At 46.9% G+C, this 72,089-nt stretch overlaps 1 long non-coding RNA gene across 1 annotated transcript; it reads right to left on the reverse strand.

Annotated features, from left to right (window-relative positions):
* Window positions 1-20,548: 20,548 nt before the first annotated feature.
* LOC147104256 (uncharacterized) lies at window positions 20,549-47,758 on the reverse strand. Its single transcript, XR_015072293.1, has 5 exons — window positions 47,617-47,758; window positions 45,071-45,142; window positions 34,481-34,574; window positions 24,119-24,260; window positions 20,549-20,679 (listed from the first exon to the last, which is right to left on the reverse strand). It is a non-coding gene; the product is annotated as an uncharacterized LOC147104256 (long non-coding RNA).
* Window positions 47,759-72,089: the final 24,331 nt, after the last annotated feature.

Here is a 72,089-nt window from a genome sequence, read left to right on the forward strand (position 1 = left end):
TTGTCTGAGACTAAAGTCTCTACCATGCCATGCCTGGCAAAGGCTGCCTTTAGCTTGTGGATCACAGCTGCAGATGTGGTGCTGTGAAGCTTGTCCAATTCAAAAAATCTGCTGTAGTAATCAACAGTCACTATGTAGTCCTCGTTGTTCCATGTGAACAGATCCGTTGCCGTGACCTGCCAGGGCCTGTCTGGGATACGGTGAGGTATCATGGGCTCTTTGACGTTTGATGGGCGGCGTTCTAGACAAATGGAATATTTTCCGACAATGTCCTCAATGTGTTTGCACATTCCGGGCCAAAACATAATGGCCCAGAAATTCGGGTCTCCACGGGTGAGTACGCACGGGGTACTCACACGTGGGCCCGATGGAAGTGCCAGTTTCTTGCATGCACTGCGCATGCGCGGGAAACCGGCACTTCCATTCCTCTGAACGAAGGGGTTCAGAGGTCAAACGCGTGCACGCAGGAGTCTGCGCATACGCTTTGAACTTACGTTTTTTTTTTACAGGTTTTTCCGTGAGGGTAAGTCTTTAGATTTTAGAAATGTAAAAACCAGGCGTAAGGCCTGCATTTTAAAAGGTAAGTGGTCAATTAATTAAAATTAAAACATTTTTTCCACAGGTTTATTATTTTTAAATACTTTAAAGCAAGGTAAGTTTATTTTTAGCCCCATTTGAATATAAAATTAATTTTTTCAAAAATTTAAATTATTGTTTAAAATAGTTATTTAATGTAATTTATACTTTATTTAAAAAGTGTGATGATTTATTAAAATTTATTTGAAGGTTTACTACTATTTTGGGGCCGTAGTATTTATAAGTTTTGACAGGTCTTCCTGTCACTACTTATGAATGGGCTTTTCCCTGCGCCGATTGGCTGCCCATGGCCCACGTGATCCCAGGGGACGCATCGCACTAACTACGCCCCTGGGACACGCAAGCACTGCGCGCCGGCAGCTGGACCAGGCCCCGGATCGGAATTCCACGGGGCCCTACAGCTCAACTGCCGGTGTGCAAGGTAAGTGCAGGCCGGGGGCTTGCACCCGCGGGAAGCCCCCGACCCGAATTTCTGGGCCAATGTCACGTGCTCTTTGTTTGCATTTTTCCATGCCCATATGTCCAGCATGAATTTTTGTCAACATCTCTTCTCCGAGACTGGTAGGAATGATGATTTTCTCCCCTTTGAAGACGATTCTGTTGATTTGTGACAGTTCGTCTCTGCGGTTCCAGAATTCAGATATGCTCTGAGGGCATTTCCTCCTTTCCTCAGGCCATCCTTCATGTATGACTTTGCACAGCAGTATGAGTTGTGTACCTTTCTCTGTTCCTGCTCGGATCTCCTTCAGTTTTGAGTCACTCACAGGTAAGCTGTTGTACACCATGTGCACCTGCACATCCATGCCTGGTAGCTAAGAGACTTTCTGGAGAGCGTGTCTGCCACAGGAATGTCTTTGCCTGGACGGTGAATGATTGTGAAGTCGTACTTCTGTAGCTGAAGGATCATTCTCTGTAGCCTCGGTGGGGCTACGGCTAGTGGTTTCCTCATGATTGACTCAAGGGGCTTGTGGTCGGATTCCACAATGACTTGTCGGCCATAGACGTACTGGTGGAAACGCTTACATCCAAACAGAATTGCATATAGCTCTTTCTCGATTTGAGCATAGTTGATTTCACTGTCTGTGAGAGATCTGGAAGCGTAGCCGATGGGCTTTCCTTCTTGCAGTAATACTGCGCCTAGTCCGTACTTTGACGCGTCCACTTGTAGTCTAAGCTCTTTGTTGGGGTCAAAGTAGGCAAGAACTGGTCCTGGTTCTCTGGTGATTAGGTCTTTCATTTTCTGAAATGCTGTGTCATGTTGTTTGTCCCACAGGAACTAATTGGATTGTTTGAGCAACTGACGCATGGGTGCGTTGATTTCGGAGAGGCTCGGGGCAAATTTGGCTAAGTAGTTAACCGTGCCTAGTACTGTCTCTAGCTCTGCGCGGTTCTTCAGCGGCTCCATCTTCTTGATGGCGGAGATTTTCTCTGGATCCAGCTTAATGCCATCAGTTGAGAGGCGATGCCCGAAATAACTGATCTCGGTGGATCCGATTATGCTTTTCTCGGGGTTGAACCGGATACCTTTCTCCTGTGATCTTTGTAGCATCGCACGGAGGTTCCTGTCATGTTCCTCTCTATTCCTGCCATAAATGAGGATGTCATCTACGATTGCGATTACTCCGTCGAGACCTTCATAGGTTTCGTCGATCTTCTGCTGGAATTCATCCTGAGCTGAGATAAGACCAAATGGTAAACGCAGAAATCGGTAGCGTCCAAATGGTGTGTTGAACGTTGTTAGCTTAGATGACTCTTCCATGAGCTTGATAGTCCAGTATCCTGATCGTGCGTCCATTACACTGAAGTAACGTGCTCCCACTAGCTTGGGTGTGATGTCATCTAGCATTGGTAGAGGGTAGTGAGGGCGTTTGATAGTCTTGTTCAAATCTCTGGGGTCGAGACAGACTCTGAACTTGCCTGTACATGGTTTCTCAACCACTACTAACGCGTTGACCCACTCTGTCGGTTCTGTTTCCCGGACGATGATTTCTGTATTCTCCATGCTCTGCAGCTCCTCCTTCAGGTGACTACATAGAGCAAGGGGTATCCTTCTCAGTGGGCAAACCACAGGGGTTGCTGCTGGGTCAAGGTGAATAGTGCATTCACCTGGGAATAGTCCAATTCCTTTGAAAACATCAGCAAACTCCTCCATGACTGTCTGCTTCTCAACTGGTGCTGTCAATGATAGCACTAGCTTGATGAGGTCCATGTCTAAACATGCCTTTAGACCTAGCACTGGAGGTGCTCGAGTGTCAACAATGTAAAAGTCCAACATCATGTCGCTTTCTTTGTACTTACATTTCATCATGCATGTGCCTTTTACAATGAGCTGCTCACCCCCATAGCTGCTCAGTCTGCGTGAGGTGGGCTGTAGCTCACACTCATCCTTCAAGCTGTGATACTCACTCAGAGGAATTACATTAACCTGAGCTCCAGTGTCTAGGTTAAACTTAAGCTCTTTGCCCTGTTTTCCTATCTCAATATTTGCAAAAGCTTGCTCAGTCTCTGAAATCTGTTTTTTCTGTGACACAGAATCAATAAACAGTTCCTCTGCATTTGGCTCTCTATCTGGCATTTGGCTGTCACTCACTGTGTGTACTGCTTTTCCGAAAACAGTCTTGCACACTTTAGCAAAGTGGTTCCGTTTACCACATTTAGTACATTGCCTTCCTTTGGCGGGGCAGTACTCCTTTTCTCCATGCCAGTTGTTTCCACAATATCCACAGTTTTTGAAGCTTTTTATGTCTGTGTTGCCCATTTTTAGAACTCTCGCTGTTCTTTCTGTTCTGAAACACGCTCTCTGGGCAGTGTTCTTTGGTGTGTATCTATTAACTGCGTGCACTGTCTGTTCACTCGAGCTGCTCGTGGCGCCGGTTATGGTTTTCAACTGTGCTTGGGCTATCTCGTGCGATCTAGCTACGTCTATAGCTTTGTCCAGCGTTAGCCCGGACTCAACATTCAAAAGTTTCTCTCTCACTTTAGCTGAATGTTTTCCAAACACGATGCGGTCTCTGACCATCTCATCTTTATCTGCATATGCACAGTCTTTTACCAGCAGTTTTAACTCAGTCACGAACTGTTCAAATGACTCACTAGCTCCTTGTACTTTCTCCTGAAACTTGTACCTAGCGAATATCGTATTTATCTTGGGCATCACATATGCTTCAAAACGGTCAAAATAACTTTTCAGTACCTTTGCTTCATCCGCGGTGAGAGACCATGTGTTAAAAATGTCTCTCCCTTTTTCGCCGATCCACAGGAGTAGGTAGCTGCATTTTTCTTCCTCTCCTTTTCTTTTCAACGGACCCGAGAACATTAACTCCACGTGTTGCTTGAACTTGCTCCATTCTCTAGGTAAGTTCAAAGATTCCCAATTCATTCGGGGTAAGGGAGCTCCAACGATGTCCATTTCAAATCCCTGTTCTGACACCATGTCTTGTTTTGCACACTTTGTACAAAACTAATAAATTGCAGGACAACGGAGTATTACAATTTAAACTCTTTTAATGAAGCATCAGGCCTGTAAGCGTTCTCAATCAACACAGCACTGTGTGGACAAAATGGAGTCAGGACCCCTACTGGGTCTTCTAAACAATAGCAGTCCTTACAGATGCCTGCAGGCCAATCACAACTCAGTGTGATGAAATATATTCCATTCATCACTGCCTGTTTTCTGTGTCTTGTAACTGCCTGCTTTCTGTGTCTTTCCCTTCCCCCAGTCCTCATGTATTATGTATTGGAATGTGCTGGAATTGGTTGTGTGCAGGGCTCCGCCCATACCTGGCTCCTTTGTAATCTAAGTTCAGTCGGGCATCAGCCTCCTGAAGGAAGACATCTCTCTAGTTTACGTGTTATGTTCTAAGTTAATAAAAGCCTTACTTTTGTTCTGCTAACTTCGAGTCTCGGAATAATTGAGGCACATCACTCAGCATGTGATCACATGTGAATATAATAGGTATTCCTTACAGATGCCTGCGGGCCAATGATAAATCAATATGCAAATGTTACAGGATGCAGTCCTGGAGATCGTGGGAGTGGAGGACGATGCGCAAGTGGGGGATGGACAGATGGATGCATCACAGCAAGCTGGTGACAGAATAGTTTTCCATCTCTCTTAATGACATTGCATGAGTCGCTGATAATGATTCTTAAGCTCTAACAGATGGACTTATGATCACCTGCAATATGCAATGTGCATGTAGCCTTGGCATCACATCTCTGACTCTTTCCTTTACTCCCACACAGGACCATCGCAAGCACCCGTCCCCACTAGCCAGGAGGAAGAGCCTGAGCATCCAGACTCCTCAGAGGAAGCTGCAACCTCTGAGGGCGCAGCGTCAGCAGAATTCAGCACACCCAGCACCAGCGCAGACACTGACACCTCAGTGGGACCATCGCGAGATGGAGTAGTGTTGTCACTTGGTGTATCACAGCGCACAAGTGAGCATCAGCAGATTGTGGAGACAGGGACAGCAGTGGAGAGCCCTAGTCGGAGGGCGCAGGACTCTGCCAGCTTGGCTCAGCTGCATGTCGACCCTCTGCCTCTGGGTCCATCCATAAGATCAGCGGTGCTGGAACTCCAGGAACAGATGCAGGAGTCTTTGGCAGGTTTTGTCTCCAGGGTCGATGCAAGTATGGAGTGAATGGAGGAGTCCATAGCGAACATGAGCAGAGCCTTTGTGGAGTCATTGGCGCATGAACGCATCACCATGGAAAGGATTGCAACCTCCATGGAGGTGATAAGTCGCCAGAGTGCAGAAAACATGGTGAGTGTTCTGAATAGAATGACATCTCTGGAGGAGCGATGGTCATCTATTGAACAGAGAAACCAGACCTTCATGGAAGTCCTTCTGAGTAGGACTGCCAGTGCAGATACGGGTCCCCATGGACCCCCCTGATGTGCAGCAAGGTGCTTTCAAGCCACTTGCATGCGCTGAGGAGGACCTGACCCATGAGAGGGAAGTTGGTGGCAGACATCAAGGAAGCGGGGGCTCCTCTCCAAGCGCTCACACTTCCATGCTGTAAGGCTCGCAAAATTCTATAGATTCCCCCCCAAACCAAGAAGAGAAGAGATTTTGGACTGTTTAAAACAATATCGGGCCAAAGGGGACTTAAAGTCAAAACCCCAGGAAAATTTGGCTATTTTAAAAGGCATGTCCAGGCCTGTGGAAAGCTGCAACAAAGAAACTGGGTTGGGCACTGTGGGACAGACAGTTTGAGTGTTGGAAAAGGCCAGATTGTCTGGGAATGTTCTGGACCGTCAAAGTCATTCTACATAAAGACAATGGGGGAGAAATTTGGTATCGCCCCATTTGGGGCGCAATTATCGGCCAGGCGCAATGTTTAGCGCCCGGCGCAAATTATCACCGCCTACTGCTAAATTGGTCTGTTTCTCCCCTGGAGCTGATTGCAGCACTAAATCAGGCACTGCACGACTCTCTTAAGGCGCTAAGCCGGAGGAGCGAGGCGCTAACTCAGAGGGCGGGCGCAGCGCAGGTGCTGTCAGTTAGCGATTGCTCACAGACACACTGGCGCCGGTCAGCTCTTAAAGGGGAGGGTCGATCTTGATTTGCAGCCGCACCCTGCGCATCGGAGCCCTGAATCTCGGCCTGGACAGACCTGTTGCCAAATGCTGCAGCCAAGGAACATGGAGAGGGCCAGGGAGCGAGCGCAGCGTTTCAGCGAGGGGGCCTTGGAGGCTCTGGTTGGCACGGTGGAGCGCAGGCGATCTCTCCTGTACCCGGAGAGTGGCAGGAGGCCTCTGCCCAGCGAGTACCGAAAAGCTTGGAGGGAGGTGGCTCACAGAGTGACCTCCAGCAGCATGGTGCATAGGATCCCTGTGCAATGCAGGAAGAAGTTCAACGATCTCACTCGGGTCGTCAGGGTGAGTGCCTTTTTCAGAAACCTCTTCATCCCTCCATCTCAACCTCGCTTTATGGCCAAAGGGTCTTGAAAGCCCCAATGCCCAGCACTCCTCCAACACCTATGGCCCTTGCAGGAAACTCACACGCACATTCAGCACTTTGCATACAGTAAGGGTTATTCGACCATGGGAGGCATTTCAGCCAATATCATGGCTGCACTCAGTAAGGACTATTCGACCGTGGGAGGCATTTCAGCCAAGAGCATGGCTGCACACAGTAAGGGCTATTCGACCACGGGAGGCATTTCAGCCAAGAGCATGGCTGCACACAGTAAGGGCTATTCTACCATGGGAGGCATTTCAGCCAAGATCATGGCTGCATCTTTACTCAGACACCGTCCTTTTTCTTGCAGGGCAGGCTGGCGCATAATAGGAGACTGCAGCAACGGACCAGAGGTGGCCGGCCTCACCTTCAAGCCCTGACTGATCTGGAGCAGCGAGTCCACCGGATTGTGGCAAGCCGGATGCTTGGCCCCGTCGCCACTGGAGACGCCGACCCCGTTCTGGCCAGCAATGGTAAGATCATCACCTTTTTGACCTCTCTCCTTCCACTTGTGCCTCACACCAGCATCCTTTGCCACTATCGAACTAATACAGTGCATTGCAGCACTCATGCCTCCCTCGCTGCCGCCCTGTCCTCACGCTAAAGCAACTCTTGTACCTCCCTGCTTTCAGATACTGATTCGCCAGGTGAAGAGGCGAGCCCTCAAGCTGCCACTGTGAGTGATTCTGAAGGTGAGGAGGAAGAGGAAGCCAGACCATCAGTGCCACCCTCAGCTGAGGCAGCCCATGGCCATATTGGGGACAGGTCTTCCCTGGAGTGGAGCAGGGGGGAAGGGTCTGAGGAGGGTGAAGCTCCGGGGCCCAGCGGGCTGCAGCAACGCGGGGGGGCGGGGGTAGGGAAGCTCAGCGGCCTTCTCCCCGAAGGGAGAGTCTGGCCTCCAGTCCTGCTACAGTGGGCGCAGAAGAGGTGCGACTCCTCGCTGAAATGGGTGCCCAGGCAGAGCAGAGGCACACTGAGCTCATGGCTGCAGTGGCAAGGATGCCCGACTCCATAGAGTCACTGGCAAGGAGTGTCCAGGACTTCGGGGCAGCACAGGCAAGGAGTCTGCAGGACTTCGGTGCAGCACTGGCAAGGAGTCTGCAGGACTTCGGTGCAGCACAGGCAAGGAGTCTGCAGGACTTCGGTGCAGCACAGGCAGCTTCCACGCAAGTGCTTAGTGGTGCCATGCAGTCAGTGGCTGGTCTGATGCAGACACAGATTAAGGCCACACGAGCACTGACTGCTACCACCCTCGCTGGATTGGGCAGGATTCACCAGGGCCCTCGCTGCGCCGCAGCAGGCCAGCAGTCTGTGCTTCAGCAGATTGCACCGCATGCTGCAGTGCTGCCCCGTGCGAGTGCCAGTGTGTCGTCCGACCAGGGAGTGCCTGTGCTCTGTCAGGATGGCAGCATTCCTGCTGCCAACACTGTCACTCCTCCACTGCAGCTGCCACCACTTGTAGGACAGACTGCTGCCGCCCATGCAGAGTTGGAGCAGTCAGCAGCCGGGCCCTCCAGGCCCAGAGCTGGTCCAGGCCGTCCCCCAAGGGCATCTGCCAACTCCGTTTCTGACACTCAGCAGCCTTCCCCAGCCTTGCTGCAGCCACTGGGGTCCCATTGCGGAGGAGCTGCAGGGTGGGAAGGGGCCAATCTCGCAAGCGAAGCAGATCACCCTCGCAGGCCAAAAAGTAGGAGGTGTGGCAAAATGCTGTTAATTTTTTTAGTGAAGGCCGAGGATCATGGTCATTTTTGGTTAACTCTTTTGTTCATTGTCTCCAGGTTGTGAGAGCCAGTTATGTGTCTGACTGTTTTTTTGGGGGTTTCTCTGTATTTCTTTGTCATGCGGGAAGGGCACACAATTTGTTAATTAAATAATTGTCTTTATTCAGATTGTGCATGTTTGTTCTTTGAACAATTTGTTGCCTTGACTGGCTCAGGGTTTGCGGAACCGTTCCATTCATGTTCTTTCAATGGCACAAGCCATTCCCTCAGACGGGGCCTAGACCGACTTGCAATAAGCCGCTGGCGGATGGCCCTTGCACTTTGTGCCTCCCTCCCATCTTGGTGCTCCTCCTCCTCCTCCTCCTCTGCTGGTGCTCCAATGTCTGCTGGTAGTGGCTGAGTCCTGAGGATAGCCAGGTTATGCAGCATGCAGCACACTACAACGAAATGGGAGACTCGCTCAGGCGAGTACTGAAGGGCTCCCCCGGAATGGTCCAGACAGCAGAACCGTTGCTTTAGCACGCCGATTGTGTGCTCAATGATGTTCCTGGTCGCTTGATGGCTGTCATTGTATCGTTCTTCAGCAGGGGTGCTGGGCGCACGGAGCAGGGTCATCAGCCAGGTGCACAAAGGATAGCCCTTGTCCCCGAGAAGCCAGCCTCCTGGGTGAGCCGGGGCTTTGAAAAGGTCTGCCACAGAAGTCTGGTGCAGGATGAAGGCATCGTGGCTGCTGCCTGGAAAGCGGGCATTGACAGCTAGTATCAGCTGTCTGTGGTCACACACCAACTGTACGTTCAACAAATGGAACCCCTTCCGGTTGCGGTAATCCTCGGCATTCTCTTCAGGCACCCGCAAAGCCACATGCGTGCAGTCAATGGCGCCCTGGACCATGGGGAAGCCCGCTATTCTTGCAAATCCCATTGCGTGCTCTTGCTGCTTGTCCAGGGTCATGGGGAAGGAAATGTACTGACGTCTCCTTTTGAAGAGGGCATTCGTGACTTGGCGGATGCAGCAATGCACCGCAAACTGGGAGACATTGGCAATGTCCCCAGTAGCGGATTGGAAGGAGCCGGTGGCATTGAAGTTGAGAGCCACTGTCACCTTCACTGCCACCGACAGAGACGTCCTGCTCCTCAGCTGAGGCTGCAGATCTGTCTGAAGCAGGTGGCAGAGCTCAGTGACCACCTCCCTGCTGAATCGAAGCCTCCGAATACACTGCTCCTCAGACATGTTGAGGTAGAAGAACTGCTGGCGGTATACCCTGGGAGGGTAAGGTCTCCTGTGCCGACGCCTGTTGGCCCTCCTCTGTCTGGCCATGATTGGCACTCTCTCTCGGCGTCTCTGAGCCCTCTCAATGCAATGGAGAAACCCAACATTTCCACCCATTGCAGCCCCCATAATATGTGGCCACTCAAGGCTATGGCACTGAAAAATCAATCCAACTGCAAAGTTCTGGGCTGAAGCCAGAAGTACCTGTGCGAGTGCTGACTCAATGCAGAAAGCTCTCTCCCTTTGTCTCTCTGCAAATCTCTCTCTCTCTCACACAGAAGGAATGGTCCAAAATGGCTACAACTAAGAAGCCAGGAAGAGCCCCCGTTAAATAGCACCCCCCCAACCCCACAGCGACTGGGAACCGTTCCAGTCAACCAGTCGCTGGGAGCACCAGGCGGAAAGGGGCGCGCCACTGAAGTTCCGGTTCGGGGCGCACCAAGGGCGTTGCATCATGAAATGACATAAGGATCTGCGCGTACAGCTGAGCGGGCATTGCGGTTTTGCACCGTCGCTAAATGTCTGCTCAATTTCGCGAGAGGCGCAGGTCTCGCCGTGCCCGGGCGCGCCCCACTTATCACCCTCTTAAGGCACTATTAACAACTGAATTTCTCCCCCGTACGTTTTCTACACTTTGTTACGTCCATGTAATAATAAGAAAAGGACTGCAGAGAACGGTACAACAGGTGTTTACTCAACGTGGTTCAAACTGCAACTGAAACAACAGATTACTACTCAGCGTTATATACAGGTGTGGTCACTGCCAGTACTACAGTATACATGAGCTGTAGAAAATAGTTCCCCCCTTAAAGGTACATACATTACACACTTGGCTCCTCCTCTCCAGATGGTGCAGACTAACCGTGGGACCAGCTGCCTGCAGTGCCTCGCCCAAATTAACGGGGCTGGGTGGGATCGCCAAAATTTCCTGTGAATTCTGTGCCATAAACGGTTCCTAAAAATCTCGGCCAATTGGGGATGCTTTACCTGAAAGGAGAGAATGTTTTTGATCTGCTTGTTTTAAAGTTTCAGTGGTTTTAGATGTACCTCTGTTAAAGAGAAAGTTCACTTTAAATCTGCTCCTCTTAAAGATCGGCATTTAGAAGCAATTCTCTCGAAGTGCAGTGTGCTTTAAATCTGCTCCTCTCATAATCAGCATGCTTTTGTTTCTTTAAAGGGCCAGCATGCTTTGAAAGTATTTTGTTAATCTAAAGCAATATTGTACTTTGTGTTATTTAAAATACAAATTTCAGGTTATTTATCAATAAAATATACTTAACTATTTGGGAAAGGATGTGAGTATTGCTCCCTCAATATACTCCCCTCTCACCTCACCATCCCTCCCAATGCTGCCTCCATTCATCCTATCTCCAGTCAGCTGCAATGAAGAAACAACATAGTGAGTCTGTCACATAAACTCTTGTAGAAGGGATGGAGGAGAGAGCAGACCACAGCTCGGTGATAGTTAGTGGCTTCTCACTGATTGGAGTCTGTTCCCTTTGAATAAGGTCACCATGACAGGTATCAAGAGCCCTAGTTTGCATCGTGTGATTTTATTCTCATGCTTAAACGGTATATTTTTTGGCAGATTCTGACTTGGCACTGGCTCTGTCAGTGGCTAATATGGGAAATGCAAGGAATTAAGCCAACCCTCCAAAAAATCCCCAAATATGGCAACATCACTCATTTGAAAACAGATGTAGGTGTTAAAAGTGACCAAAACACTCCAGACAAGAATGCAACTATCAGCCCATGGATCCCACTCCTGCTCACTTTCCAGTCACCCCTGCTGGAAAGCCTGCACGTGTATTCCTCCAGTGAGGACAAGATTGGGCTGTGATGCTCCACACAGTTGAATAGCCTACTGACACATGCGGTCTGAGATCACACATGAAGAATGGCCACTTAGGGGAATTGAGGAAGTGCTCGTGGAACTGTGTCCCATCAAGAGTCAGCATCTTCAGGCAAAGAGGAAAGAAAATGGCAACAAAAAATTGTATCAATGCTAATTCAGAGCCCAAAGCAACGATACCGATATTGTCTCTGTGACTGTTTAAGACTGAAGAGAATCAATGTGGTCATTTTTTTGTGCAAGATTTCTGGAATGGGTAAGTTCACCAGTAGCTGAAATAGTCAGAAATAATTGTCTGTTCTTCCTCTCCTCAGGGCGGGTCATCAGGGAAAGGAACAGCTTTAAGAAATGGCTCAGATGCGGATCTGGTCGTCTTCCTCAGCTGTTTCAAGAGTTTCCAGGAGCAGAGAGACACCAGGCATGAAATTCTTGAGGGAATTCGAGAAGTACTGGAAACGTGCTCATCAAGCATTGCGTATGAGATCCGTGATATCAGTATCAGTGTAACACTGAACAGCATCCCACCAAAATCGATGAGCTTCGTGCTGAAATCGAAGAAGAAGACTTCAGACATTGTGGAGTTCGATGTTTTGCCAGCCTTTGATGCATTAAGTAAGAATTGATATCTATGTTATAAGACACCTGCACCTATCATTGAAGCTCAAATTTAATTTAAATTCTTCCATGAGCCTCTGCTACTCATCACGAAAGACGGGACGAGAGTGGACCTTATCCGCTTTGCTCCATCACATGTCCCGTTCCTAGTTAAGATGATGCAATGGTTGAGTTCCATATTTAGTTAATGCTAAGGAAGAATGTTACAATGCACTGTGAGTGAATCAGGTGCAATAGCCTGTCAGACACATGGCGACCCTTCGCACGAGAAGTAATGAGGGATATTAGCTTAAGTTTTTTGATTGACATTATTTTAACACTGGCATGAACCCAGTTTGGTATTAAAATGATGCTGATGGGAAGTCTAGGCTGCTAATTCTGAAAGTAAATCTAACCAGTAATCAGACGATGCGAATATTCAAGACTGAGATCGATAGATTTTTGGGCACTAAGCGAATCGAGGGATATGGGGATAGGGCGGGAAAGCGGGGTTGATGTAGAAGTTTAGCCGTGATCTTATTGAACAGCTCGATGGGTCATATGACCTACTCCTGCTCCTATTTCTTATTAGTAATGTTTTTTAAGGTAATGTCTGAATTTTGTTACCTTTTCCCTCCGTTTCTAGAGAAAGTGATTCAGTTCCTTGGCCACTAAAAGTGCTGTGGTACTTTTCCCAGCTGATCATTCTTCATACCAAGACAAGAATGTCAACAGCCTATTTGGCCATGGAGAGCGGGGGAACAAAACCCGGTTTACATCTGATGACCACACACGGTCCACTTTCCAGAAGGGGTCTCTGGGAAGTGATCAGGAGTCAAGAACCTGCAACATTTTGTTTCTCTTCCCAACCCAGAGACTCTGAGCTCTTCTGTAGTAACCCACTGCGGCCCATGCTGAGATCAGCACTGAAATCTGGGACCTTCTTGCTCCGATTGGCTCAAGTACTACAGCACTCTTACTTAGTGGCTTTAACATTAGCTGTCATATTAGATTACCTTAATGCTCACCATACGTCATTGATATCGAACATAATCAAGGGCTATCGGCAAGCAAATATCTTCCAACAGGGAAGGAGGAGAGGTTAGAGAATGAGTTGCTCTACTTGCAGACACACTTGTTTGCTGCCAGATCTAAATATATTAGCAGATACTTTGGATCTGGTCAAACGTGGAAATGGAACGAGATCTATAGACACCTAATTGGGACTTGGAGGAGAGAGAGAGACACTTCCCAAGACACCGAGAGGAATGTGAGAAACTTTCATGAGATTAAATAAAGGGGGGTCATCCACTAAAATGCGGGTATACTTGGTCTATTTGATTGATGGGCTAAATTAACTGTTCGCACTAAGTACTTGTCTTCAAAACTACTTGGAGCCACAGTAAGCTGTTGCTCATTAATCATTTTATTTCTTGCAGTGGGAGGGGACAGTGCAAGTGAAGCCCATCTCAAACTAATCAATTTTGTGAGCGTAAATGATGTTCCAAATGGGGAATTTTCTCCCTGCTTTACTGAACTTCAGAGAAAATTTGTGAAGCAGCATCCTTCAAAAGTCAAAGACTTGATTCGCCTGCTGAAATATTGGTACAAACAGGTGAGTGACTGGGGAACGGGGCAATTGTTAATCCTTGGTGGACTATGGGAGGATTCGGGTCAGTCTTTGGAATAATTAAAGGTTCTTCTTTCTCCTCTGCTGGAATCTGGCTTTGCGCAAAACTGTTGGAAGGAATGTGGAGGAAGGGGAGAGCTCCTGTACATCTTCTGGCTTAGGCTGAACACAGGTTATACCAGATCCTGATTCTCAAAGAAATTAAAGACTAATTTCCTGATCCCATGCTCTGTGGAGGAGCTATGTTCAAAGGGAGTAGAGGTCAGAAATCGAGCCGCAATCCTTTGATCTGCACCTCCTGCGAACATATCCAAATTTGCTGATGACGCAAAGATAGGCGGCATTGTAGGCAGTGTAGATGAAAGCATAAAATTACAGAGAGATATTGATAGATGAAGTGAATGGGCAAAACTATGGCAAATGGATTTCAATGTAGGCAAATGTCAGGTCCTCCACTTTCGACTTAAAAAGGGTACTTTCTAAATGGTGAAAAGCTAAAAACAGTGGAGGTATTAAGAGGTTTGGGGGGTCCAGGTGCTTAGATAGATAATTGAAATGTCATGAACAGGCACACAAAACAATCAAAAAGGCAAATGGAATGCTAGCCTTTATATCTAGAGGACTAGAATACAAGGAGGTAGAAGTTATGCTACAGCTATATAAAGCCCTGGTCAGACCACACCTGGAGCACTGTGAGCAGTTCTGGGCACCACACCAAAGGAAAGATATATTGGCCTTGGAGGGAGTGCAGCGTAGGTTTACCAGAATGATACCAGGACTCCAGGGGTTAAATTACGAGGAGAGATTACATAAACTAGGGTTGTATTCCCTGGTATTTAGAAGGTTAAGGGGTGATTTGATCGAAGTTTTCAAGATATTAAGGGGAACTGATAGGGCAGATAGAGAGAAACTATTTCCGCTGGTTGGGGAGTCTAGGACTAGGGGGGCAACGTCTAAAAATTCAGGAGTGAAATTAGGAAACACTGCTAATTAGGAAACACTGCTACACACACAGGGTGGTAGAAGTTTGAAAAACTCTTTCTCAAATGGCAATTGATGCTCGTTCAAGTGTTAATTTTAAACCTGAGATTGATAGATTTTTTTTTACCAAAGGTATTAAGGAATCAGGGCCAAAGGTGGGTATGTGGAGTTAGGTCGGAATGGCGGAACAGGCTCAAGGGGCTGAATGGCCTACTCCTGTTCCTATATTCCCATTGAGAGTGAGGACCAGGGATTTTATCCTTAAATCTTTTACAGTTCACCCAGTCTCTCAACATTGTGTCGTGGAATGAGTGACCTTCTTGGTTTCTTTGAACCTGCACATGGCAAGTTTGATCAGTCTCCTCCTATTCAGAGCCAAAAGCTGCATCCAATCTTCCAGTGCCCGGGGACTCCAGCATTCACCGCAAAAGAAAATCAAACAAAAGATAATTAATTGTTGAAAGATCAATTGAAAAATGATGGGGTATAAATTGGTCCTCCTTGTGCTTGTTTTCCGGGTGGGAAATAGGGGCAAAGTGACCAATTTCACCAGGCTATGCCCTGCATCCCAAGGACGCCTGAAGTAGCTCCGACGCCATAATGTCCTCCGGCAATTTTCAGCTGTCCTGGACAGCAGCCTTAAACAGATGTTCGGCACCTTGAATAAACTCCTGTTTAAGGACCTTTAGTGCAATTGGTTGGCGCTGAGCGGAGCAGCCATCGGGCCTGTTCCCCTCGGTTGTTTGGTGCTACTTGCAGCCTCAATGTAAATACATTTTTTTGACACATCTTTACATAGAGCCAGGGAGCAGGAGGGCTCCTCCCAGCTCCACAGCATTGCTGGGGACTCTGGCCAGACCATCGCCCCCACCCTTCTCCGTTCTCCTGTCCTTCCCCCAGGATCTACCTGATGGCCGTTGCTGGAGAGGCAGAAGCCCAACTGTGTCCTCGTGGAACCCGCGAGCTGCTGTTCGATGCCAGATTGGCATCCGCCGCTTGCTGGCGATATGTTGATAAGGCCCGAGGCCAAATTTCAATTGTATCTCCGGTCCGGTTTCTGGCACACACTCCCAGCATGCTGCCTATTTCAGGACTGAAGATGGGCCGATGTGAATTTCTACCCCAGTTTGTTAGAAACATAGAAACATAGAAACATAGAAGATAGGAGCAGGAGTAGGACATTCGGCCCCTCGAGCCTGCTCCGCCATGCAATGAGATCATGGCTGATCGTCCAATTTCAGTACCCTGTCCCTGCCTTCTCTCCATATCCCTTGATCCCTTTAGCCTGAAGAAATATATCCAACTCCTTCTTGGATATATTTAATGAATTGGCCTCCACTGCCTTCTTTGGTAGAGAATTCCACAGGTTCACCACTCTCTGGGTGAAGAAATTCCTCCTCATCCCTGTCCTAAATGTTTCAGGTGAGATGTTAAACTAAAGCCCTGTCTGCCCTCTCAGGTGAACGTCATAGATCCCAAGGGACTATTTGAGGAAGTGCAAGGAGTTCTGGCCAACATTTACCCTCAACCAACACCACCAATAACAAGTCATTTAGTCATTTATCACATTGCTGTTTTTGGATCTTGCTGTGCGGAAATTGGCTGCTGAATTTCCCTACATTACAACAGCAACTACACTTCAAAATACTTAATGACTGGGAAGCTCTTTAGAGTATCTTTAGGTTGTGAAAGGTGTGATATAAATCCAAGTTCTTTCTTTCTTTCTTTGGAAACCTGGCACTCCAACAAACTATTCTATAGGTTCATGTCCGCAATTTCCACACGGAGAGTTTCTGTTCTCAGCCTTACAGTTGTGGGGGGATGATGAGCAGAGATTATGGATTTCATCCGATGGAAGGAGAAGAAGTTGGAATGAGGGCCACTCTGGGCTGATCTTGTGGTCTTGGGGGATGCTTAAATGGCAGCATCGGTCTGGGTATAGCCCCAGCCTGTACTCTCAGGGAAGTTGTGTGGTCTCGGAAGAATAATAAAGGTTAAATATAGAGAAACAAAAATACAGGACGGGGAGGACTGGAGAATACTTTTAATATTACATTTGTTAACAATTTTCTCTAGTGTGTCAAGCCACGGAGATCTGAGCTGGGAGCCGGAGCGCGCCTGCCTGCTCAGTATGCAGTGGAGCTGCTGACTATTTACACCTGGGAGAAAGGCAGTGGGCAGGAGAGATTTGACATGGCTGAAGGGTTCCGGACAGTCCTTGAACTGATTTGCAGATATCGAAAGGTGGCACCGCCGACAGTGCAGCACTCCCTCGGTACTGTACTGGACTGTCAGCCTAGATTTTTGCACTCAAGTCCTGGAGTGGGACTTGAACTCACCACCTTATGACTCAGAGGCAAGGGTGCTACCAATTGAGCTACTGGCCATATACTTCCATAGATTCTAGCTGCTTCATGAGGGCCATTTGAGTCACTTGGCCAAGAGCCTTCATCAAGGCTTGGCCAAAGGTGGAATCTTGAAGCACTCGAGGTGACTGTGCAGACACTGGAGGAGAAGCCACTGCAGGACATGCACTGGCTGGCTGTCAGGAGTGGAACCATGTGAGGTCAATACCACAGAGATGAACAGAGGGAAGGCAATGGAGTTGTTGATCATGTCCAAGGGTGCAGTTTCTCCATCTCCATTACGTCTTCTCTGACAATGCCACCTTCCACACCATAGCTTACAAAATGTCCTCCATTTTCATCAATCGAGACTTCCCCTGCATGATAGACAAGGCCCTCGACTATATCCGTCCCTTCACTTCCAATCTCACCCCTTCTCTTGCCTTCCAGAACTATGATAGGGTCCCCTTTTCCCCACCTTCCAGTCTACCAGCGTCCACATTCGACAGATCATCCTGCGCTATTTCCACCACCTCCAACGCGTCCCCACCACCAAATACATCTACCCTCCCCTCCCAGCATTCCAAAGGGACTGTTCCCTCCGTGACACCCTGGTCCACTCCTGCATTACCCCTGATACTTGCTGTCCTTCCTTGGCATCTTCCCATGCAAGCAGGAGACACAACACCTGCCCTTTCACCTCCTCTTGTACCACTGTACACAGCCCCAAACACTCCTTCTGTGTGAGACAGCGATTTACTTGTACTGCTTCTATCCTAGTATACTGTATTCTCTGATCACAATGTGGTCTCCTCTACATTAGGGAGACCAAATGCAGATTGGGTAATCACTTTGCTGAACACATCCGTCTGTCCACTAGTGTCGCCCTGAGTTTCCGGCCGCTTGCCACTTTAACTGTCCATTCCACTCTGACCTCTCTGTCTTTAGACTCCATTGTTCCAATAAAACTCAACGCAAGCTCGAGGAAACGCACCTCAACTTTCTACTAGGCACTTTGCAGCCTTCTGGCCTTAACACAGAATTTAACAATTTCAGATCTTAACAGCTGCTATTTTCTGTCAGACGGCAGGTACTGATAATGTAGGATGAGTGCACCATCACTACCGAGAATGGGCGAGATTGTGGGCTAGTGCTTCGATGGGGATGCCCACATGGCTGATGGGATGATCTGAATCCCTGGTGTCATACCTGCCTTTTTCTAATGCCACACTTCTGTGCCACTGGAGCCTTCTCCACTTTGCCAGATTTTTCATGCTTGCCTCTGCTATTCTGCTGTAAACATTCACATATCCTCGGTGTCTCGGATATGTGTTTTGTCTCTCTAACTTTTCTCATTATTGCCTTCTTTTTGTCTTGTGCCATTGTCACTTCTGTCAGTTAATCATCTCCTATCCTCCGTCTAATCTGAAGTCTCTTTTTTTTCTCTTTCCACCCACTTTTCCCTGGCCCTGTTTCTCCTTTTAAACTGTTTCTGTAACATCTTCCAGTTCTGACGAAAGTTCATCGACCTGAAACGTTAACCCTACCTTCCTCTCTCCATAGATGCTGCCTGACCTGCTGCGTGTTTGCAGCATGTTCCGTTTTTATAATAGGGTATTATTCCTGTCAACCTGCACAAATTGAAACTCTTCCCCACTCTAACCATCAATGCTTGTGGCCTTGGAGCCCTGTGTTTGGTTGCATTCTTCAGGATATTGAGTGCTGTAGGTGGAATACATGAAAGTGCAATTGTGTATTGTCTATAGTGGGAATGGGCTTTAAGGTCTTGCTCCTTTGAGCTTTTTCTCTCCTTCTTCCTAAGTTTCAAATATACTATCTTACATGCTGTTCCTACAATCAAGAGCTTTTTAAACCTCAAGCTTGATACTGAAGTAAGATATTAAAAATTGGATTTAATAAGGTAAGACAAACCAGGATTCATTTGTAACACCAATATACAAAATGGAGGGAATAGGTTAATTCGTGCTTTGAGTTGAACAATAGAAGTCTGTAAAAATTGTATAAACCCAGATAAGTTTTAAACAGGACTAAGGGTCAAATGCTGAGAGATTAAAACTGACAAAACGACCCCTGAAAAGAGGGAGAGATATATGGGTTCGGCCACGCGAGTCGACACCTATGCACTTAAGGGTCTGTTAGTGTGAAACACAACAGGGTTCTATTCTTTAAAATAACTGAAGTGTTTTTGCCTTGTAGAAATAACTCAAGAGAGAGAGGCCTAGAAATTGAGTTTTGGCTTAGCCAGGGCTTTAGCGCCGGAAGTTAGTGCCGGCGCTAATTCCCCCTGCGCGCGCCAAAAATTCAGCAGGGCCGCGCCCAAACGGCTGCCGGCACTACTGAAGGGTCTTTGCGGCGGTAAATCGGCGCTAACTGCCGTTTCGCGCCGCAATTCCGGCGCTGCGGCACCCGATGCGGTGCGGCAGGCTCGGGAAGTGCAGGCCTCCTCCTTCCCTTAAGGAGGAGCTGCCTGCACCCGATCGCGGCCCGCGAAAATCTTTAAAAAAATGAGCCCGGCACCTCGGACAAGTGCCGGGCTTGCTTCTGTTCCGGGGGGGGGGGGGGGAAGTCCGGGGAGGGAGCTGCGGCCAGGCGGCCGGAGGGAAAGCGGCCGGCCGCCGCGGGGCCTTTAATGCGCCGGCGCAAAGACTCGTAAGACTCTGTTGCCAGAGTCTTAGTTGCGGCTGTCACGGGCGAGGCGGCCGCAACTGAATTTCGGCGCTGGGGCCCGTCGGCATGGCAACCGGGACGCTGCGCACACCGATGACGTCATCGGTGCCGGCGCAGCGCTACCGGTCTACCGCGGCGTAAGGGCCCCAGGCAATTTCGGCGCCGGCGCCAAATGCAGCGCTAGGCCCTCTAGCGCCGCAAAATCGGCGCTAAGGGCACTCAATTTCTAGGCCAGAGAGTCAGAAAGTCTGCAGATTGCCCGCTTTGGAAAGATCTACTATCTTAGCGAAACACTTACAAAGACTGAGCCATCTGACAACAGCAAATGGATGATTGTAAAGTAATAAAAATGAGACCCAGGGTCATGAGAAAGTAATGGGACCAACTGATAACGAAATGTGAGATTTGTAAGCGACTGGAAGAATGGAATGTCATGGTTTTATAATTACAATTTAGCTATAACTCTGTATATGCTAATAAGCTTATCCTCGCCTCTAGGGCAGGCCTTAATTTTTGTATAACTGTGTGGACTTTGAGAAGCTTGTTGGAGTTCGATTCAGACGTGATCTGGAGGCTCTCTTCAGGCCTGAGTAAACCGTTTTGACTTCAATTAGTGGTCTGTCTTTCTTTCGACAAGCCAGTGACGTCGACCTTGTATATCACTTGGTCCGCACTTTGGGGGCTTACATCAATACCAACTAACCACTGATTCTTGATTTACTTTGCTTTCTCCTTCAGTTTTTTTCAACCTTAGTGGTGTCCTCCATTATGCATCTACCTAGGCTTCTTTCAATCTTAAAATCTTAAAAAAAAATCCTTCATTTGATCTATAATTCTTATGTAGTAACACGTGTGAGTACACATAAGAGCAAGCACCTAAAAACAGAGGATGTACTGACCTGAAGTTATATCCGAAGGAGCTGCTGTTACTTTTAGAACTGGAATCGAGCCTCCTAAAGGAATAATGAGGGTTACATTCTGAAGCTGACTTATCCAGGTCACAGATCCAGCTTATAATTACTCCCAGAATTCCTCCCTGTATTATACAGAAACAAACAGATAAAGGATAAGAGTGGAATCAATGCATCACTAGAGACTGAGTGCAATCCCCCACCACCCCACCCCGCCCCGCCACGTAATTTTTTTTCATGATCAGATACTCCGTGTCACACAACTGTTTTATGCTGTGGGGCCCAGAGGGCTAGAGTGGGATTTTTCTGGAGGACAGGAGGCAGAAGTGGAATATTGGAAGTGGAAGGATGGATGAATATTCTGGACTTTTGCTTGATTATTTTTGGTGATCAGAGAGTATCTATGCAGAACTTTCCTTCAGATTAGGTGAGTGCACTAAAATGAGGAAGAGAGTGTTTGAAGACCAGGACCTCAAACCCGGCACTAAGCTCATGGTCTACAGAGCAGCAGTGATACCCGCCCTGCTGTATGCCTCAGAGACATGGACCATGTACAGCAGGCACCTCAAAGCACTAGAGAGGTACCATCAACGCTGTCTCTGCAAGATCCTGTAAACCCATTGGCAGGATAGGCGCACCAACGTCAGTGTTCTTGCACAGGCCAACATCCCCAGCAACGAAGCTTTGACCACGCTCAATCAGCTCCGATGGACGGGTCACATTGTCCGCATGCCTGATACGAGACTCCCAAAGCAAGCGCTCTACTCGGAGCGCCGGCACAGCAATAGAGCCCCAGGTGGGCAGAGGAGACACCCTCAAAGACTCCTTGAAAAAGTGTAACATCCCCACCGACACCTGGGAATCCCTGGCCCAAGACCGCACAAAGTGGAGGAGAAGCATCCGGGAAGGCGCCGATCACCTCGAGTCTCTTCGCTGGGAGCAAGCGGAAGCCAAGCGCAGGCAATGCAAGGAGCGCACGTCAACCCAAGCACCCCACCCAGCCGCCCCTTCAACCACCGTCTGCCCCACCTGTGACAGAGACTGTAGGTCCCACATTGGACTCATCAGTCACCTGCGAACTCATTTTTAATGTGGAAGCAAGTCATCCTCGGTTCCGAGGGACTGCCTAAGAGAAGACTAAAATCCATAATAGAGTAAATTGTACTTAGTCTACAGAATGAGTGGCATTGATAGTCCAAATGGCCTTTTGTTGTTCCATTCTTTCTTATGTTTGTAATAAATCTTTATGGTGGAAGCATTGATGGGTGTGCAACTGCACAAATGCCTGCAGAATTCTGAGCAAATGCAAGTCTGTCCATTCAATAAATCAACAATTGTAACAAAACTCAACAATAATGGCAGAACAAGAGCCACGGGTTAATATGTTAAGCGGGTGTTTGGTGGTGATTAAAGGCAGATCAGGAGCACTCCTTTTTAATAAGCACTGTTTCTACAACACTGAAAGGTAATACTCACTTGGAGACCCCAAGATCTAATGCTGGTAAGGTTTCCCAATTCATTGCTTGGTAAAGTCAATTCCATTAAGATGAAACTGTTGCTAAAATTGAACTGTTTCATCTTCATGGTTTCTCTTAAGTTTTCTTAAAATTCTTCCAAGAAATAATAGTAAGCCTAACTGGAAGTGAGGCATTGTGAAAAGAGCATGCACCCAACATGTAATGTGTTGACCCTGAACATATTTCTGGGGTCAGGTTCATTTGCATATTGGAGGCAAGTTTCCAGCACGATAAGCACTTGGCACTGGGTCTTCGTCAATTGGAGGAGGGAACGCAGGCGCACAAAGAGAAGGAGGAACCCCGAACATTCATTCTTTTAACATATATGAGGAGAAAGCCTTACAGATGTGGGGAGAGAAGCCAAAGAGGGGGCTGGAGATGGTGAAATAGGAGGACTGGCTCCAGTTGACGATTCACTGTAACTTTCTCCAAGTACATGAACAGTTCTGGTCTCCATATTATAAAAAGGATATAGAGGCACTGGAGAAGGTGCAAAAAGATTTACTAGATTGATACCACAATCGAGAGGTTATACCCATCAAGTAAGTTTGAACAGGCTGGGGCTCTTCTCTCTAGAAAAGAGACGACAGAGGAGTGTCCTGATAGAGGTCTTTAAGATTAGGAAAGGATTTGATAGGGTAGACGTAGAGAAGATGCTTCCACTTGCAGGAGATACAAGAACTAGGGGCCATAAATATAAGATAGTTACTTACAAATTCAATAGGGATTTCAGGAGAAACCTCTTTACCCAGAGAGCGGTTGGAATGTGGAACTCGCCGCCACAAGGAGTAGTTGAGGCGACTAGCATAGAGGCATTTAAGGGAAACCTAAATAACTACACGAGAGAAAGGAATAGAAGGATATGTTGATGGGGTTTGTTGAAGAAGGGTGGGAGGAAGCTCGTGTGGAGCATAAACACCGGCATGGAGCTGTTGGGCCGAGTGACCTGTTTGTGTGCTGTACCAATTAATTGGTCATTCATATTATTAGCTTTTGTAGCATGCAAAGTGGCTACTGTGTTTGTCAACATATGAACAGTCACTGCATTTCAAATTAAGCTGTTATTACATGGGGCTGGATTTTGCCAATGGGGAGCTTTTGGAGGCGGGACTCCAACTTGTAGGGTTTTAGTCCTGCCTCCATCGACTTGTGGCCAACCCACGCTATTTTCCCTTGATTGACCTAGTTAAGCCCGCCCAGCAGGCCAATTAAGGGGAAGCCGGTTACAGAGAACGTCAGCGTATGATATTTCAATTTTTGACAGATGAATCGTCATCGTTTGATAGCTCTGTGACGCTGTCAAACACTGACGTTCTCTGTAGTTTGATGAGTTATTGTATTTAAGACTCATCAAACCTCTTTCTTTAGCAGAAATTAGATGGTTGAAATTAGGTGCGAGACTCTCCGCATCCCCAATGATTGAAGCCTGCAGGAAGGAACAAAGGTAAGTAAACTTTTTCTAACACTTTCCACTTACCTCACATACTCACCTCTCCACGCTTGCACCCATCACTTACCTTCACAGCGCACTTTTCCACCCCTCCGACCCCCGCAGACCCACTGCTCGCCTCGCTGACCCTGGCGGGGTTCGCAGCCTTCGGGAAGCCCGCACTTGTGTGGGTAAAATGGGGATAATCCTCTTATCTGCCTGTTAACTGCCTGTTAATAGGCTGTTAAGTGGCTGTAATCCCCTTGCCGCCTCCAAGGAGACGGGACCCGGCGCGGGTCGGCTACCCGCCTCCTGGCAAGATGGCACGGAGGCGGGTTGGAGATTCTGCCATTTTCCTGGCAATCCCGCCTCTGTACCCGCCTCCCCAGGGCTGGCAAGATCACGCCCATGGTGTTAGCATTTTGTATTGTTTCTAAGAAACTCAATAAGGCCGACATAAATGCAAGTCTTTTTTTCAAATTCACAAAGGCCTCATATAAAGAACAGGCTCAGTTCTAACCTGTTGTTATGTTTTAGAGTTAATGAGTGTGAGGTCACAGAGAGAAATTACACTCTTGGTACCTAAGTTTATAGAACAATTAACGTAAATAGCTGTACCGTTTTGCTGAGGTTATCGAAAGTCTCTCCTGTTTTCTCAATAATGAAGCTCAATGGGAAAATAGGACAATAGGGGTTGGTGTCCTCATCAAATATACAACTTCTCAAATAACTTAGTTCTCTATTTTCCTGAACGTTTCCTCTGGGAATAAAAATGTCAGAAATTATAAAGAATAAATAACACGACAGAATCAGAATTGCTTACAGTCAACAATCCTGATAGTATTTTAAAAAGTTACATTCTGTTCAATAAATCAATAAACTGAGCATTTTTTCCCAAAGTTAGGACTGTCTAAAATTGTTATTCATGCAAAATATAACCCAATAACTTTCTATCTTTATTTTAATAAAATATCAATCATTCCTGGTTTTAAAAGTGAAGCTTTATAAATTATTGAAAAATAAATAAATTGTTAAATTAAACATAATCTTATTTATTAACTCCAGTTTATACAACGATATTCCCACTATCTATAGCAAAGAAAATTTGGTATGTTGGACATGCAAACTATGTCAACCTGCTCTTACAGGAGATCGCATTATAAAAGTGTCAACCTTATCCTCCAATACCTGAAGGATCAGAGGCAGAGGGAGAGACTCACTGAAGGATCAGAGACAGAGGGAGAGACTCACTGAAGGACCAGAGACAGAGGGAGAGACTCACTGAAGGATCAGAGACAGAGGGAGAGACTCCCTGAAGGATCAGAGACAGAGGGAGAGACTCCCTGAGGGATCAGAGACAGAGGGAGAGACTCACTGAAGGATCAGAGACAGAGGGAGAGACTCCCTGAAGGATCAGTCACAGAGGGAGAGACTCTCTGAAGGATCAGAGACAGAGGGAGAGTCTCACTGAAGGATCAGAGACCGAGGGAGAGACTCCCTGAAGGATCAGAGACAGAGGGAGAGACTCACTGAAGGATCAGTGACAGAGGGAGAGACTCCCTGAAGGATCAGTCACAGAGGGAGAGACTCACTGAAGGATCAGTCACAGAGGGAGAGACTCCCTGAAGGATCAGTCACAGAGGGAGAGACTCACTGAAGGATCAGAGACAGAGGGAGAGACTCACTGAGGATCAGAGACAGAGGGAGAGACTCCCTGAAGGATCAGAGACAGAGGGAGAGACTCACTGAAGGATAAGAGACAGAGGGAGAGACTCACTGAAGGATCAGTCACAGAGGGAGAGACTCCCTGAAGGATCAGAGACAGAGGGAGAGACTCACTGAAGGATCAGAGACAGAGGGAGAGACTCACTGAAGGATCAGAGACAGAGGGAGAGACTCCCTGAAGGATCAGAGACAGAGGGAGAGACTCCCTCATCGGGAAAATGCTGGAATCCATTGTTTAGGAAGTGGTATCAAGTCACTTAGAAAATCATAACATGATTAGGCAGAATCAACATGGTTTTATGAAAGGGAAATCGTGTTTGACAAATTTATTAGAGTTTTTTGAGGATGTAACAGGCAGGGTAGATAAAGGGGAACCAGTGGATGTAGTATATTTGGATTTCCAAAAGGCATTCAATAAGCTGCCACGCAAGATTAGGGCTCATGGGTTTGGGGGTAATATAGTAGCATGGATAGAGGATTGGTTAACGGACAGAAAACAGAGAGTAGGGATAAACGGATCTTTTTCAGATTGGCAGGCTGTAACTAGTGGGGTGCCGCAAGGACCAGTTTTGGGGCCTCAGCTATTTACAATCTATATTAATGACCTAGATGAAGGGACCGAGCGTAATGTATCCAAGTTTGCTGATGATACAAAGCTAGGTGGGACAGTAAGCTGTGAGGAGAACACAAAGGGTCTGCAAAGGGATATAGATAGACTAAGTGAGTGGGCAGTAAGGTGGCAGGTGGAGTATAATGTAGGGAAATGTGAGGTTATTCACTTTGGTAGGAAGAATAGAAAAACAGAATATTTTTAAAATGGTGAGAAACTTTCAAATGTTGGTGTTCAGAGAAATTTGGGTGTCCTCGTGCAAGAAACACAGAAAGCTAGCATGCAGGTTCAGCAAGCAATAAGGAAGGCAAATGGCATGTTGGCCTTTATTGCAAGGGGGTTGGAGTATAAGAGTAAGGAAGTCTTGCTACAATTGTACAGGGCCTTGGTGAGACCACACCTGACGTACTGTGCACAGTTTTAGTCTCCTTATCTAAGGAAGGATATACTTGCCTTGGAGGCGGTGCAATGAAGGTTCACTAGATTGATTCCTGGGATGAGAGGGCTGTCCTATGATGAGAGATTGTGTAGAATGGGCCTATACTCTCTGGAGTTTAGAATGACAGGTGATCTCATTGAAACATACAAGATTCTGAAGGGGATTGACAGGGCAGATGCTGAGAGGTTGTTTCCCTTGGCTGGAGTGTCTAGAACTAGGGGGCATAGTCTCAGGATAAGGGGTAGGCCATTTGAGATTGAGATGAGGAAGAATTTCTTCACTCAGACGTTTGTGAATCTTTGGAATTCTATGCCCCAGAGGGCTATGAATGCTGATTCTTCGAATATATTCAAGGTTGATACAGGTATAGTTAGATATTTGGACTCTAGGGGAATCAAGGGATATGGAGATCAGGCAGGAATGTGGAGTTGAGATGGATGATTAGCCGTGATCTTATTGAATGGCGGAGCAGGCTCGAGTGGCCATATGGCCTACTCCTGCTCTTACTTCTTACATTCTTGTGATCAGAGACAGAAGGAGAGACTCACTGAAGGATCAGTGACAGAGGGAGAGACTCCCTGGAGGATCAGAGGGAGAGGAAGAGACTCACTGAAGGATCAGAGACAGAGGGAGAGACTCACTGAGGGATCAGAGACAGAAGGAGAGTCTCACTGAGGGATCAGAGACAGAGGGAGGGACTCGCTGAAGGATCAGAGACAGAGGGAGAGTCTCCCTGAAGGATCAGAGACAGAGGGAGAGACTCCCTGAAGGATCAGAGACAGAGGGAGAGACTCCCTGAAGGATCAGAGACAGAGGGAGAGACTCACTGAAGGATCAGTGACAGAGGGAGAGACTCCCTGGAGGATCAGAGGGAGAGGAAGAGACTCACTGAAGGATCAGAGACAGAGGGAGAGACTCACTGAGGGATCAGAGACAGAAGGAGAGTCTCACTGAGGGATCAGAGACAGAGGGAGGGACTCCCTGAAGGATCAGAGACAGAGGAAGAGACTTACTGAAGGATCAGAGACAGAGGGAGAGGTTCACTGAAGGATCAGTGACAGAGGGAGAGACTCACTGAAGGATCAGTCAGAGGGAGAGACTCACTGAAGGATCAGAGACAGAGGAAGAGATTCACTGAAGGATCAGAGACAGAGGGAGAGACTCACTGAAGGATCAGAGACAGAGGGAGAGACTCACTGAAGGATCAGTGACAGAGGAAGAGATTCACTGAAGGAGCAGAAACAGAGGAAGAGATTCACTGAAGGAGCAGAGACAGAGGGAGAGACTCACTGAAGCTTCAGTTGTACAGAGCCTTGGTCAAACACATCTGGAGTATTATAATCAGTTTTGAGGACCAAACCTCAGGAAAGATACATTGGCCGTGGAAGGGGTGCAGCACAGATTTATCAGAAAAGGGCTTAAATGGCTAAATTTTGAGGACACATTACATAAACTTGGCTTGTATTTCTTTGTGTTTAGATGGTTTTAGGGTGCTATAATCGAGCTCTAGAAAATGATAACTGGATTTGATATTTCAGCTTGTGGGGATTCCAGAACAAGAGGGCATAATCTTACAAGTGAAGCTAGGCCATGTAGGAGTGAATTCAGGAAACAGTTTTTCCCACATAGGGTTATGGAAATTGGAGTTCTTGCCCCTAAAAGGATGTGAATGCTGGTTTGATTGGATTTTTCCAGACTAGGATCGCTAGATTTTTGTTAGGTAAGGGCATAAAGGGATGCGGAGCAAAGCGGGTAAATAGAGTTGAGGTACAGATCAGCCATAATCAAATTGAATGCCGGAACAGGTTCAGGGGCTGAATGGCCCACTCCTGTACTTATGTTCCTCTATGTATCCCGCACCAAGTCCTATGCAGACATCCATCTCCCTGTCCTTACTGAGCTAAAGTGGCTTCCAGTCCCTCAATAACTGAAGTTTAAAATTCTTCTTCTGATGCTGAACTCATTTCATGACCTTTCCCTCCCCTATCTACAAGCCCCCCACCCCACCCCACTTCACACCATTGGTGGCCATGCTTTCGGTGGCATAGACCCCCTGCTCTGGAATTCCCTCCCAAACCCCTCCAGTCCTTCTCCTTTAAAACCCTTCCTAAAACCCATTTCTCTGACCAAGCTTTTGGTCAGCCCTCCTCATCGCTTCATCTTTGGCTTTGTATCCTTTTTCTATGAAACAACTTGGGATGTTTTTCTACATTTAATGCATTATATAAGTGCAAGTTGTTGCACCTGTAGGTGGTGCTGTGACAGGATTTTCAGTGTGGAAGGTGCCACAATTCTCTCACCCAACACCCACTGTTTCAGTGACACCTTGCAAGGTACTCATATCTATCCTTTCCCCATAAAATACTGAAAATGCTTTCTGAAAGAAATGTCATCCGCCATTTTTTCCTCTAACTGAAATTTCTAATGTCCAAAATGAAGCTTTAAACAAAAGGAAAGAAAATCAAATAAATTACATATTTCCCCATAACATGGTTAATTTAATCCATTGAATAGTCTTCTTGTCTTTTAATGGGTCGTATGTTCCGATCCCTACGGGTGTGTATGAGCTGTGTACACACCCGTAGGTACATCGGAAATGCCAGTTTCATGCATGCCAAGCGCATGCGCTGAAAACCGGCATTTCCGAACTGTCAGGAATGCTCTTGGCAGATCGGAGGCCTGCCCTGGAGAAGGGCCTCTGCGGGCGGAGGGTTCCGCTTTCTGGAGAACCTCCACCCGCTGAAAACTCTTAGAAATCTTACGCCTGGTAAAAGCAGGCGTACGGCCTTGCTTTTACCAGCCTAAGATTTTAAAAAAGTTTTAAAAAATCATTTTTTTCCCACTCATTTATCATTTTTAAATAATCTCAAAAAAGGTAAGTTTATTTTTAGCCCCATAAAAAACTTCAATTATTTCTTTCAAAAAATTAAATTTTTGTTTACAATATTTAATTTATTGTAATTTCAACTAATTTTAAAAATGTGATGTAGTTTTTTAAATTTTATTTAATGTTTTAGTGTTTTGGGGTGATCTCCATTCATATATTTGACGGGTCTGTCTGTCAAGTGTATGAAGGGAGATTCCCTTCTTTAATTGGCTCCCCATGGCCCACGTGATCCCAGGGACCCTTGTGAACCGCATGTGCCTCTGGGATACGTGGGCCCTGCGCATTTCCCATTGGAAAGGCCCAGGATCGGAAGTGTCCGGACCTCGGGAGCCCTCGGGTAAATCTGTAGATTTTTCCAGGTCGGAGGCCTTCGCACGCAGGAAGCCTCCGATCAGAAAATACGGCCCAATATCTTCACTAAAGTTTCTACTTCAGTCTCTCCCAAAAACCTGGGCTTCGGCTTGATGGGCCCAAAGATCTGTAGATATTCTACCAGTCTCCCACTGCAACTCTGGTGGGAAACAGGCAGAACCACCAGAAAATGGTGAAGAACCAATTGTGCTAGATCTCCACTGTTTCTAGGAGGTTTTGATATGCCTTGTAATGGCAGAATCTCCACCTGACCTGTACAAAGCAAATATCGTCATTGGAACGGTGGGAGCTTCCGTTAGCAGAAAGACACCAACACTAAGACGACACAGAGTTAAGAGGGAGACCATTTTATCAGAATAATCCTGTGCAACACCACAGCATTGACTAGTATATGTAGATATAATACAGCTCCTGATTGCTTAGACGATTACAGCAGTGAATAGCTGAGCCATACAGACCAGAAAGAACTCAGAGTTGATCCAATAACCTTTACTGAGTTAGCTGGCCACAGCTGAGGCAGCTGTAGTTTTACAGCTGCCTCAGTAAAGCCATATGTAACCTTCAGTCATGTCCTTTATTCAAGTACATACCCTCAAAAGTGTCTGCAATACACATACATAAACCTCAGTAATACCCCTACATATGTATATAACGCTCAGTGATGTCCCTAAATAAGTACATACACTGGGAATTTCCTGAGGGATTCTCCCACTCATCCACTGTAACTTCAGTGGAAGATCAGCGGAAGCTCCAGACAGACCCATAAACAGGGTTTCCACTGATCTACCAGCAAAGTTACGGTAGCTAATCAGGAGAACCCTGGAGCAAATTCCCAGTGATAATCCCCAGTGATGACCCATACATGTATAAAGCTTTCAGTGATGTCTCTGCAGGTGTATGCAATCCTCAGTGAAGTCCCCATGAAATGTGTATATCCATCTGCCAAAGTTTTGCCTACTCACTTAGTCTGTCTACGTAGCTTTGTAACTTCCTGTTCCCAACTACACAACTTACAGTGCTTCTTAACTTAGGGGGAGAAATTCGGTTGTTAGCGCCACTGATTAACGCCTAAAGAGGCTGAGAAGTGGGGCGCTAGCCAATTTCCAGGCGGGCGCAAGGCGCCTAGCCCCATATTGAGCATGCATTTAGCGCCGGCACTAAATCTTAGCGCCCGCTCATGGGCGCAGGCTGATTAGGACGTCATTTGAGTGTGCAACGCCTTTTGGGTGCCCCGGACCGGAAATTCAGTGGCGCCCCCCTCCGTAGCGCCTGGCGCTAATAGTGACAGCTTTCCTGGACCTTACCAAGTCGCTCTCGGGCTGGAGGAGCGTTATTTAAAGGGGACTGGTGTGGTTTAAAAGCGGCAGCCATTTTTGGAGCACAACTTTATCGAGAGCTACAAAGAGTTGCTGAGCTGCACACTGAGAGCCATCTGACCACTGAGACAGCGCAGGCAGACGATCTTCAGCCTTCTGACCATCACCTTGCTGTTGGTGAGCCTTGACAACGGGGAACCTTCCTGTGGGCACTTATTATGGGGGCTGCATTGGAGGGGAACGTCCTGCTGCTGAATCATCTGGAAAGGGCACTGAGATGCTGGGAGAGGGGGGCGGGCATGGCCAAACGGAGGAGGGCCAGCAGACGTCGCCACAGCAGACCTTACACTGGCAGGGTTTTCCGACAGCAGTTTTCCTACATGAACATGCCGGAGGAGCAGTGTGTCAGAAGGCTGCGATTTAGAAAGGAGGTGGTGACTGTGCTGTGCCAGCTGCTTCAGCCAGATCTGCAGCCTCAGATAAGGTGAAGGACATCTCTGTTGGTGGCTGAGAAGATGCCTGCTGGCCTGAACTTCTACGCGAGCAGCTCTTCTCAGGCTGCACGTCAGAGGCTGATCAGAAGTAGCTTCTAGGCCCCTCTCACGGAATGCTTGCTGCCATTCCAAGAACAGGAATGGAACCGGTCTGATACCCCCAAGCCTGTGAAGGGCAAGATGCATGTAAATAGAAGGCATGGCCATTGTAAATGAAGAAAGTGTTTCATTACACAAAATGTGATTCCTTCAAACATGAAAAAGCTATGGCAACAGAAAGCAACACTGACACATAACTGCCTCTCACACCCGGGAGACTGTCCAAAACATAAATCACATTCCGACCATCTTCCTTGGCCTTGATTCCACTGCGCCAACCAAAGCATCCAATGCCCCATCAGTGAGGTGTTCCGCCCTCTGCCTCACCCTTTCCATGTCTTGCTAGGCTGGTGCACCACAGTTAGGCTCCCACCGCTTTGAAGGCCTACAAGGCAGTGAGTGTGTCTGGTGATGCCAATTGACCTGCCCCTTTAAGAGCTGGCCGGTGCCAGTGTGTCTCAGGGAAAGTGATTATTGACAGCACCTGCACTGTGCCCCGCTGCCGCTAAATTGGGTTGCTCCGCCGGGTTAGCGCCTTAAGAGCCTCGTGCAGTGCCTGATTTAGCGCCGCAATCACCCTCAGGGGCGCAACGACCCAATATCGTGCCAGGTGGCGCTAAATCGCGACTGGCGCTAGGCTTTGCGCTTCGCCAGAACTAGCGCCCCAAACGGGGCTATACCCAATTTCTAGGCCTTAGTGTCATCTGCAAACTCGGATAGACTTACTCCTCCCCCAACTGGTTCTGAGATTTCTGCTGCCTCCAGAAATCTCGGGACTCTATTTTGGCTGCTGCACTGCCAGGTATGCCAATCAATGAGCTCCCTGTGACTGGCAGTCTCCCTGCTGGGAGCTCAACCTGAATGAGTAATGGGACAGGAAACCTGAAGTTAGTGTGACTCAGACAGATGCAAAGCCCACTGCACACTGCCCCTGCTGCTGGAGTAAGACCAATAAAAATGCATCGCATAGCTGGGAATCTGTTCCATATATTCACTATTCTGTGGGGAAAAGTTTCTTTTAATCTCTATTGTCAATTTAGGCTTGTATTCTTCTGTTCCCTTTTCAGGACTTCCATGCCTTGCACCCAACTCATTTTGGACACTGCATTAACAGACATCAGTGAGAACAAGACTTGATTCCACCTGGGGCACAGTTGTTACAGCCATTTCATTCCATCTGCCTGATATTTAGTTACAGCAGCCCATTGCTGAGTAAAGTCATGGTGTGGAGATGCCGGAGTTGGACTGGGGTGGACAAATGTAAGAAGTCACACAACACCAGGTTATAGTCCAACAGCTTTATTTGAAATCACAAGCTTTCGGAGCGCTGCTCCTTCTTCAGGTGAAGTGGAGAAATGCATAAAGACACAGCTTATATAGTCAGAGAATCATGTCAGATGTTTACAGGTAACCTTTCCAACTGCCATTTATCGCACCTCGGCAGAGAGATAATCACAGCAGTCAAAGGTGTGAATGGTGTCCAAACAGGTCAGTCAGGGAAACATTACATCAAAGAACAATGAGGTGGGGTCACAAGGGGTCAAATATTGCAGATGCTGGGGTCTGTATGAAAAACAAAAAAAGACAAAAAACATTTTTTTTGGCTGGAAATCACAGCAGGTCCGGCCGCATCTGTGTAGAGAGAACAAGCCAATGTCGACTCGAGTCTGGATGACCCTGCATCAGGTGGGGTTACATGTAGCGTGACATGAACCCAAGATCTCGGTTGAGGCCGTCCTCATGAGTGCGGAACTTGGCTATCAGTTTCTGCTCGACGATTTTGCGTTGTCGTGTGTCTCGAAGGCCACCTTGGAGAATGCTTACCCGAAGATCGGAGGCTGAATGTCCTTGACTGCTGAAGTGTTCCCCGACTGGGAGGGAACACTCCTGCCTGGTGATTGTTGCGCGGTGTCCGTTCATCCGTTGTCGCAGTGTCTGCATGGTCTCGCCGATGTACCATGCTCCGGGGCATCCTTTCCTGCAACGTATGAGGTAGACAACGTTGGCCGAGTCACATGAGTATGTACCATGTACCTGGTGGGTGGTGTCCTCACGTGTGATGATGGTATCTGTGTTGATGATCTGGCATGTCTTGCAGAGGTTGCTGTGGCAGGGTTGTGTGGTGTCGTGGTCGCTGTTCTCCTGAAAGCTGGGTAATTTGCTGCGAACGATGGTCTGTTTGAGGTTAGGCGGCTGTTTGAAAGCGAGTAGTGGAGGCGTGGGGATGGCCTTAGCGAGGTGTTCGTCGTCATCGATGACATGTTGAAGGCTGCAAAGAACATGGCGTAGTTTCTCCGCTCCGGGGAAGTTCTGGACGACGAAGGGTACTCTGTTGGTTGTGTCCCGTGTTTGTCTTCTGAGGAGGTCTATGCGATTTTTCGCTGTGGCCCGTCGGAACTGTCGATCGACGAGTCGAGCGTCATATCCCATTCTTACAAGGGCGTCTTTCAGTGTCTGTAGGTGTCCATCGCGTTCCTCCTCGTCTGAGCAGATCCTGTGTATTCGCAGGGCTTGTCCATAGGGGATGGCTTCTTTAACGTGGTTAGGGTGGAAGCTGTTAGGGTGGAAGCCTGTTTTTTTGTTTTTCATACAGACCCCAGCATCTGCAATATTTGACCCCTTGTGACCCCACCTCATTGTTCTTTGATGTAATGTTTCCCTGACTGACCTGTTTGGACACCATTCACACCTTTTGACTGCTGTGATTATCTCTCTGCCGAGGTGCGATAAATGGCAGTTGGAAAGGTTACCTGTAAACATCTGACATGATTCTCTGACTATATAAGCTGTGTCTTTATGCATTTCTCCACTTCACCTGAAGAAGGAGCAGCGCTCCGAAAGCTTGTGATTTCAAATAAAGCTGTTGGACTATAATCTGGTGTTGTGTGACTTCTTACATTTGAGTAAAGTCAGGTTGTGCCTGGAAGCCATTTTGGAATAACTACCATTGAGTTACTGTTGAATCCCATTTTGAGCAGTCTGCCACAACTACACCAGTGACTAGTAATAAGCAGCAACTTTCAAGCGTTTTGTGCCACCTTATAGATGGTCCATTCTCCACTGGGCACCAAGCGTAGACCTCACATGTCTTTATCGAGTCATGGTAAGTTACACATCTCCTGGTTTTCATTCCTGTGCAGGGAAATACATTGTAAACATTATTGATTACAACCCAAACTTTTAAATTAATCTTTTTATTAAAACAATGTTTATTCAAACTCGTTTGTTAAAATGATGTCAGCAGAGGAAGCTCATTGCTTCAGGTGGAACTTTAAAGGAGGAAAAAGAGGCAGAGAGGTTTAGGGAGGGAAATCCACAGCTTAGAGCCTAGGCAGCTGAAAGCATGGCCGCCAATGGCGGAACAATTAAAATAGAGGATGCAGAAGAGGCCAGAATTGGAGGAGAGTAGAGGTCTTGGAGGTTTGTAGGGCTAGAGGAGGTTACAGAGATAGAGAGGGGCGAGGCCATGGAAGGATTTGAAAACAAGGATGAGAATTTTAAAATTGAGGCGCTGCCGGACTGGGAGCCAATGTCGGTCAGTGACCACTGGGGTGATGGGTGAACAGGACTTGGTGCGAGTTAGGATACGGGCAGCAGTTTTGGATGAGCTCAAGTTTATGGTGGATGGAAGATGGGAGGCTGGCCAGGAGAACACTGGAATAGTCAAGTCTAGAGGTAACAAAGGCATGGATGAGGGTTTCAGCAGCAGATGAGCTGAAGCAGGGTTGGAGTCAGGCGATGTCACAGAGGTGGAAGTAGGTGGCCTTGGTGACGGCACGGATATGTGGTCGGATTTGGGAGGCAACAGTACATTCAAGGAATTTGAAGAGGAAAGGGAGGTTGGAGATGGGGCAGTAGTTTGCAAGGACAAAGGGGTCAAAGGTGTTTTTTTTTTTTTGAGGAGAGGGGTGATGACGCCAGATATGAAGGGAAGGGGGCAGTACCTGTGGAGAGAGAAGTACAAATGTTTTGCAGATTAAAAGAGTGATTCTTAAGGAAGGGCAGTTCCCAAGTCCACAGGGACAGGCAATACCCGTCAGAGCATTCAGCAGTCAGAGCAAAGTTCCTGAAGCTTGCAATATGCGACAGACTCCTTGCCTTGCTTCCCCACTCTGCATTTAGGAAGTTAGGAACCTAAAAGAATATTTTCCGTCCATAATGTTTAATGACATAATGATTATGTAACTCATTCCACCTCTTATTACTCGCCTGTCCTTCAACTCCCACTCCCCCCCGCCACCCCGCCACGTAAGGTCATCTGTTTTTGACCACCAAGACTGATATCTGGGACAGTTATGGCAACATGTCTCCATACTAGAGAGAGTAGGCGTCCTTGATGGTCCTGTAGAGGCCCATGTTTGAGCTTACAGCCAGACACCAGTCCTCCCTTTTTCATTCTCATAACATTCCAACATGGTTACAACTACAACAGATCTTGGTTCCCATATATAGCCAGCTCCACTCTATGCCCCATCCTTACTGTTGGCTAATATCCAATTTTTGTTAAATCACTCACAGATTCCCTATTCAACTATAGCAGGCTTCCTTCTCACCCCAGGCTGTCTGGGTTTCGGTTTCCTCACAGACTTTAATTATAGGCAAATGGTTACATGTCTGATATAATTTAGGCTACCATTACATACAGTTTACAAATACAGCCATTTTACATTTAATTCTTACACACAATAATAAATCCATCACTGATGATTAGATCACTAAAGATAGAAAACAAGTATTCTAAAAACCAACTGATCCGTGATAATCTTACACCCTCCCCCCTCACACTAGTCTGTTCATACTGTATCATTTCCAAGCAATTCCATTTCTCCAACCACACAATCTAAGTCAGACGTGCATGTAGATCCAGGAACATGGTCACTCTAAGGAAGAATTTAATAGGGAAATAACCACTTTTGTTAAAGGAAAAGTTTTAAATTTTAAAGAAAATGTTTTTAAATTGGGGACGCAGTCCTAAAATGTCAACAAACCACAATTAAACTACAATCCTTGGAACAATGTTTCGCCCCATTAAATTAGGATTCTATAACATCCAATTACAAGAACCGATACAAAGAGCAGTGAGAAATCTGAAATAAAAAAAGTGAAAGTGCTGTAAATGTACAGCATCTGCAAAAGAAAAGACAGGTTAATGTTACAGATGGCATCTTTCATTAAAACCAATGAGACTGAGAACTGACCACGTGGAGAATATGGACAAACACGTATCGTGCTCCTCAGCGGCAGCATCTACAACTTAATGTGCTGTAGAATCGGGTGACTATCATGTCCGAAGTGATTTATGACTGCCCTGAGCTGACTGATGGGCAAGTAGAATTCCCGGGGGGGCAAAATTCGATTAGGCCAGAAAATGGGCGCGGGAATCGTGATGCGTGATCGGCCGGCGCCCATTGACTGTAGTACAGGCAGCACACAAAATTCATGCTGCCTGCTCATTGTAATGATTGGAGCGCTGAGCTCAACACTAAACATGCTGCTGGTTGGCTCGGCTCTCAACAGGGGGCCCAATATTCTGCGCAGTCTGCTCTCCATTTAAAGGTTGTCTGCAGAGTCACAGGCTGTTCTGCACTTCTTAAAGGGGAGGTGCTCTGAATCAGAAGGACCTCATTCTTGGTGGAGCTAGTCAAATAAATATGTCTCAACAGGGGAGAGAGCATGCACCTCGGTTCTCCGATGCAGCACTGGAGGCCTTGGTGCAGAGGGTGTACAGGAGGAGACAGGTCCTGTAACCGCAGGGGGGCAGGAGGCCTTCCAGGCACACCGTAGGAGGAAATAGCGGAAGCCATCAGTGCCACCAGTGTTGCCCCCAGGACCTGGATCCAGTGCCGCAAGAGGTTTAATGACCTTACTCGAGTGGTCAAGGTGAGTGAATGCACCTTCAAACGCCATATCCCACCAACTGCACCACTTGCCTCACACACTGCTCAATGCACCACACCCCTATTACTCAACTACCAACAATCTCTAGCAATCACGACTCATACCTCACAATCATTGCTTCACTTCACCCTCGCACATTTACCACTGCTGCAAGCCTCACACCCACACCTCACACCTTGCGCACACTGCCAGCTATTCAACCATGACAGGCACAGCACCCAAACATATTGCACTACACACACTGACACACTTCCCTTTCTCTTGCAGGCCAAGGTCGTTCACAACAACAACTTGTATTTATATAGTGCCTTTAATGTAGTAAAACGTCCCAAGGCACTTCACAGGAGTATTAAAAGACAAAAAATTTGACACCGATCCACATAAGGATAAATTAGGGCAGGTGACCAAAAGCTTCGTCAAAGAGGTAGGTTTTAAGGAGCATCTTAAAGGAGGAAAGAGAGGTAGCGAGGTGGAGAGGTTTAGGCAGGGAATTCCAGAGCTTAGGTCCTAGGCAAAAGAAGGCACGGCCACCAATGGTTGAGCGATTATAATCAGGGATGCTCAAGAGGCCAGAATTAGAGGAGCACAGATATCTCGTGGGAGTTGTGGGGCTGAAGGAGATTACAGAGATAGGGAGGGGGCGAGGCCATGGAGGGATTTGAAAACAAGGATGAGGATTTTGAAATCGAGGTGTTGTTTAACCGAGAGCCAATGTAGGTCAGCGAGCACAGGGGTGATGGGCGAACGGGATTGGTGCGAGTTAGGACATGGGCAGCGAGTTTTTGATGACCTCAAGTTTACGTAGGGTAGAATGTGGGAGGCCAGCCAGGAGTGCATTGGAATAGTCAAGTCTAGAAGCAACAAAGGCATGGATGAGGGTTTCAGCAGCGGATGAGCTGAGGCAAGGGCGGAGACGGGCAATGTTACGGAGGTGGGAATAGGCGTTTCTAGTTATGCTGTGGATATGTGGTCGGAAGCTCATTTCAGGGTCAAATATGACACCAAGGTTGCGAACAGTGTGGTTCAGCTTTAGACAGATGTTAGGGAGAGGGATGGAGTCAGTGGCTAGGGAACGGAGTTTGTGGTGGGAACTGAAAACAATGGTTCGGTCTTCCCAATATTTAATTGGAGAAAATTTCTGCTCACCCAGAACTGGATGTTGGACAAGCAGTCTGACAATTTAGAGATCGTGGAGGAGTTGAAAGAAGTGGTAGTGAGGTAGAGCTGGGTGTCAGCGTACATGTGGAAATTGACGCTGTGTTTTCGGATGATGTCGCCAAGGGGCAACATGTTGATGGGAAATCGGAGGGGGCCAAGGATAGATCCTTGGGGGACACCAGAGATAATGATGCAGGAGCAGGAAGAGAAGCCGTTGCAGGTGATTCTCTGGCTACGATTCGATAGATAAGAATGGAACCAGGCGAGTGCAGTCCCACCCAGCTGGACGACGGTGGAGAGGCGTTGGAGAAGGATGGAGTGGTCAACCGTGTCAAAGGCTGCAGACAAGTCAAGAAGGACGAGGAGGGATAGTTTACATTTGTCACAGTCACAAAGGATGTCATTTGTGACTTTGATGAGAGCCGTTTCGAAACTGTGGCAAGGGCGGAAACCTGATTGGAGAGATTCAAACATGGAATTGAGGGAAAGATAGGCATGGATTTGGGAGGCGACAAAATATTCAAGGACTTTGGAGAGGAAAGGGAGGTTGGAGATGGGGCGGTAGTTTGCAAGGACGGAGGGGTCAAGGGTTGCTTTTTTGAGAGGGGTGATGATGGCAGATTTGAGGGAGAGGGGGACAGCACCTGAGGAGAGAGAACTGCTAACAATGTCAGCTAACATGGAGACCAGAAAAGGAAATTGGGTGGTCAGCAGTATGGTGGGAATAGGGTCGAGGGAGCAGGAGGTGGATCACATGGACAAGATGAGCACAGAGAGGTCATGAGGGGAGATCAGAGAGAAATTGGAGAAAGATGTGAATTCAGGGCTAGACCAGGGGGCAACCTTACAGGAAGTTTGGCCCAGTGGGCTAGGGGAAGGAAGGGAAGTGGCAGAGGCAGCTGAACGGATGGTCTCAATCTTAGAGACAAAGAAGTCCATGAGCTCCTCACACTTGTTGTCGGAGGTGAGGGTGGAGGAGAGAGGGAAGGGGGGTTTAAGATGATGGTTAGCAGTAGAGAATAGGAGCCGGGGTTTATCTTTGCATTCCAGAATGATTCTGGAATAGTGAGCAATATTGGCAGATGAGAGCACGACCCGATGATACTTTATGTGGTCCAGCCAGATCTGGCGGTGCATGGCTAAACCAGTTGTCCGCCATATCTGTTCAAGTCTGCATTCTTCGGACTTAAGGGAGCAAAGATGAGGGCCGTACCAGGGGGAGCGGCCAGGGTGAGAGAGGGTAATTGTTTTAATCGGAGAGAGTAGCAACGACTGCACAACCTAATCCCCATGGAGGAGACTGTGCTGGAGATAACTGGAGGGGCCGACACTGAGGCCGTGGCCCGGGGTGATGCTGAAACCATTGATGATGACGGTACGCTCACACCTAATCCTTCTTCTCGCATCTCCCTTCCCCCTCATTCCACAATCTCTTCTCACTTACAAGCTGCTGATGATGTCTTGCTTTCCCCCTCCCCTCACCACAAACCGACCCTTATGCCTTTCTCCTTTCAGATACAAAAGAACTGCTAGCAGCCCAACGTCTTCAGCCAGAAGTAGAGGAGGAGAGTGATGGAGAAGAGGCACCGTCACTCGATCGGACACTCCCAGGCACCAGCTCAGAAAATGGGACAGCATGAATTTTATAGGGTAGTATGGGGCAGGATCTGCACGTGGTGAGTCACTGAGCACGAGTGGGCTGCAGCCAGGCCAAGGGGAAAAGGTAGCATAGGTGCCAGCTCCCCGGAGGGTGAGGTCACACACGAGTTCTGCTGCACAGGACTCAGATAAGGACTTCGATGGGGTGGGTGATGGCCATGGACACACAAATGCTTGGTGCAATGGCAGGCCTGCCAGAGAGCCTCTTGTCACTGTCAAGGAACCTGGAGGAGTCCAGCTCCAACGTTGCACGGTGCTTTGCACAGAGCTTGGAGCCCATGATTTCCAGGATGGAAACGATGGGCAATCCATTAGAGAAATTATGGATTCAACCATGATGCTGGGTGTGATTGGAAATGTCGCAGCTCCCATTGCAGCACAAGCAGAAGTGACCCAACGTCTGATTGCTGCAGTGGAAGCTCAGACTTCTGTCATGCAAAATCAGCGTGCTGCCATGCAATCTGTGTGACAACAGATGGTTAGGAATGCTGAGACACTGCCCCGGGGGAGTGGGAGTGGCAGCGACTCTTGTAGTGGATAGCCCTTGTCTCCGAGCAGCCACCCTCGGGTTCGATGTGGTGGCTGGAAGATTGCTGGCACAGCGGACTGGCGCAGGATGAAGGCATCATGGCTGGTGCCAAGATACCGGGCATTCACCATCACGCTGGGCGTGGTCGCACACCAACTGCACATTAAGAGAGCGGTAGCCTTTGCGGTTGTGGTACATCTCAAAATTGATAAGCCGCATCCGCAAAGCCATATGTGTGCAGTCAATGGCGCCCTGCACCATGGGGAAGCCCAATATCCAGGCAAAGCCACGTGTGTGCTCCTCCTGCTTCTCTCTGTTCAGAGAGAAGACAATGAAATCACCTCTCCTGGAGTACAGAGCTTCTGTGATGTCCCGGATGCAGAAATGGACAGCGAACTGCAAGAAGTTGGCTATGTCGCCTGTTCCAGCCTGAAAGGATCCGTTAACAAAAAAATTCAGGGTCACGGTCACCTTGAGGGCCACTGGCAGCGCTGTCATCACCCTGCTCTGAGGCTGCAGATCTGATTCCAAGAGGTGGAAGAGTGCTGTGACCACCGCCCTGGTGAAGCAGATCCTCCAAACACACTGCTCCTGGCTTAAGTGCAGGTAGGAGAAGTGCTCCCTGAAGACCTTAGGTGAGTAACGCCTCCTGCTGAGAGCCCTCCTCCCTCGCCTCCTCCTCCCTTTGTGAGAAGCTTGTCTTTGCTGCATCTGCTCCGTCCCCCTGTCATGCTGCAGCACGAGGGGGACAGCAAGTAGAGCCCCCATGACTGGGAGCAAGTGATGTAGTCAGAGGCCTTCCTTTAAGAGCCAATGCCTTCCCAACATCCAGCAGCACTCCCTGCACACTTTCCCAACATTATATTTTGCTTACACTGAGGCACTACTGAAAAACAGTACGGGATCTAGTACAAAACCAAAAAGAAACTTACCTCAAAGTTGGATTGTGTCCCTTTAAACAGCGCTGGTGGGGGGTCATAGAAACATAGAAGATAGGAGCAGGAGTAGGCCATTCGGCCCTTCGAGCCTGCTCCGCCATTCAATGAGATCATGGCTGATCATCCAAATTCAGTACCCTGTCCCTGCCTTCTCCCCATATCCCTTGATCCCTTTAGCCTTAAGAAATATATCCAACTCCTTTTTGAATATATTTAATGAACTGGCCTCCACCGCCCTCTGTGGCAGAGAATTCCACAGGTTCACCACTCTCTGGGTGAAGAAATTCCTCCTCATTTCAGTCCTAAATGGCCCTTATCCTTAGACTATGACCCCTGGTTCTGGACTCCACGGCCATCAGAAACATCCTTCCTGCATCTAGTCTGTCCAGGCCTGACAGAATTTTATAGGTTTCGATGAGATCCCCTCTCAATCTTCTAAACTCCAGTGAGTATAAGCTCAATCAACACAATCTCTCCTCATACGCCATTCCTGCCATCCCAGGTATCAGCCTGGTGAATCTTCGCTGTACTCCTTCCATGGCAAGAACGTCCTTCCTCAGGTAAGGCGACCAAAACTGCACACAATACTCAAGGTGCGGTCTCACCAAGGCCCTGTACAGCTGTAGCAAGACATCCTTGTTCCTGTACTCGAACCCTCTTGCTACGAAGGCCAACATACCATTTGCCTTCTTAACCGCCTGATGCACCTGCATGCTTACCTTCAGCGACTGGTGCACAAGAACACCCAGGTCTCTTTGCACTTCCCCTTCTCCTAATCTATTGCCATTCAGATAATAATCTGCCTTCCTGTTTTTGCCACCAAAGTGGATAACCTCACATTTATCCCCTTGTGCAGTGAATGCACGTTCAGCTGGTGCGTGTTTAGGAGAGGGCGAACAGTGGAGCGGCGATGTCCAAAATGGCATGTTGTGTGGCAATTCAGCGTTTCATGCTGATTAACATCACGATCTGCCTCATTTGAATTCTTCCGCCCCACACAGGCAACAGCTGCGCTAACGCCCTTCCCAAGATGGCGACCAGCGCAGCCCATGCCAGAAGTCGGCGGAAGCGAGGCGGCCACCATTTTTTCCCGGAAACCGGCCTTAACTGCTGGGGCTAAGCACTGGAATTTTGCGGCCTTGGTGTTGTGTTTAGGGCATTGAATACAAAAACAAGGAGGTAATGTTGAACTTCTAAAAGATCTTAGGCTGCAATTGAAGTATTGTGTACAGTTTTGAGCATCCTTTATAGGAAGGATATAAAAGCTATAGAAAAGATACCGCTTAGATTCACTAGGATGTTACCAGGGATAAGAGGTTACAATCATGACAAGAAGCTCGAGAATTCAGGACTTTTTCCACTGGAGCTAAGGTTACTTTTTTCAATTTAGTATACTGTATTTGCTGCTCACGATGCGGTCTCCTCTATCATTTAGGAGACCAAACGCAGATTGGGTGGCCGCTTTGCGGAACACCTCCGTTCAGTCCGCAAGCGTGACCCTGAGCTTCCGATCGTCTGTCATTTTAATTCTCCGGAACACTCCCTCTCTGACCTCTCTGTCCACAGCCTCCTACACTGTTCCAATGAATCTCAACATAAGCTCGAGGAACAACATCTCATCTTTCTTTTAAGCACTTTCAGTTGTACAAGGTATTGGTGAGACCGCACCTGGAATACTGCGTACAGTTTTGGTGTCCATACTTAAGAAAGGACATACTTGCTCTCGAGTCAGCACAAAGAAGGTTCACTCGGTTGATCCCGGGGATGAGGGGATGGACATATGAGGAGAGGTTGAGTAGATTGGGACTCTACTCATTGGAGTTCAGAAGAATGAGAGGCGATCTTATTGAAACATATAAGATTGTGAAGGGGTTGGATCGGGTGGATGCGGGGAAGATGTTCCCGATGATGGGTGAAATTAGAACTAGGGGGCATAGTCTTAGAATAAGGGGCTGCTCTTTCAAAACTGAGATGAGGAGGAACTACTTCACTGAGGGTGGTAGGTCCATGGAATATGCTGCCCCAAAAAGCTGTGGAAGCTACATCATTACATAAATTTAAAACAGAAATAGACAGTTTCCTAGAAGTAAAGGGAATTAAGGGTTACGGGGAGCGGGCAGGAATTTGGACATGAGTCTAGGTTCGGATCGGTCATGGCCCTGTGGGTAGCGGAGTGGGCCCAGGGGCTGTGTAGCCTGATACTGCTCCTATTTCGTGTGTCTAATTCTGTTAGATTCAGGAGATGGTTCTGTGATAGTGGATTGGCGGTTAGGATCAGATCAGCCATGATCTTATTGAATGGCGGAGCAGGCTCAAGGGGCCGATTGGCCTACTCCTGCTCCTATTTCTTATGTTCTTATGTTTACAGCCTTCCGAACTCAACACCAAGTTCGACAAATTTCAAATCATAACCTCTGCCCCACTTTTTTGATGGCAGCTGTTGCTGATGCTTCTGCTATTCCCATTTACACCTCCTCTAGACTCATCTTTTGTTTCTTTACTTGTCCCGTTACCATCTCCTTTCACCGTCATCCCTTTTGTCATTTAATCTCTCCTGCCTTCCACCCTATCACAGACCTTCCCTTTTGTTCTTTCCTCCCCTCCCCCTTTCCCTGCCTCTGTCCTTGTTTAAAACCTGTTACATCTCTAACCTTTTCCAGTTCTGATGAAAGGTCATCGTCCTGAAACGTTCTGTTTCTCTCTCCACAGGTGCTGCCTGACCTGCGGAGTGTTTCCAGCATTTTCTGTTTTTATTTCAGATTTCCTGCAGTATTTTGCTTTTGTATTACATTGGGATTGTGCCTGATGGTGATCTTCAGCGGTGACCTCACTGGAGTTTGCAGGTCAGTGGGAGGGCGCTTCATTGGCATGGGTCAGGCAAGAGCAAGCGCCACTTTGGGCACATCTCTGGCCCCTGCCCATGCCTGCCGGAAACTTTGGCACTTTCCTACCTGTTGGGGGTGTTACCCAGCCCATACCCCACTAGACCCCAGCAATGGTCCTACTGAGCCCCTGAACAAAGGACTGATCTGCAGTTTTTTAAAATTATCTTTGGGGGTCCAGGTACTTGACCTGGAACCCACTGGTGGGGCCCCCATATGCCCTTGGGAGTCTGGTATGTCTCCCCTCACTCAGGATACCGACCGCCACTACTGCACCGGATTCCACTGGAGTCTGAGAAGCAGGAACTCCTAGTTTAGGGAATCCCCACTCCTAGCTCTGTCCCCCATCTGTCATTTGCCTTGTAAGGAGTGGACTGAGGTTCTGCCTTCCTACAAGGCATTTATGAAATGCCCAAAGGCAGTCGAGATGCACCACATCCAGGTCTCTACTGCTTTCCTGGGGACACTGCTGGTCTATCATCAGAGATAAGGGAAACTGGCAGATCCCCTTCCCCACTTGGAGGAATTTTCGGGCTAATGAGCCTAGTAAACCTTCTGTCTTACCTCAGGACAGGTGTTCAGTCTCTGTAATGGGGTTGTCATAGTTCGCACAGTGATGCTGAAAATATCTCGACCCTGGATTGAAAAATGGTTACAGAATTAGAATTTATCGATTGAGACCTCTGGTGGTGTAGGGCAAGTCCAGCGCTATGTCTTGACATCTCCTTGTTTATTGCTCAACATCTCAAAAAGTAAATTGGGTTTCATTGGGGCAATTGAGACACGCTAGGATCCCATTGGAGCAAGTCAGAAGCACTGTGGACCATCAGAGAAAGTGATCAGCACTGGAGTCCCATTAGGGCGAGTGAGAAAAGCTGGGGTTCCATCGGGTCAGGTAAGAGGCACGGGCCATTAGGTCAAGGTAGTTGGAAAGCACTAGGGTTCCATGAGAGCAGTTTAGAAGGCACTGGAATTCCATCAGGAGAGGTAGGAGACAGTTGGATTAATTCTCTGCAGGTGGGGGATAGAGGAGGCAATATTCTTTAAACACTTCCTGTGTTAAATTATGATTTTGAAAACGGGTCGCACGAGGTGCTGTGTGGATGGTGTGTACTCGGTTGTCATGAAGCTTCCCTTCCAACTCGTACAGTAAAGGAATGACACAAATCCGCAAAAAACATTCCTGTAAAATTTCAGTGTTGGTGTTTGCCTTGGCTCAGTGGTAGCTTGCTTCCGAGTCAGGAGGTCATGTGTTAAAGCCCCACACCAGGGACTTGAGCACATAATCCAGGCTGGCACTTGAACGCAGTACTGAAGGAGTGTTCCCTGTCAGAGGTGCCATCTTTCAACTGAGACGTTAAACCAAGACTGTCTGCTTCTCAGGTGAACGTAAAAGATTCCATGGCACTATTTGAAGAGGAGCAGGGGAGTTCTCCCAGTGTCTTGGGCAACATTTATCCCTCAACCAACATCACCAAAAATAGAAACAGCTATCATTGTTATTTATGGGACTTTGTTGTGCATAAATGGGCTGCCGCGTTTGCCTGCATTACAGCAGTGACTACACTTGCAAAGTACTTCACTGGCTGTGAAGCAGTTTGGGACCTCTTGTGGACTTGCTATATAAATGCACTTCTTTCTTTTATTAGAAGATTTTTACCTGTCTCTATTTAGTATCATCTCTTATATCCTCAGTTGGCTCTTCTTGCTTCTAAATTATGAAGCAAGCTTTGAGTTAACACAGAGGAATACATGGGGAAGACAACATCCCTATTGGTTGAAGGGGTAAATACACCGTGTTTTATGGTACAGAACCATACAGGCAAAAAAGTCCTGGGTTCGATTCTCAGTCTATACTAATTTATGTTATGTTACAAGTTTAGGGTCTTGGGTTAGATATTCTCTCAGGTGCAGCGGTGCCATTCACTTGCATAAGCAGTATGAGCATCCTATGTTTAGGGGCGTGCCCTTACTGTCCAATACCTAACTATACAATGACATAACCCTGTGTCTAACAACAGTACACCCATGTGATCTTAAATGGATATTCATGTTTTTTGCATATGTGCCTCTCCAAACTTTCTGAAGGCAGACTGAGGAAGCACTTGGTAAGATGTAACCAGATGCAAATCATTCAGCTACTTTATTTCAGAGTGAGTGAACATACACAGCAACAGTTGTGATCAAACTCAACTTAGTTCAATCTGTAACATTTGTCTTCATGTAATAATGCAAAAATAACCAACTCGCTACACTTCCCCAAATCAGGGAGTTGTCTTGCTTGATGTAAACAAAATAACTCCTAACTACCTTCCTGCATTCTCGTTCTAGCCTGGTTAGAACTCGCCCATGCAGCTTTCTGTTTTAAAACCTGACCGCTTCTGTGTCTCTGTTCCTATCTTTTATGTCCCCTTGTTCAGAAGCAGAGAGCAGAACCTGTGCTAGACAACCTCAGCTGAGCACCCGGAACCAGGGACCTACCAACACAATGAGTATGAGGGGTTTGTTGATTTCTGAGTCAAACTAATGAATTGCTTATTGTTTACTGTCTTTGGGGAAAATTAGCATTTTAGCCATTTTTTGTCTTAATGTATTTTTTTTACAAACTCGTGTGATTAAAACACAACCCTTAAATTGACTGCCCCATTTTCTACATGACAACAGTGACTACACTACAAAAGTACTTAATTGGCTGTAAAGCACTTTGGGATGTCCCGAGGTTGTGAAAGGTGCTATAGAAATGCAAATTATTATTTTTCTTGCTTTAAATGTACTTTTTTTTCCTTTCTGTGAACAAATGATCAAAGAATCCCAAAAGTGACAGCTGATCTCAGCTAGAATTGCAGTTGTGGGGCTATAGTTGGCCATAGTGTCCCTGGGCTAGGGAGGTAAAGTATCAGCCCAGAATCCTGCTCCTGATCACAATGAAGTGATTCCTGCTGGTGAGATTCACATAAGAGGGCAGTATTGTACTTGGCCTGAATTTCATCCAAATTTGAATAGCCTGAGTATCTAGGCTCACAAATGAAGAAGACAGTTGAAAACACCCAAGAGCTGCTAACACCCATAGAAATGTACTCCTGCAAGAATCAGTGTCTTCCAGCCCTCACCTCTGGTGGGTTGACATATTCTGCAACATCCCATATTTTTCTTCCCATGGAGGAATTTGAGATTGCAATCCCTTTCACCTTGGTGATGACAGAGCTCTCAGGAGCATTCTCTCTTTCTTGGTATGACTTCTGGATGATGAAAACATACCTGCACCAATCAGAAACAAGAATTATTAATTCAAGAGTTAATCTAGCACACTAAGAAATATGTGTGCTAGTTATTTGTTCTTTCTTTCAAGACGGTGGCTCACAAGCTTCAGTTGAATTAACCCAATACCAGCTACTATTGCTGCAAGTGTGACTACCTTCAAAAGAGGCCTTTGCTTGTTCTTGTTTCACACTAAACTGACTGTCCTGTCAGCATCTCTCAATCAGTAGAAAACTTGCTAGCAATAGGGGGTTGGTAGTATCAGTCTATCCCTGCCTTTCCTTGCACATTCGCTGTGTTCTGTCATTCCGCTCTTCCACAGTGGTGCAAGTGAGCACAATATTCACATGGTCCCTGCTTGCATCAGTTTTACTTTCCTTGGCTCTTATTCTGTTTCAGTTTAGATGTAGATAAGAGCCGAGACCTCATTTGGAGCAAGCGTTGGGCCAACGTCTTTGGGTGAGCGTTCCAGGTGCAGCGCAGTCAATTTCTCGGCCATATCGTTTTCAGTTTGGTATTACTGCTCCTCCCCCTTCACAAAATCAAACTCACATTGAAGTCGATTGGTTGATTATACCATGAAATTTCTACCAGAGCGTCAATTGACACAAGGTGCTCTGGATGAGGATAGCAACTGGGCTCCGTGGAGAAGTAGACCCCAAAACACCTTAAGTAAAAGACCCACTGAAATGATTAAATGTTCGTACAATAACATTGCTGACAGTATTTTGTGACAGTAGTTACCTTTTGGCAGAAGCCCCCAGCGGCCCCTTTAAGCCTCGTCAGTTAATCCTTTCAACGCCTGGAGAAACTGGGACTGACATTTGCTATTTCTCCTTGAAAGTTACAATTGGCATCCTACAACACGCATAGGAGCCTTTAAACGTCTTTCACCTGTTTCGGGTGGGAGTACTGGGTGCCCATTTCAAGGCCTGTCAGAAAGTTGATTCTGGTGGGCAAATGGGCGCACAAGGTCCCCACCAGAGTTTCAACAGCCACTCGCCCGTTTTTCAGGCAAGAACTGGGTGGCTGGCAGTTGAAAGTCTCCCCCAATCTTTTTAAAATGCAGCAGACGTGAAATTATACTAAGCAATCTCCTGTCGCTGCCTGGAAGGAGCCAAAGGCAAAGTTGAGGGATGCAATAACTTTGACTGCAACAGGCAACACTGTGCTAGCTGTGGCAGTTGATTGCAGCTTTTGTTGCCGGGGGCGACACAACTCTGACACGATAGCAAAATACTGCGGATGCTGGAAATCCGAAATAACAACAGAAAATGCTGGAAAAACTCAGCAGGCCAGGCAACATCCGTGGAGAGAGAATTAGAGTCAACGTTGACTCTATAACTCTGACAGTCTCCCTAGAGAAGCGCAACCTCCTTATGCACTGCTCCTCATCAGAAAACTGCCAGGCCTATAAACTCTGTTGGAAGGTTAAGGATTCTCACAAGCTCGTCTCCTTCTATATGCTCTCCCTGTAGCTGCAGCTCTGTTAGCACCATCCTCTGCTGCTTCTACTGTTCCTCCTCCTCTTGCCAAAGTGGAATTGTTCCACCCTACGTAAACTTGAAGTCATCCAAATCTCGCTGCCCGTGTCCTAACTCGCACCAAGTCCCGTTCACCCATCACCCCTGTGCTCACTGACCTACATTCCTTATTTTCAAATCCCTCCATGGCCTCACCCCTCCCTATCTCTGTAATCTCCTCCAGCCCCACAACTGCCCCACCCCCCCCCGATATCTGCGCTCCTCTAATTCTAGCCTCTTGAGCATCCCTGATTATAATCGCTCAACCATTGGTGGCCGTCCCTTCTGTTGCTTAAAACCTACCTCTTTAACCAAGCTTTTGGTCACCTGCCCTAATTTCTCCTTATGTGGCTCGGTGTCAAATTTTGTTTTATAACGCTCCGGTGAAGCGCCTTGGGACGTTTTACTATATTAAAGGCTCAATATAAATACAAGTTGTTGTTGTTGTTAGAAGGACCACCATGAAGAAAAGTACATTGTTAGATGTCCCTCAACAGTTCAGAACACTTTACAGTGACTATAAGCACTTTGAAATTGCCTTAATAACAAAAAAAATCACTATGTAATACAAGCAATATGTCTCCGAAAACCTTCAAACGTTTTATTTGAGAGTAACTGATGATCGCTGTCAATATCGCTGGAAATTGACGCCTTCCGACTTGGGCACGTCTTGTGGGTAGGATCAGGAGCAAGCGGAAGCAACACGCGCAGAGTCAAAAATGCCGTTGTGGTTCACGACTACATCATTTGACCCCAATTTGCATTTATTCATTAGGCCCCCGTTTGTTTCTGGTGGGAGCTCTTACCATCTAAATCAAGGTCCGTCCAAAAATTAGCATGGGCGGACAACCAATGGTCAGTCGGCGCTCCCTTTCCCATGTGACTTTCGTCCCACTACCAGCCCATTATTCAGCGCAAATAGGGCGGCGGTGTCACGAATATCACCCCCTTACTGATTGAAGCGGAGACCATGTCAACATTTAAGAATCGGTTAGATTGGTGTCTGAAGGAAAGAATGATAAAGGAATAGGGGAACAGAGTGAGGACGTGGGATTAGAACTGCCGCTTGTGTGAAAGACAAACACCGACGCGGATTGATCGGGCGAGCGGTCCATTTCCATGTTGTAATTTCTGTGCAATTCTATGTATATTAGCGTGTGTGCATGACTGCTTAACAGCAACAACAACAAATTGCATTTATAGAACCCCTTTAACTTAGGAAACGCACCAATGCATTTCACAGCGGTGTGAAGAAAACAGACACTGAGCCAAAAGGGAAAGATTAGAAGAGGTTGGTCAAAGTGATATAATAATGATATATGACAGGAAATTTCTTTGCTATTTTAGAGGAAATGCTGACACATTTATTTAATAAATCTGCTAAATTAGCAGACATAGGAATTTCATACAAAGCGTTTGCATACTATTATTGTTCAGCATAATTTTAATGGCACGATGTCAGATCCCTAAAACTTATGGGGAAATTGCACTTTGTACAGATATTAAGGCTCTCTGGTGCTAATTATATGACAAGATGTCAGCTTCTCCACTGATCGTCAATAAGTGTTCCATTTATCAAGAGCTGAAATTGCAAATCAATTTAATTAGAATTCTTTACAACTGTTTGGTTTTAAAATGGGTGGGGAGGACCCAATGTTCTAAGTTGGTTAATACACTGCTCAATGTGGTACACAGACCAGGAAGGTGCCACATTCAAACAGCCTTTACGCCATTTCTTCAAGGTTTCCACAGATCTTACACCAAAGTTACAGTGGACGACTGGGAGAACCCGCGTAAAATTCAACCCCTTAGTATATACGTTCTCTATCTTTTAACGGGATAAGTGTTGATTTATTTTCTACGCTCCTGTGAAGCACCTTGGGACATTTTACTACATTAAAGGCGCTGTATACGGGCGGAGGAATGGGGCAGAGGAGCAAAGGGATCTAGGGGTACAGATACACAAATCACTAAAAGTAGCGACGCAGGTTAATAAGGCCATTTAAAAAACAAGAAAAGCACTGGGGTTCATTTCTAGAGGAATAGAATTAAAAAGCAGAGATGTTACGTTAAACATGTATCGAACCTTGCTTAGACCACACCTACTGTGCACAGTTCTGGTCTTCATATTATAAAAAAGGGTACAGAGGCACTGGAGAATGTGTAAAAAGATTGAAAAGGATGATATAGGATATAACCTCTCAGATCTATCAGGTAAGATTGAACAGGCTGGGGCTCTTTCTCTAGAAAAGGGAAGGCCGAGGAGTGACTTGATAGAGGTCCTTAAGATTATGAAAGGGTTTGATGGGGTAGTCGTAGAAAAGATGTTTTCACTTGAGTGGGAGACCAAAACTAGGGGCCATAAATATAAGCTAGTCAATAATAAATCCAATAGGGAATTCAGGAGAAACTTCTTTACCCAGAGAGTGGTTAGAATGTGGAACTCGCTACCACAAGGAATAATTGAGGTGAATAGCATTTAAGTGGGAGCTAGATAAACACATGCGGGAGAAGGTACTAGAAGGTTATGCTGGTAGCGTGAACTGAAGAGGGGTTGGAGGGGGCTCGTGTGGAGCATAAATGCTGGCATAGACCAGTTGGGCCGAATGGCCTGTTCCTGTGCTGTAGAGTCTATGTAATTCTATGTAATCAGTGAACGTAACCACATCACATAATTTCTCTAACAAAACTGAATTTAAACACAATCAATAAACATGGATAGAAATTACATAAAAATGTACCTTAACGTAAACACTCAGTTACAGCAGTTACCTTATGAGAATACACATTGCTAGTCCTGTCAGTGGCTCAGTGAGTATGTGACACATGGGCCACTTGGGTGAGGTGCCAGAGGGCTGTGAACAGCCATGGCACCATATCCAGGAATGAGTCAGTCCTTCAGGAAAAGAGGGGAGAAAATTTGTAAACTTAAAAGTAAATCCTTGTGGATTCTTCCAGTGAATCCACATACAGTGCGTTTTGTTTCCTGGGAAGCTTCCATTCTTACATAGCATCAGAGATAGCACTGATGGCAACCATGGAGACAACTGAAGACTGGGTCCTCCCATTCCCCAAAGAAGTTAGTGTTGGAGCTTGGGAAAACGAAAGAGGGGGGTGGGGGGATACAGAGAGGTAATATTATTGGAGACATTGAACAGTTGCCCAGAACAGTTGGATACAGGTACAACAAGCATGAACTCATGTTCATTAAAATAGGGTGGCTGAGGCAGAGAAAAGAATAACTCCATTAATGAGTTAGTCCCACAATCCATTCAGACATTTACTTGTGCCTGGCTCATAAACTCCATCCACATCTTCACAGCCAGCGCATGGTAGTGTGAGAAGTCAAGATAGCAAGAGAAAAAAATACTAATGCCAAATTAAAAACTAGCCATACTTCACAAAGCAATACACTGCTAATTTAGACATGCCTCGCCAGATTTAAACAGGGCAAGCAGAGGTTAGAGTGCGTTTGCCGGCGTTAGCCATTTTAACCGAGTCTAGTTCGTGTTCGACATGAAAATGCACTGTGATGAAATATATTCCATTCATCACTGCCTGTTTTCTGTGTCTTGTAACTGCCTGCTTTCTGTGTCTTTTCCCTTCCCCCAGTCCTCATGTATTATGTATTGGAATGTGCTGGAATTGGTTGTGTGCAGGGCTCCGCCCATACCTGGCTCCTTTGTAATCTAAGTCAGTCGGGCATCAGCCTCCTGAAGGAAGACATCTCTCTAGTTTACGTGTTATGTTCTAAGTTAATAAAAGCCTTACTTTTGTTCTGCTAACTTCGAGTCTCGGAATAATTGAGGCACATCAATTTTATTAACTTAAATTTTCAACACTATGGATCAACTCCTGAAACCCGAATGTTTGGATTTGGATCAACATGCTCCGGACGCATCAGCACGCTTCGGACACTGGTTTGACTGTATGGAATTCTTCCTGGACAATTCCGCAGCCGTCAAAGACGCTATGGACACTGCGAAGATGAGACTCGGAATGCTACGGAATTGGGTAAGCCACCGGGTTTACCCCCTCATCCAAGACGCCGCTACGTACCTGGCCGCCTGCAACATCTTAAAGGCGCATTACCAGCAGCCTACGAATGAGGTGTATGCTAGGCATCTACTCGCTACTCGCGCACAGCGACCTGGGGAATCGGTGGAGGAGTTCCTAAGCATCCTGAAAAAGCTTGGCAAGGACTGTAAGTGCCGAGATGTAAAAGCCGCAGTGTACACCGACGAGCTTGTTCGCGATGCCTTTATCACAGGCCTCAGCTCCACTCACATCCGGCAAAGACTGCTGGAAAAAACGGAGTTGGACCTGAAACAGGCTGCGGACACCGCGCGGTCCCTGGAGATGGCCCAGAGAAACTCGGACGCCTACTCTTCAGCCCGCGCCGCCCACGCCGCTACGTGTGCGCCGAGGGCGCCGCCATCTTGGAAGGCATCTTCCCCGCCCAGCAGCCCGACACCGGCGGGGCCCAGCTCTCCCCCCAGAAGCCCTACGACAGCCGCGACGCGTCAAGGACCCAACTGCTACTTCTGCGGGCAGCCAAAGCACACCAGAAACCTGTGCCCGTCGAAAGGCACCACCTGCTTTAAGTGCGGTAAGAAGGGGCACTTCGGGAAGGTGTGCAGAGGGAACCCCGCCGGAAAACCAACCGCCGGAAAACCCGCCACCGCCGCGTGTGCGCCGTGGGAGCGGCCATCTTGGACGCCATCTTGCCCGACCTCGTGGGGTCCGCCATCTTATGAGCAGACAGCGTGGACGCCATCTTGTCTCGATCAGGGCCCTACAGTGGCATCGGTCACAGTGGACCAGACCAGGCCGCATCCGCTATCCAAATCAATGGTGGACATCGAGGTAAACGGGTGCCGGGTTAAATGCTTAATTGACAGTGGAAGCACGGAGAGTTTTATCCACCCTGAACTGGCACAACAACTCTCCCTAAAGGTGGTCCCTGCTCAGGGTACCATCTCTATGGCCGATAAAACCCAGACATCGACCATTCTGGGTTACTGCACGGTACAATTGTGCGTTAACGGAACTGTGTATGATAATTTTAAAGTATTAATCATGAAGAATCTATGTGCGAGCGTGATCTTGGGTTTGGATTTCCAGTGCAACCACCAAAGCATCACGCTCAAGTACGGTGGGTCCCAGCCGCCCCTCACAGTGTGCGGTCTGGCTACCCTGAAGGTAAAGCCGCCTTCGCTATTCGCGAACCTTACCCCTAACTGCCGGCCAATAGCGACCAAAAGCAGGAGGTACAGCTGGGAGGACAGGCGGTTTATCGCGACCGAGGTAGACAGGCTCCTGAAAGAGCGCATTATTGAACATAGCAACAGCCCGTGGCGCGCCCAAGTGGTAGTGGTAAAGGGTAGCGAGAAGAAACAGATGGTGATCGACTATAGTCAAACGATCAACAGGTACACCCTACTAGACGCCTACCCGCTACCCCGCATATCAGAAATGGTGAACCAAATCGCCCAATACCGGGTGTTCTCCACCATCGACCTCAAGTCAGCGTACCACCAGCTCCCTATCAGACCAGAGGACCGCCCGTACACCGCCTTCGAGGCGAACGGACGCCTCTACCAATTCCTCAGAGTCCCCTTTGGGGTGACGAACGGGGTCTCGGTCTTTCAGAGGGAGATGGATCGCATGGTCGATGACCACCACTTGCAGGCAACCTTCCCCTACCTCGACAACGTCACCATCTGCGGTCACAACCAGCAGGATCACGACTCGAACCTCGAGAGGTTCCTGAAAACCGCACAAAAACTCAACCTCACCTATAACGAGGACAAGTGCGTTTTCAACACCACGCGCCTCTGCATACTGGGCAGCGTGGTGGAGAATGGGGAAATCGGACCAGACCCCGACCGATTGCGTCCCCTACGGGAGCTGCCCCTGCCCAACACTCCCAAAGCCCTGAAAAGGTGCCTGGGGTTATTTTCTTACTATTCCCAATGGGTCCCCAACTACTCCGACAAAGCCCGCCCCCTCTTGAAAGCATCCTCTTTTCCGCTCTCTGCTGAGGCCCACGCCGCCTTCAAAAGCATTAAGCAGGATATTGAGCGGGCCACGCTACAGGCAGTGGACGAGAACACTCCATTTCAAGTGGAAAGTGATGCGTCCGACTTTGCCTTGGCGGCCACCCTCAACCAGGCAGGGCGGCCCGTAGCTTTCTTCTCGAGGACCCTCCAAGGGCCCGAGATCAGACACTCCTCCGTGGAAAAGGAGGCCCAAGCCATCGTGGAGGCAGTGCGCCACTGGCGCCACTACCTAGCCGGCAAACGCTTCACCCTACTTACCGACCAGCGGTCGGTAGCATTTATGTTCAACAATAAACAGAGGGGGAAGATTAAAAATGATAAGATTCTTAGGTGGCGGATCGAGCTCTCCACTTTCGAGTACGACATCATTTACCGGCCAGGGGCCCTTAACGAATCCCCCGACGCCCTCTCACGAGGGATGTGTGCCAGCGCCACCGAGGATCGGCTACAGACCCTCCACAACGACCTCTGCCACCCAGGGGTCACGCGGCTGTTCCACTTCATAAAGTCCCGTAACTTACCCTACTCGATTGAGGAAGTTCGGTCTCTGACCAGGAACTGCCGCACTTGCGCTGAGTGCAAGCCTCGGTTCTACCGCCCAGATAGAGCCCACTTAATCAAAGCTACACGGCCCTTCGAGCAGCTCAGCTTAGATTTCAAGGGCCCCCTCCCGTCCGTCGACCGCAATGTTTACTTCCTGAACATTGTGGACGAATACTCCCGTTTCCCATTCGCCTTCCCCTGCCCAGACATGACCAGCGCCACGGTCATTAAATGCCTCAACAGCCTGTTCTGCCTGTTCGGTATGCCGAGCTATATCCACACGGATAGGGGTGCGTCCTTCATGAGTGAAGAGCTACGCCAGTACATGCTGTCCAAGGGGATCGCCACGAGCCGTACCACCAGCTACAACCCCCGGGGTAACGGCCAGGTGGAGCGAGAGAACGGGACAGTGTGGAAAGCAGTCACTCTAGCTCTAAGGACCAAGGGCCTCCCTATCTCCCGCTGGCAGGAAGTCCTCTCGGATGTGCTCCATTCGATACGGTCGCTATTGTGTACGGCCACTAATGCCACGCCTCATGAACGAATGTTTGTCTTTCCTCGGAAATCCACCTCAGGCGTATCCATGCCGTCATGGCTCTCCACCCCAGGTCCGGTACTTGTGCGAAGGCATGTGAGGGGCCACAAGACGGACCCTCTCGTGGAGCCAGTACACCTACTCCACGCCAACCCCCAATACGCATATGTCCGGCACGCCGACGGAAGGGAGGACACCGTGTCCATAAAAGACGTCGCCCCAGCCGGCATCGACAACAACCACGGCAATAACAGCGACGACGATCACAGCAACCCTTACCCACCCACTACTCTTTCATCACCCCCGGAAGAACATCGACCAACGGCACCCCCACCAACTACCCCTTCAACAACCCCGGCGGCACCCCCGGCAGAGACCCAGGAGGCTACCGGGGACACCCAGCCGACACCCGCGGCACCACAACAGCCACGTCGGTCGCAGAGGACTATCAAACCCCCGAACAGACTAAATCTATAGAAGGGGTGAATGTGATGAAATATATTCATAAAAAATGTGAGCATAAAAAAAGCCTGAGGGTTTTATACCTTAATGCGAGAAGCATCAGGAACAAGGTAGATGAATTAGCTGTGGAAATAGAGGTTAATAATTATGATCTAATTGGGATTACGGAAACATGGTTGCAGGGTGAGCAGGGCTGGGAGCTTAACATACAGGGGTATTCAGTATTTAGGAAGGATCGACAAAAAAGAAAGGGAGGAGGGGTAGCATTGCTAGTAAAAGAGGGGATAAATGCAATTGAAAAGAAGGATATTAACTCAGTTAATACAGAATCTATATGGGTGGAGCTAAGAAATAGCGAGGGGCGAAAAACATTAATAGGAGTGGTATATAGGCCTCCAAATAGTAAAATAGAGGTTAGGGAGGGCATCACGAGGGAAATTAGAGAAGCGTGCAATAAGAGCACAGCTGTCATCATAGGTGACTTTAACTTACATATAGATTGGACTAGCCTAATCAGTAAAAATAATGAGGAGGAGGAATTCCTTGAGTGTTTAAGGGATGGTTATCTGGATCAATATGTCGAGGAACCAACTCGGGAACAGGCTATATTGGACTGGGTACTGTGCAATGAGAAGGGACTAATCAGTAATCTTGTTGTACGGGGACCCTTGGGTCAGAGCGATCATAACATGATCGATTTCTCACTCGAAATGGAGAGCGAAGAAATTGACTCAGAGACTAAGGTCCTGAATTTAAACAAGGGGAATTATGATGCCATGAGACGGGAACTGAGTAGGTCTGATTGGACAACGTTCCTGGGAGGACTGGAGGTAGATAAACAATGGCAAACATTTAAAGATAGAATGACAAAATTGCAAAAATTGTTTATACCAATCTGGCATAAAAGGAAATCTAAAAAGGTGACTCAACCGTGGATAACAGGGGAAATTAGAGACAGCATAAAATCCAAAGATAGGGCGTATAAAATAGCCAAAAAAAGCGCCAGAGCGGAAGATTGGGAACAGTTTAAGATAGAGCAAAGGAGGGCAAAGGGCATGATCAAGAGGGGCAAAATAGCTTACGAAAACAAGCTGGCGGAAAATATAAAAACTAACTCCAAAAGCTTTTATAAATATATCAAAAGGAAAAGACTGGTGAAAACCAAAGTTGGTCCATTGCAGTCAGATACGGGGGAATATATAATGGGAAATAAGGAAATGGCAGATCAACTAAATGCATACTTTGGGTCAGTCTTTACGAAGGAAGACACAAAAAACCTCCCTGGGATATCGGGAAAAATAGGGACATTGGCAAAGGAGGAACTGACGCAAATCAATATCTCTAAGGATATGGTGTTAAGGAAGCTAAAGGGATTGAAGGTGGACAAATCCCCAGGGCCTGATAACATGCATCCTAGGGTACTGAAGGAGGTGGCCCTAGAGATAGCGGATGCACTAAGGATGATTTTTCAGAATTCATTAGACTCGGGAACAGTGCCGATGGATTGGAGGGTAGCTAACGTTACCCCACTATTCAAAAAGGGGGGTAGGGAAAAAGCAGGTAATTACAGACCTGTAAGCCTTACATCAGTTGTGGGCAAAATGCTGGAGTCCATCATTAAGGATGAAATAGCGGAGCACTTAGCAAATGGGGACAGGATAGGACAGAGTCAACATGGATTTACAAAGGGTAAATCGTGCTTGACTAATCTATTGGAATTTTTTGAGGGAGTAACTGGTAGAATAGATGGGGGAGAGCCAGTAGATGTGGTGTACCTGGACTTCCAAAAGGCCTTCGATAAGGTCCCACATAAAAGATTAGCATGGAAAATTGAGGCTCATGGGATAAAGGGGAAAGTTTTGGCGTGGATAGGGAACTGGCTGTCAGATAGAAAACAGAGAGTTGGAATAAACGGCTCATTTTCTGAATGGCAGGCAGTAACAAGTGGGGTACCACAGGGATCTGTCCTGGGCCCCCAGCTGTTCACAATTTACATTAATGACCTGGATCAGGGAGTCGGATGCAGCATTTCCAAATTTGCAGACGACACTAAACTAGGAGGGGGGGTGGGCTCAGAGGAAGAGACCAGGAAGCTCCAGAGCGATTTGGACAGACTGGGCGATTGGGCGGATAAATGGCAGATGCACTATAATGTGGACAAGTGCGAAGTTATCCACCTTGGGTGCAGGAACGGGAGGGCAAATTATTATTTAAATGGCAATAGATTGGGAGAGGGGGAAGTACAGAGAGACCTGGGTGTTCTTGTACACCAGTCACTGAAGGCGAGCATGCAGGTGCAACAGGCGGTCAAGAAGGCAAACGGTATGCTGGCCTTCATAGCAAAAGGGTTAGAATACAGGAACAGGGATACCTTGCTGCAGCTGTACAGGGCACTGGTGAGACCACACCTCGAGTACTGTGTACAGTTTTGGTCGCCTCATCTGAGGAAGGATGTTCTTGCCATGGAGGGGGTGCAGCGGCGATTCACCAGGCTGATACCAGGAATGGCGGGAATGACCTATGAGGAGAGACTATGTAGTTTAGGGATGTACACACTGGAGTTTAGAAGATTGAGAGGGGACCTCATAGAAGTGTATAAAATTCTGACAGGTCTAGACAGACTGGATGCAGAAGGAATGTTTCCCTTGGCGGGTGAGAACAGAACTAGAGGACATAATTTAAGGATAAGGGCTAAACCATTTAGGACAGAGATGAGGGGGAATTTCTTCACTCAGAGAGTGGTGAACCTGTGGAACTCATTGCCACAGAGGGCAGTGTACGCCAGCTCATTAAATATATTTAAGAGGGAATTAGATATATTTCTACGGGCAAAAGGGGTTAAGGGTTACGGAGAGAAGGCGGGGACGGGATACTGAATTAAAGGATCAGCCATGATCTCATCGAATGGCGGAGCAGGCACGAAGGGCCGAATGGCCTACTCCTGCTCCTATCTTCTATGTATCTATGTATCTATGTATATTCCATTCATCACTGCCTGTTTTCTGTGTCTTGTAACTGCCTGCTTTCTGTGTCTTTTCCCTTCCCCCAGTCCTCATGTATTATGTATTGGAATGTGCTGGAATTGGTTGTGTGCAGGGCTCCGCCCATACCTGGCTCCTTTGTAATCTAAGTCAGTCGGGCATCAGCCTCCTGAAGGAAGACATCTCTCTAGTTTACGTGTTATGTTCTAAGTTAATAAAAGCCTTACTTTTGTTCTGCTAACTTCGAGTCTCGGAATAATTGAGGCACATCATGCACCTTGACGTGAACTCATTGCAACAATCTTACGACAATATAAACAGACGGGGCTAACTAGGGTTAGATAGGGTCAGGCCCTCTCTTGTGGTCGAAGGCAGAAACAAAGTCTCAATAATGTGACAGATCAGCAGGAGTGTTGTCACCTCCACAACCCTGTTCTTCTCCAGATCTTTGGGAATATTTCACAGGATGAGTTTTTTTCCCCCACAGGAGCAGACGCGATGAATTAAAAACAGGATCCGGCTTCATTAAATTTAGGAAAAATTCCTATGAAACCCGGATATTTATTCTGAACTCCCACCTCTGCAACTTGCCATAGATCCCGACATTTAAGAGTTCAAGGAGCCGGCTCCCTGGCCCAGCGACCCCACTCATGATTATTAAACTGTAGCCAAATTCAGTATCAATAAAAACTGTTAACGTGAAAGATCAGACTTTACTGCGAGGGGTGAGGATCGGAGGTGATTCAGCAACAAGTTTAAAACGGCTCAAGTTTGAGCCAAGTTATATTAAAGCACAGGTTTATAAATTAATTTACTCACAGAAACTCAATACCGACGAGTCAAAAATCAAATCCGTGGATGCAAAAAATAAACGGTGTGATAGGCAAATTAACTTATTCGATTCAAACTTGGTGACAACAGCCTAAACTCTCGGGTGTACTTACACGGCGAAGTACATTATGATCGCAAGTTGGATAACTCTGTAGATAATTCCTAAAGTTCGGTTTTTTACCACCACGACTTTGGGAGTTTCATAATCCCAAAATTCTGCCCAGTGCAGAGCACAAGTTTCCCTGCAGCCCATGTTTTTAAATTCCGTTGAAATCTGGATGAAATCCCTGTTGGGCTCCGGCGCGATCTTCAGCCTGTCTGTCAGCAGGTATCTTTCTAGCTCACCCCCAGCGCTGTGCGTTTCCCTCGTCAGTTTGATGGATGGCTGAGAATAGGGCGCTGACTTCAAACAACATCAGCTCCCTTCTCCCTCCTCCCACCTCCTCCCCACCAAGCTCAGGGAAGAAACAGCGACGCCCTCGGGATTTCAAGCTTCTTTGCTTCAAAAAGTTTCATACGGCCACAAGAAAGATACCGACAGGAGAGGCGATTGAGCCTGTGCTTTGCTTTCCAGAAAGACCCCGTAGTCTCCCCGCCGTGAAATCTAATTGTTTCTTAAGTAATTGCAGGATTTTTGCCTCTATTAACCCACTGCAGGAGATGATCATTGTGCGAAAAAAACTTTCTGAATCCAACCTTAATTTGCCATTTACGAGTTTGAACTTGTCTTCTCTTCCTCCTCCGGCAATTTAGTTGGAAGTGATTGCCTGAATCAATTTTAACCATACCACTCACAGTCTTGAATACCACAATGAGGTCATCTCTTAGTTGCATGGAATTACAAAGAATTACATTGAATGTACAGCACAGAAACAGGCCATTCCTCGCAACAGGTCTATGCCGGTGTTCGTGCTCCCCAAGAGCCTCCTCCCACCCTACTTCATCTCACCCTGTCAGCATATCCCTCTATTCCTTTCACCCTCACTTACATATCCAGCTCCCCCTTAAAGGCCTCTATACTATTCGCCTCAACTACTCTAAGTTCCATATTCTCACCACTCTCTGGGTAAAGAAGTTTCTCCTGAATTCTTTATTGGATCTATCAATAATATATTTATGGCCCCTAGTTTTGGAAGCCCCGCCCCCGCAGGTGGAAACATCTTCTCTAGATCTATCCTATCAAACCCCTTCATAATTAACTCTGTTTCCTATCAAAGCCAAAATGTTACAAGTTTTTCTGGTCTCTGCTCAAGACTTTGTTCCCTGCTGCTAGAGATCAGCATTGTGGCTCCTTTCTGAATGGGCTCCAGGGCCTGACTGTCCCTTGTGTCTGTGTGACCGGAACTGGACACTGTATTCAGTGCCTGGTCTGACCAGAGCCCTATAAGGTTTGAGTATGACATCCTCTAACATGTACTCTACTGTTTTGTATATAGTTCAGCATTTGGTTTGCTTTGTTGATTTCTGCTCCATGGTGGTTGGATATGTTCAGCATTGAATCTACTTAAATCCTAAGATCTCTTCTCAGAACCAATTGCCCCTATTAGTTTGATACCATCTGTGAATTTGATCAATTTGCTTTGAGTTTCTGAATTCAGATCATTAATGTAAATTATAAGCATAAGGAGACCCAACACTGATCCCTGGGCCACCCCATCCATCACTTCTTTTCACCCTGATGTAAATTCTCTAACAAGTACTGCTGATTTCTACCATTCAGCCAATTTCTTATCCATACACAGGTTTACTCCATTGCTTTGAGCTTAACTCATAGTCTTCCATCTGGAACTTCGCCAAATGCTTTTTGGAGTCAAGGCTCCACCAGTAGGATTTGGGATGGGCAATAAATGCTGGCCTTGCCAGCGACGCCCACATCCCGTGAATGAATAAAAAAGAACTGTCCACTTAAGGGGAAAAAAAGGTCAAGACGTTTGGTCAGGTAGGATCTTCGCCTTCTGAAACTATGTTGGTAGCTGTTTACTAGATTATTATTATATACAGGTAATCCTTGCATTTACTTTGATTTCATTATTTTTCCCAGTACAGAAATAAGACTAATTGATCTGTAGTTACCTTTGTCTGTTTTATTGCCGTGTGTGAAAATGGGACTCCATTAGCCTGTTTCCAAATCCACCTGGACCTTCCCAGTGTGCAACAACTCACTCATAACGACAGTCAGTGGCTCAAAAATATGCTCCCTTGTCTCTCTTAGTACTCTGGGGAAAATACCAGGTATCCCTGGGAATGTATTTGTTTTAAGCCCTTTAAACCCATCTAAAATTTTAATCATATTTATAGCAAAATTAATCTTTTGAAAAGCAAAGGAAGCTAAAAGGGATATTGATAAGATGGGGGAATGAGCTAAAATGTGGCAGATGGAATTCATTGTCAGTAGTTGAGGTGATACATTGTGATTTTAAAATACAGCAGTAATTATACTGTGAATGGAAGTAGGCTCGGTGCTGTGGAAGAGCAGAGGGGTTTGGGGATACAGGCTCACACAAAAAAAGTGAATGGAATTCAAGATTTTATCACAAGAGCTATAGAATATAAAAACCAAGAGTTAATGAAACCTTAATAAGACATCAGTTAGAGTATTGTGTACAGTATTGGGCTCCAAGCTATTGGATGGATATTTAGGCTTTAGAGAGGGTTCTGTGCAGATTCACTAGCATGCTGCCTGGTACAAGGAAACACAGATACAAAGTTGGCAGTATTTTCATTAGAACAATGCAGATTACAGGGCAATATGATAGAAGTGTTTAAAATTATGAAAGGATGGGATAGGGTAGGTAGAAGCAGACTATTTCCAATAGTTGAGGGGTCTAGAATGAGGGTCCATAGACATAAGATTAAATGTAAGAGAACAGAGGGCAGGAGAAGTGTCTTCACACAGAGAGTTGGGAGGCTGTGGAATGCACTTTCGGGGCTAGTGGTTTAGGCAGAAACTATGTCAACATTCAAGATTAGATTGAATAGAGGGTAAAGGAAAAGGGGATAAGGGGATTTGGGAACAGGGCAGGTAAAGGCGATTAGGACTATTTGATCACATGAAGGGTAAATGACAACAAAGACTAATACAAAAGCAAAATACTGCGGATGCTGGAAATCTGAAATAAAAACAGAAAATGCTGGCAATACTCAGCAGGTCAGGCAGCATCTGTGGAGCGAGAAACAGAGTTAACGTTTCAGGTCGATGATGACAAAGACTAGTTGGGTCGAATGGCCTGTTTCCACATTGTAACTTCTATGTGTTACTTCTACTTGAGTTATCATAATTTAGGGATGGCATCTTGCTCAAGTCTTCCCCAGTGTATACTTGGCAAGAAGATCAGTTCCATTAAGCACTAACCATTTAGTGGTACAATCTTGCACACCATTCACCCACCCGTAGCAACGCTATCTGCTGAGGGAGGCAAAACATTTTAAATTGTGAACGATTCAAGAAAAACTTTAGAAAATTCCTCTTAATCTCCCTAAGACAATCAAGCTAGCTCCAGGTGGCCAGAGTTGCCAATGACTCATCACAGTTACAGCTAACCAGTAACTTACTCCCAATAGCAGAGATGTCCACCTCTCTCAGGAAATGGTCAAGTTCTCTTTTAAATTACTGTATCACATTCTTAAGGTTCATTGAAGTCAGTTTTTGTTGTTGATTTAAAAAATATGGTTCACCAGGTGTTTTTCAGTTCTATTTGTCGCATCAAAAACCTGGAGAAAATCAGGGAGGGAAAATTGACCCCATAAAATCTGGGTAAATTTGAAGAAAATCAGTAAAGATCATTGGTTGTGAAGCGATTTAGGTCATCCTAAGGATGTGAAAGAAAGAAGTTGCATTTACATAGCACCTTTCACAACCCCCAAATATCCCAAAGGGCTTAACAGTCAGTGAAGTATTTTTTTGAAGTGTAGTCACTGCTGTAATGTAGGAAACATGGCAGCCAATTTGCACACAGCAAGGTCGCACAAATAGCAATGAGATAAGGGCCAGACAATCTGTTTTAGCGATGTTGGGTCAGGGATAAATATTGCCCAGGACATTGTGGAGAACTCCCTTGCTCTTCTTCGAATAGTGCCATGGGATCTTTGACATCCACCCGAGAGAGCAGACAGGGCTTTATATAAACATCTCATCGGAAAGACGGCATCTACGACAGTGCAGCACTCCCTCAGCACTGCTCTGGGAGTGTCAGCTTAGATTTTGTGCTCAAGTCTCTGGAGTGGGACTTGAACACACAACATTCTGACCTATAGATTCACAAAGGTACGATATGAATGCAAGTTATTTATACAAAGCACAAAATCTGGAGTGAACTGGATGCTGTCAAATCTTTATTTAAATAGATCATGGAACGTTACAGCAAAGAAACATTCCATTCTGTCCATCAAGGCTGCCCCAGTGTTTTATTCCACAGGAAGCAGTTAGTCTAACCCCAGGCTCCTGTTTGCTCCTCTTCCCCCTTTCAAAGCAATTTCCTTTTAAGAGAGTTTAAGTGAACCAACTGCTTGAAACTGTGAAGATCCCAGGTTCAGTGCTCAGAACATAATCCCTTTATGATTCTGTGCTTTCAGGAGAGATGGGGAGGGGAAAATTGAAAACAAAATGAACAAAAACTGGATAATCAAGTGTTTAGAGCAACAGTTAGAATTCCTACTGCAATGCAGACTTTCCTGGTGGTTGTTTAAGCATCTACAAAATAGAGTTTTCAGAGAATCTCCAGCGCTTGGCACATGACCCACTCCCCTCCTGGACCATTCTCAATGCCAATGGGATCAACCTTGTCACATGCATTGCAAAAACGGAGGCACCCGCATCTCAGGTGTTTTCTTATTCTAACATTCAAACATAAACTATCACACTTCCCGGCGGCAACACCGATTCTAGGAAATTGCACAGATATGATCTCAGATCCTTTTCACTCAGTAATGCAGGAACTTTCTGGCAATGAAAAGCACTTAGCTTGGTCCTGCAGTCATTAAACCCAGCAACACTCCATAATTGGATTCCTTCAAAATCCCTGTGCAGAACAATTTCCTTTGACCCAGCAACATTAACCCATCCACTGCCGATTGATCTGTTTGCGATCTCCCTTCCTGTGCTTGCCGGGGGGTTTGTTGATGGGACATTGCTGACACGAGTTATCCCGAGTATAGCCGGAAGTGCGCACAGTCCTCATAAACCTCACAGATGAGAATCACTTTAGAAGGAATGTTATGATGGCATGGGGCAGGGTCAGGGTCACTTATTTGAGTCTTGCTGTGCTCAACTTTCAGTTAGCGTTGCATTGAGCAGGGAGGCACTTCAGAAAGTAATCCATTCTCACGTCTTCACTATTCAACTCTATTCTACTAACCTCCACGGACAACATTCCTTCCACTTGCACACAGCTGCCGCAGAATCATGCTCCTGTTCTACTTAAACCATTATATTCATACAATATGACTCAGTCATATAAAGGACTGGCAGAGAATTACCTGCTGAATATATTGTATGCAAATCCATTGGCAGGATAGGCGCACCAACGTCAATGTTCTCGCTCAGACCAACATCCCCAGCATCGAAATTTGACCATGCTCGATCAGCTCCGATGGACGGGTCACATTGTCTGCATGCCTGATACGAGACTCCCAAAACAAGCGCTCTACTTGGAGCTCCGGCATGGCAAGAGAGCCCCAGGTGGGCAGAGGAAACATTTCAAGGACACCCTCAAAGCCTCCTTGAAAAAGTGTAACATCCCCACTGACACCTGGGAATCCCTGGCCCAAGACCGCACAAAATGAAGGAGAAATATCCGGGAAGGCGCCGAACACCTCGAGTCTCTTTGCCGGGAGCAAGTGGAAGCCAAGCGCAAGCAACGCATGTCAACCCAAGCACCCCACCCACCCACCCCTTCAACCACCGTCTGCCCCACCTGTGACAGAGACTGTAGGTCCCGCATTGGACTCATCAGTCACCTGAGAACTCATTTTTAATGTGGAAGCAAGTCATCCTCAGTTCCGAGGGACTGCCTAAGAAAGGAGAAGAGAATGTATTGATTTGTGATGATATAGCTCCCTCTACTGATTAAATATTGAACTACAATAAATGAAATAACACTAGAAATTAAGCACTATTCACTACATTCAGGAAAAAGCTACTTCTGATGGGCTTTAGTTTAATTACCACATCATACATGCAGCCTTGTTTGTGCTAACCATGGTAAACATGTTACTTTTCAATCATTATCATCAATTATTTCAAAGACTGATCTGCGTAGCAACAGCAGGATGTTATATTTAATCAAAATTATTGAGCCCTACAAAAAACAATGAGACTGGCCAGGACTGGAGGTATGTCTTAAACGTTACTAGCTGATCTTTGCACTCCCAATGGCTTTAGTGAACTGCTGCACTGCCTGGTGTGATGCTGAGTCGTACAGTGGAGGGAAGTCTGAGGTTCAAGCCTCAGTCTATGTTGTGCTAGTTGGTCTATGTTGGGGTAACAGTAGCATACTATAATTGCCCTTGGTGCCTCTGGCCATAGAAGGCTAAAATTAACTTGGAGCTGGATCATCACAGCTGAACCCAGTCCTGTCCTCAGCCAATGTTGACACATGCAAACTTTCCAACCGGAGTCACTGGACAACAATCAGGAGTGACAACCCTGGCCAATTGCTGCACAGCTGAGATTGGCTAATTCAGCACCCGCAGGGGATGGAACTTGGCGCTTTTCTGATCTAAAGAGGAGTAAAGCTGAATCAATAAAAGAGAGTAGAGGTGTCTCAGTGTATTGCATGTATAAAGAAGAATGGAGATGCAGTTTCTCAATGTAATACAAATCATTGGTTAGGCTGCAGTGGGAAAGTTGTGTCCAGTTTTGGGTGCCTTTCTTTAGGAAGAATGTCAAAGGCATGAAGAGGTTGGCGAAGAGATTTGCTGAGATGATACCAAGAATGAGAGGCTTTAGTTATGAGCAGAGAACAAGAAACCTTAATGGGTTGCAAGAAGGAACTAGAAAGGTTCCTGTCAACAAATGGGATTCAGGCCTTTCAGGGTTATTAGAAATGCACGAAGGGGATGCTATGGATAGGTGGACTAGAGGGACCCAAGGCCTTCTACCTGTGGCTGTTACTATATTACTACGTTATGTAGATTAGAGTAACTGGGGCTTTTTTCATTAGAATGGAGGTGGTTAAGAGGACATCTGATAGATGTGTTCAAAATTACAAAGGGTTTGATAAGGTAAATAAGGAAAAACTACTTACATAGGATTCCATAGGATATACGGCACAGAAACAGGCCATTCGGCCCAACCAGTCCATGCCGGCATTTATGCTCCACTCGAGCCTCCTCCCATCTTTCCTCATCTAAATCTAACAGCATAACCCTCTCCCTTCTCCCTCATATGCGTGTCTAGCCTCCCCTTAAATGTATCTATACTATTTGCTTCAACCACTCCCTGTGGTAGCAAATTCCACATTCTCACCACTCTCTGGGTAAAGAAGTTTCTTCTGAATTCCCTATTGGATTTCTTGGTGACTATCTTATATTGATGGCCTCTAGTTATGCTCTTCCCCACAAGTGGAAACATTCTCTGTATTCACTCTATCAAAATTTTTCATAATTTAAAGACCTCTATTAGGTCTTGCACTGGTCAGTTAGTTGGCAACTAGAGGACATAAATTTATGATCATTACCAAAAGAATGAAGAGAGAGGTTAGGATTTTTGTTTTATGTAGAGGGTTGTTGGGACATGAGATAGCCTACCAGAAATAGTACAGGGAGCAACATCCATAATAGCTTTTAAAGGGGAAGTGGATAAATATTTGAAAAAGAAAGATTTTTAAAAGGTAAGGGGAAAGGCCAAGGTATGGGAATAAATTGTCGGTCTTTCAGAGAACTGGCACAGACAGAATGGGTCAAATGTCCCTCTCTGCCCTGTAAAATCTGAAGATTCTATATATAAAAGAGAGTAGCACCGTTAAGCTCACCATCTCCTCATGGTGGGACAACTGACCTGGGAATTCATTGTATGGTGATGGCAAGAGCAAACCGTTTAACAAAAACGTGGTCTGTCAGAGGCTAGTTCATTTTTGGCTACTTTGTGTAAAGGGAGGGCTGTGGAGAGAAGAGGGTGGATAATCGATTCATGTTAAACTGCTGTGAGGCCAAGTGCATGAGGGACAGTGATTGCTGGATCAGAAATTGAAGGAACAGTGACTCATGGACAAGTTGCACAGAGGGCAATGACTGAGGGCCAGTTGCACAGGGATCAGTGGCCCACCTCCTATTTGCCTCCCTCTTCCCTCAGTTTAGCGATCTGCCTCAACAGCATGAATAAGATGAGGGACTCACTATGTGTAGGAAGTATGGGATCACAATGACCAGCATACCCATACACATATATACACACACACACACAATCATACCAGAGAGTAAATTGCGTTTGCCCTGGTTTACATATACACTAGCACACACATGCACACAACACACAGATGGGTGCACAAGTACTTGTACACACCCACATTTACACAAACCCTCTCAACACACTGTCTCAGGAAGAACACCATGAGGACATTTGATTTTAGTACTTTACTGGAAGACATATATAAATGTATAAACATCAAAAGGACATTTAGTGGCAATGGGTATCACAGTGTTAAATTATAATGTCTTAATCTCCAGTACATACCCTGGTCGGTAATACAACAAACTCAGGACATAACCCGGGAGACGCAGGTGAAAGGTGTGTTTATTCCAAATGGCATTTTTTTTTAGGGACAAGCCATGCCCAATGAGAGGTTTTACATTCCGTTAAATGCTCCCCTCGAATGCTATCTGAACAGTATAGTTCAGGGGAGGACACAGCGAGGCAAATCATGTCTTGCGATCAATTTGATTGTTGTGATGAGTTAAGTGATGTGACGGCAGAGGGTCGTTTATTTTCTATTCAGTTATTGGGATTGATTTCAATAAACCCTGGAAACTGGTCACTTTTCTGACTAATACTGGACTGGATTGATATTTGTGTCAAATAATTCCAGTGATTATTTTATTGACGTGGAGGTATTGACCAAAAATGGACTCTGTACATCCCAGGTGGTTTAACCATGACCGGGAAATTCTTCAGCGCTGCTCCCGCTCCGCCGCCGTAACTTGTCAGCAAGTGCAGCGGAAAGCCCGGTCACTCCCGTAAACGAGGTTTCTGCCCCATTCCTGGCGAAGTTACAGCAGCGGGGCGAGAGCAGCTCTGAGGAAATTCATGATTAATACAATAATAGGAAGGGATTAACCTCAACTTCATGTAATCAAACTCGGTTTCATCCTGGTGGTTTAACCGTGACTCAATGTAACCAGGGCGGAATGAACCATGACTTCAGGTAACTGGGCCACTTTAACAGCAACACCATGTAACCAGAAATGTATAATAAGGGTGCCTTAACCATGACTGCATATAGCCGGAACACGATTAGCTGTGACTCCATGTATTCAGGACAGATTTAACCTCCACTCAGTGGTAATGTGACAGTTTAATCTTAATAAGTTGCAGTGTTGCCCTGAGCCTGCATATCTGACTGGCCTATTGGTGCTACTTGTTATCATTTTTTGGTTAATACATAAATGCAAATGCTGTTAATTATCACTTTGTAGTGTGACAGCATCGTGACTGGAATGAAGTGCACTGGAGTAACACAGTGTAATCAGTGGGTCTCTCCAATCCACAACTATTCTATTAAAATCACTATCCTAGAATTTCGTTTGCGCCCGTTGGCAGTAAGGGTAAGCCCAAGGCCCACCTGATATTGGTTCTCGGGCCTCACTAACATCAGACTGGCGAGCTTCAGACTCATGCTGGGCGCCCCCAGGCAGCTGACTGGATTCCGGGACGGGTCGAGCTGTGCTTTTAATATGAGGTCAGGAGGAGCAAACCTGCGCCTCTCGGCAACACAGTCAGGCACATGTATTTTAACAAACTTACCTTGCTGATGGCGGCCTTCAGCGATCCCACTCAGGACCTGGTTTCCCTGAAAGCAGCCCAGTTTTGTATTGTAGGCCTCAAACCGGGCTGAGGCCCCTTATTTGCATATGCAATGTGGCGAACGCCTGATTGAGGCGCGGGCCCAGGACACCGACACGCGGTGTCCGCCGGCACGCTCGAGCTTTTTCGTGACCGGTGGGCGCCGCGGGGACTGGAGTGCATAATTAATCTGGACGACCAAATTTTAATTTGATTGGTGGAGGGCTGGTTAAAAGGGTTATTGGGTATTTGTGAACTTGTTTTTTTTGTTTTTGGTCGAATGAAAAGAGAGGACACCGATGCTTTGATGCCTACACCAATATGGTGGGCGGCGCAACCTCCGCTTTGGAATGAGTGCACGCTTCCTGCCTGCCATCTTGGAAGCTTTGGTGCCCGCCTAGCACCTGGAAAAACAAGCATGGCGCCAACAAATTTCTAGGCCACCGTCCCAGCAAGCATCTTCCCAGCTTTGCCCATTTTATATTTGTGATATGAATCAATTTCAATATTAATATGTAAAGGCTTATATATAGAGACACATATCGAGCAAGCACCGCTCAGACATTCCAGTTCAGAGTGTCACCTTTATTTAAAAAAAGGAAGCAAATCATTTCCTGCTGTTTTTCTCTGATCATGATATGTTTGCCTCGACCAAGAGCAGGAGCTGGAGATGCAAGAGCAGCTGCTAATCTACAGAAACTTCCCACAACAATCAGCCTCTCACTGACCTAGAGCTGTTCCATCAGGGAGTATCTGGGCGGTAGCCTGAAAGGGACAAGGCAGGTTCAATCTTAGCTCCATCTTAGCAGCGAAACATAATGGGGGCGATTTTTGGCAGCGCGTTCAGGCGCTAATGATCCTCCAAGTTCGGGTTCTTGAGCTGAAACACCGGTTTATCCTGCGTTTAACACAAGGTGCCATCTGGGTAAAGGAGTTGAAGTGTGCGCTAGGAACGGCCTCTAAGAGACTCGTTGAGGGGCTGATTGCCAATTAAAATGCCTGCTAGCACTCATTAAAGAGGCCGCATGGGATTTTGGTGGTTAGCACATGTCCTAATGCCTCCTAACAGTGACCAGCTGTTTGGGAGTAAACACAGCGTTGATGTTGATTTCAAGTGCTACTTAAAGGGATAGTCACCATTTAAAGGGATATTCACCAATTCATGTTCATTGCTGCTGGAACTGTGAAGAGGACCTCAAACACATCGGGAGACTTTCTGGGACACTTTGTCAAGACTTCACCAGGAGAAAGGGAGTGCTTGGTCATGGGCGTTTTGCTAGAGCTCCCCCTTGGTCGTAATGAGGAATAGGAGGAAAATATGAGGTTAGGCAGAGCAGCACCAGTTGCTGCAGGAGAGAGGGACAGGAGGTGTCCTTCCTCCCTGCGCATAC

This window comes from Somniosus microcephalus, chromosome 19, assembly GCF_052327205.1.
Source record: "Somniosus microcephalus isolate GS21.2 chromosome 19, FLI_Smic_1.0, whole genome shotgun sequence".
Lineage (NCBI taxonomy): Eukaryota > Metazoa > Chordata > Chondrichthyes > Squaliformes > Somniosidae > Somniosus > Somniosus microcephalus.